Here is a 72,089-nt window from a genome sequence, read left to right as displayed (position 1 = left end):
TGAGTCCCATAGTGCTCAGAGCCATTTGAACCATTCAGAGTAAGTGACGTTTTTTTCATTAGAATCATTGTTGTTACCTACGGATCATAAAAGTAAGAATAATGTGCGATTTCTGTATCTGAAGATATTAAAACTTTTGTGGACAAGAAAAAGGACCTACGAAAAGATGTTTTATACACCGAGGCATAAAAACCTCATCCGAAAAGTAGGTGGTTTATTTACCGTACTACGGCGCCGTAATACTGTAAATTTAGACTTCTAAAATTCAAAACTTCATCTACTCGCAATCTTCGACACTGCAGATTTCTTTACTGAAATTACTGCACGATACGTCGACACAGCCGGCCGGGGTGGCCGAGCGGTTCTAGACGCTACACTCTGGAACCGCGCGACTGCTATGGTCGCAGTTCTAGGGGACTGATGATCTTAGAAGTTAAGTCCCATAGTGCTCAGATCCACGTCGACACAAGCTATCATGTACTATAACTAGGGATTTATTTTGGCTCTGAGCACTATGAGACTTAACATCTGAGGTCATCAGTCCCCTAGACTTAGAACTACTTAAATCTAACTAACCTAAGGACATCACACACATCCATGCCCGAGGCAGGATTCGAACCTGCGACCGTAGCGGCCGCGCGGTTCCAGACTGAAGCGCCTAGAACCACTCGGCCACACCGGCCGGCTAGGGATTTATTTGATCCTAAGACCAATGCCTGTGTATGTATTAAATGCCCACAGAATTCCCGTTGCAGTTTCCTTTGTCTCTACTTCAACTTGTTCACAAAAGTCGAAAAATCCGTTTCCGATAATCCTACCTGCAATACGAAACGATAAATTCATAAAATATTTAAACTGTCATAAAAGTCATCGTATCTGGTTCTGTTTGCAAATGTGATTAGATGGAGATTGTGGAGTGATGTTTTGACTCTTACGGCTTACACGGATGGAATATCAGCATTTCCATTATCTGCTTATCGTGTAGCACTGCCTTTATTCGCCATGGTTCAAATGGCTCTGAGCACTATGGGACTTAACTTCTGTGGTCATCAGTCCCCTAGAACTTAGAACTAATTAAACCTAACTAACCTAAGGACATCACACACATCCATGCCCGAGGCAGGATTCGAACCTGCGACCGTAGCGGTCACGCGGTTCCAGACTGAAGCGCCTTTAACCGCACAGCCACACCGGCCGGCCTTATTCGCCATGCCTTTGTGGTGCTGACCACGTGTCCTCAGAGGCAATTCGTTGTCGTAGTGACGTATGTTGCCCCCACTGCGCCATCTCGCTTGGGCTCTGTGGCTTCGGCAGCTGTGTATTTTCGGCTAACAGCAGGACACGAGAAAGTGCGAAACGAACACGTCAGGCTGTGTTCCAGCTGATAGTGGCGCTTAAGCGCGTCGTAAGCGGCGAGATTTGCGCAAAGGCGGATTTCGCGATACGTCATCGCGCTTCGTGCTTGACAACTTAACAGGGGCCGTTTTGCGGCGTTGGAGTGAAATATGGCGCCTCGCTGAGGGATAGGACGAGCCACAAATCCGGCAGCCCTTATAGCCCAGGGCAGCTGGCCCGCGAGCAGAAACTCATTACGTGCTAGCTTGCCCTCCTGAGCCACACAGTCGTTGGCTTGTTGCTCTTGTTTCTCCAAGAGCTCGGGCACACGGCACATACACCTGGTATTCTACCACTTTTATGCAGTTTAATTTACGTGTCGATGGTTCAGACTCACAAAATATTGTAAGATATTCATAACTACGGCGTGGATTTTTATGATACGGCGTATTATCTTCAGTGAGACTGACGAGTTCGTAAAATACATATAAACGCTTCTCATAAAAAAATTATAAGAATTGTTGCAGTCTGTTAAATACATATAAACGCTTCTTATCATAAAACAAAATAAAATAAAATAATTGTTGCAGTCTGTTAACTCATATTTATGCATATATCATCATTTCACACTGATATAACGTATTTCAGTAAGTAAACCGTCATATTCGTCATATTTACACTCTTTCAAGAAGTAATGTTCTCAGGCAATCTCTCTCTTCCGTGTTACATATCTCATAATTGCGCATCTCATTTTGTTTCCAAGAAAATGGTAAACATTTACACAACAGTGAGTTTAATTGGCCTGTTGTTATTCTATGAGCAGGTACTTACTTAAGCCATTCATGACCCTGGATTGCAGACGAGTATCTCGTTGTGTATTCAGTCTTATGGAAGTCGGAATTGTGTGCAGAATAGTTAAGAAAGGATGCCTGAAGTTAAGCAAACTATTCTAGTAACAGTTCGTGTACCAATAAAGTGAGAAATTATTTTCGCCTGAGGGTAAAATGCTATATCGTAAACTCTGTGATGTAAGAGTGAAAAGTAATTTTACATTCAGCAGCATGTGGCAACAGAAAAGCAAAAACGTGGTGTACAACGGACTGAAAATGGAAAAACACTACAACAAATGCTCCTAGGGGAACTTTCCGATCTCATTCATCATTCTGTGAAGAACTTTGCACAGCTTTCCTTTGTACTTGCATTCCCCTAAGTTAATGGAAACATCAAAAATTTCTTGAATTCTTAGAAAACTACACAGGAAAGTCTCTTCATGATGCTTCCACATTAAGAAAGGATTATGTCAGCCGAAGCTAAGAAAACTGATGTAACAAATCAGATAGAAGATTGAAAATTTTAAAAAAAATGTGGGTATCAACTGATCAAACCATAGGCTCTATGGGAAGACACAGCTCATATGTCATTGTGGGAACTTTGGAACAAGATCGTCCAGGCGAAAACTTCCTAATAAACTGCGAACGTTTAGAAAAAGTAAAGATTTTCACCGGTAGTAAATTGTTCGACAGATCTATGGGTGCCTAATGTTCCGAAGGATTCACAACGGATGCTGCAGCTTATATGATCAATGCTGCCGATTCATTAAAAACATTATACAGTAATACAGTACTTGTGACTTGTTTAGCTCACGCCTTACACTGACTTGCAGAAAAGGTTCGTAGTAACTTCAGTGATGTTGACAAATTTGTTGTATGTTTGGAACCGCCTTCACGAAAAGCAGCATTTAAGATATTAGCTCCAGACATTTCCTTACCACCATCTATCATTCTGACTAGATGGAGGACCTGTAACACTTGCCGTTAGAGCTTCAACGCTCTGAGAACCTTCGTTGATTAAGTTGATATACTAAATTTTCAGGCAAACTTTCGTAATGAAAACCAAATTTTGAATTTAAATCTGCTGGCATAACTGCGTTTGGAACAATCAGAAGTGCCACTAGTGAAGCAGATATGACAATTGAAAAATATTGTGAATAAGGTAGAAGTCGTTTGCGCTAAAGTAGAAAAAGAAGAGTCAAATAAATTGGAAAGTGTGTTAGAAAAAAAAGAAGAGTGAAAAATCCACTCTTAATCGTTAAGGTTTACATTCAAACGATTTTGTAAATTTCAAATATGTACCTCTTCTGTCACCGAAGCAAAAAGAAGTTTTTCTGGCTGGCAATAGGACATCACAATTATTTGAAAATTTGCACAAGGTATTCATTGTACATTGCAACTCAGAGCTCATAAATTGAAGTAAAAATGGGAATTTAAAAAAAAATAATAAAAAAACACGTCGTAGGTTAACTATGTTATGATAATTTTATTACAAAGCATATTACATCATCAAATTTCATGATTTATCTTGCTACTGACGTGCATTTTATTCTTAAATAAGTAGTACATAATCATAAACTGAATTACTAATTTATTTTACTACAGAAATTTTATCTCATTTTTGTTATTGTTAGATCATATTTTTGTAAATTTTTATCCATAACACCATATTTTGTTGTGAATATTATGGTGATCTTCTGGTCATAAAGATCGTAGCATTGTTCATCATTGTCGGAAGGAGTAAAATAAGAATAAGGATATGGTACTCTAGGAAACAACAGAATTAACATAAAATTAGAAACATAATAATGCTTCTTGAAAATATCCGAGAGTATACATTGTTCCAAAATTTCTCAATCATTGACTGGTTTCTTAATGCAATAATTTAACGGTTCATTCCTAGAGATGCGAACGTGACTGTACATGGAAGTAACAGATAACATGCATTAATGTTAGGTGGAAGATGCAAATGCACAGTGATCATGGGCAGGTAGTTGGTCAATTATCTTTCCTTGCGGTATAGATTTGGATCAACTGTGGGACCATTGTGCTGCCACCATCGTATATCGCGTAGGGATTATGAGAATAAATTAAGTGAGATTACGGTGAGTACATATTCATACAGGTAGTCACTATTTCCCTCGATCAGTACACAGGTACAATGGCAAAAAAATCGATAACACTGGTTGCGATGTGCACTTCCACCTACACAGTACAGTGGCTTGCGGAGTATATACGCATATACTGCTGCAGAATATGCTATTTCTTCTTTCATCTCCTACCAGTGTGGCTAGATAGCAGGCTATCGTAGAATCAGCTTCTCTCTCTAGCGGGGAAAATTTGTGTGTGTGTGTGGGGGGGGGGGGGGGGGGGGGGGGAAGAGACTTACAGTTCCGTCAGGAAATCCTGATGACTGAGGGAAACGGTCCATAAACCTTGGTCGGAAACAGCTTTCCTTTTCTTTTTCCAAAGCCTATATTCATAATAATGGCAAGAGCGTACCCGGCGAGAGGCTATAGAGAGCCGATGCCCCTTCCGACCGCCACCAGTTTGCACTGTAAAAATATTACCTCCTCTCTTCAGGTCAGTAACACACCATTGGTATCTAATCCTCAGCAATCGTCATTTATTTTACGATCCAAAGGGTAAAATTGTTTTTTACTTCAGTTTCCTACATGGCTACACTCCAGACAAACACTTGCAGATAAAACTTCCTAAAAGGTAAATCTATATTCAGCTCTCCCTTCTTTGCTCAGGACTGGTTTCAAATCTGAGCTCTTGATTTTCTTACAGCTGCTTTTCTTTTCCCCAAAGGCCTCTTTAATTTTTCTGTACGCTGTATCTATCTTTCTCCTAGTGAAATATGCTTCTAAATCGTTACATTTGTCCTCCAGACATTCCTGTTTAGCCATTTTGCATTTCCTGTCAGTCTGATTTTTTAAACGGTTGGATTCCATTTCGCCTGCTTCATTTCCTGCATATTTATATTTTCTGCTTTCATCAGTTACATTCAGTATCTCTTGTGTTATCCAAGGATTTCTACTAGACCTTGTCTTTTAACCTATTTTACCTATTGTGGTCAGAGTTCGTATCTGTCGATTTAAATGTTTTACAATTTAAAACCTGGTTCGTAAATCTCTGTCTTACTATTACGTAATCAATTTGAAACCTTCCCGTGTCTCCAGGTCTCTTCCATGTGTACAGCCTCCTTTCATGATTCTTAAACCTCGTGTTATCGCTGATTAAATAATGCTATGTGCAAAATTCTGCGAGAATTCCCATTTCATTCCTTTCTCTGAGTCCATTTTCATCTACAGTTTTTCCTTCTCTTCCTTTTCCTGCTATCGAATTCCAGCGCCCCATCACTATGAAATTTTCGTCTCCCTTAACTATCTGAATAACTTATTTTATCTCGTCATACATTTCTTGAGGACGTAGGTTGCAAGTGCTACTCTGACATGAAGAAGTTGGCACAGGAGAGGAATTCGTGACGGGCCAGTCAGAAGACTGATTACTCAACAAAACATTTCATCATTCTCTTCGTCATCTGCGGAGCTAGTTGGCATATGGACTTGTACAACTGTGGTGGGTGTGCGCTTCGTGTCTCTCTTGGCTACAATAATGCGTTCACTATGCTGTTCATTGTAGCTTACCCGCACTCCTTTTTCTTATTCATTACTAAACCTTCTCCAGCATTATCCCTTCTTCTATTTTGTATTTGTAACTCTGTATTTACCTTCCCATAAGTCTTGTTCCTCCTGTCTGGGATCTTCATTAATTCCCACCATATCTAACTTCAACCGATCCATTTCCATTTTTAAATTTTCGAACCTACTTGTCCGATTAAGGTATCCGATCCGATCCGTAGAACGCCAATTTTGTTTCTCCTGACGACGACATCCTCCCGAATAGTCCCCACCCGGAAAGCCAATGGGACCGGGATAAGTTGAAAGAACCAGAGGCTGCTAAGTGTTTCTGAGTGAGTATTAAGCTACGGTTGACTAGAACAGGAGAAAGGAATACAGTAGAATACGAATGGGTAGCTTTGAAAGACACAATAGTGAAGGCAGCAGAGTTTTTAACAGGTATAAAGACAAAGTCTATTTTACCTCCGGAAAGGCCTATATTTAGAAAAATCGGAGAAAGTGCAGTGTCAAGCGACCATTTGTCACGAAATCAGCCTATTCACCTCGCCAACAACATATGAGAACGCACTGCAACATCAAAGCCATGAGAAGTTGTAGATTGTGTAGCAGAATAGCTATCAACATAAATTTCCAACAGCATCATGTAAGTAAGAAAATAAAAAATTACTCATTGAAGATAGCACAAAAAGTGCTGAAAAATGTCTGGGTAAAACAAAACTAAAAAGGTGTCTTGCATCAGGCGGAATTTCTCGTCAGACTTTCATAGCAAACACGGACATAAGAAGAACTGCAACCCCACAAGATGATTATATTTTACCCAAGAGGACACTATTACCTCCTTACAGTAGAGCTGCAGGCGGGAAAAATTGCGGCTGTAGTTTCCGTATGACTATGATGATTATTCATTGTAAAAGAAAGATTAGCGTTTAATAACCCATTGACGACGAGGTTATTAGCGACAGAGGGCAAGCTCGGGTTGAGGAAAGTCAAGCTAAATTGCAGGTCAATTTCTTAACACTGAGCCACTTCGGTGCTAATTATCGCTTATGCGATTTACTGTTATGAAAGATTTTATGAATACCAGAGGAAAATAAAAGTTGAAACTTAACACTGGCATACTGACTAACACGAAAGAACAGCGGATTGATTATCGTCTGCAGCGTTATACATGCTCTATCCATGAGATATGTGGAGAATGATATTGACACACTCTGGAGATCAGAGAGTACGCCTAAAACTATTTTTTTCAGGACCATGTGTTGACGTAAGTTTTGTATCAAATAATGAATAATGTTTAGGTACATACAAAGTCGAAAGCAAACTTTTTTTTTTTTTTTTTTTCAAATCCCTGTATATCGTCACAGTAATGTTTCTTTCGTCTGGAAAATTTCTGCAACATCTGTGAACAACTTTCTGCTCCGGGCTTTGTACCGTCAATTTAAAATTTCCAGCCTGTGTTTACGAAGGGCTCTGAACTTTACTCAAAAGGCTACAAACCGATTGCGCTCACAGACGGAAATTGCTGGAGGTAATTGTATTCCAACTACATATCGGATTTTGTGTTTGAAAGCGAACAAATCTCCCGCGTGTTCCTACTTCCTTTCGGCCTGACTGGGTAATTGACAACTTAATTGGTTTATTGATGCTGACGCAGCAAGGCCGAAAATTAGATTCGTATTGCTTTTCGGGGAAGCTCCACATCTTTCCAGTCCTCGCTTCCATATAAGGGGCCCGGGCCGCCCAGTTTAATCTCTTTTTCGTTCCAGGTATCGTTCTCTGAATACATTCCCTTCTTTTGTTTCGTTGAGATACTTCGATGTAATGTGGTGGGATTTTCGTATTCGACGAAAATGTTCACAGATACCGCTGTCTTGGCGTAAGTGGTATGGCTGCATTTTCTTCAGTATGCATGTTTTTTAACAATCCATCAGACACGGAACTATTGGTGAATAATGTTGTTGTTGTTGTTGTTGTTGTACTCTTCAGGCCGATGAATGGTTTGATGCAGCTCCCCAAGCTTGTCTGTCCTGTGAAAGCATCTTCATTTCCGCGTAACTGCTGCAACTTGCATCCTTCGCCTCCTTACACAGTTTTTACCCCTGTCACTTCCCTCTGTTACCAACATGACAATTCCCCTCTTTGCTTAATAATGGTTGCCCACTGGATAATACATAGACACCAGGGAAAGTAAACTGGGTTCTGCTGGATGCTGTCAGTGGTAAACGTTTTGAGAGGTTCCTCAAGCCAATTTTCAAAGTTGTTGTGAGACATGTTCTTCAGGAGCGTGGAGGAAGCAAAGGGGTGTGAAGTACTCTTCAAGAAATGCGTCAGCAACGAAGATACCTCAAAACACGAAAGTAGCTGACAAAGGAGCCATGCTGTCTCCCTAACCGTCCGTAACTGCGAAGGTCTTAACGGTGAAAGACTTTTTGCACAAACTGACCTCTTGATTATGTCCCATAGATGGCCAATAGAAGGCCAAATGATTCTCTAGAGCTGTCCAGAATGGTCTTCAAACCAGTCACCAACAATTGTGACCTTGTGGCATGGCACATATGGTTCCCAATTAGCCGAACATAACCATTTCCAGTCAACGACGGGTTCAGTTGGACTAGAGGACTCAGTCCATTCCATGCAACCACAGCCCACATCATTATAGAACCACCACCAGGTTGCACGGTGTCTTCTTGACAGTTCGGGTCCATGGTGTCATGGAGTCTTAAGCCACACTCGAACCTTACCATCAGCTCCCACCAGCTGAATCGCGACTCATCTGATCAGGCCACGATTTCCCAGTGTACAACCAATAGAGTACAACCAATATGGTCACGAGCCCCAAGAGAGGAGCTACAGGCGACGTCGTGTCGTTAGAAAAGCCACTCGCGTCGGTCGTCTGCTGCCACTGCTCATTATCGCCACGTTTCGTCGCTCTATCCTAACGGATACGTGATTATTTCTCGAAGTGTTATTTGTCTGTTAGACTGGCAACTCTACGCTAGCGCCGACGCTCTCCGTCGTTAAGTTAAGGTCGTCGGCCACTGCGATGTCCGCGGTGAGAGGCAATACCTGAAATCTAGTATTCTCGGCGCACTGTTAACTCTGTGGGCATCGGAATATTGAATTCCCTAATGATTTCCGAAATGGAATGTCCCATGCGTCTAGCTCCAACCACCACTCCACATTCAAAGTCTGTTATTTACCTTTATGCAGTCATAATAACGTCGGAAATCTTTTCACATGAATCACTTGAGTATAAATGACAGATCCGCCAATGCACTGTCCTTTTATGCCTTGTGTACGCGATACTGCCGCCATCTGTATGTGTGCATATCGCCGTCCCATGAATTTTCTCACCTCATTGTAATATCGGCTTCTACATCTGTGCTTTGTAAATCATTGTACGGCGTTTAGCGCAGAGTGCGTAGAAGGGTAGAGCCGTTTTCCCTCCTTATCCCTAACATCTAGTGAGAAAGCAGAGTAATGACAGTGAAATCTTCTTTCTATTCAACTCGTAAAAGGTGTTGGGAAGATGAACCTGGCCGCATTTAGGAAGGAATTCGTGGCAGCTGGTATGAATTAGCCCTAGCAGACAAAAGCCATATCAAGAAAAATAGGAGGTTAAAATGATGGTTGTGCTTAACGCTTCTGGACAAGGAAGAAGGGAGTCGTAAGATCCAAGCAGAAAGTTGTTAATGGCGTACCACAGCGGAGCCACGACGTGCTGGCATTACATTCATTTGTAACATCATTTCCAATGTTAAAATCTGACGTACTAATTTTTGAAACGAGATGTACAGTATTGATGCATGTTTTCTAGTAACATCTGTTTTCCCTGATCATAGGTTTCTAAGAGGCAGCATTGCCATGTTACTTTCCTTGTTCGATGTTTTCTCCTATAAAGTGAAACGTACGATACTTTGTCAATGAGTATCATTTTTCTTAAGTACGACACTAAAGGGTAAAGGGTTTGAGCTACGGTTAAGACACTCTCTCTCTCTCTCTCTCTCTCTCTCTCTCTCTCTCTCTCTCTCTCTCACACACACACACACACACACACACACACACACATGCAGGTACACACGCACAGAAGCGTGCGCGTGTGCACGGACTGTGATTTCGGAATTTCATAAATACGATTACTTAATTAAAACAACAAAGAGACCATTAGAAAATAAGCTGCAAAACGTACGACCACCAAAAAATATTCTTTTTATGAAAGGTAAACTGGACCCAAGCGTAATAAAATCGAAGTGTCTTTTAGTTTCGCAAGTGAAAATTGAAAGATATTCTTGTCAGAATGTTAAAAAAAAAGACCTAAACCGTTATCCTTACAAATTTTCCGCGGTTCTAGCGTTACAGCTGCCTGCAACGTCTCAGTACCGACAGTGGTTTCTAAGTAAAGTGGTATCGGGATATTGGAACCTTAGTTTTTCATTTCTTCAGCCTTTACTACTAATATTGGTGTTTTTGTGTAATTTCGATGTTTATACGCCGTATAACATAACAAACACTAATCCAACATACACTATGTGATCAAAAGTATCCGGACATCTGGCTGAAAATGACTTACAAGTTAGTGGCACCCTCCATCGGTAATGCTGGAATTCAGTACTGTGTTGGCCCACCCTTAGCCTTGATGACAACTTCCACTCTCCCAGGAATACGTTCAATCAAGTGCTAGGAGGTTTCTTGGAAAATGACAGCCCATTCTTCACCGAGTGCTGCACAGACGAGAGGTATAGATGTCGGTCGGTGAGGCCTGGCACGAAGTCGGCGTTCCAAAACACCCCAAATGTCTTCTATAGGATTCAGGACAGGACTCTGTGCAGGCCAGTCCATTGCAGTGATGTTATTGTCGTGTAACCACTACTCCACAGGCCGTGCATTATGAACAGGTGCTCGATCGTGTTGAAAGATGCAATCGCCATCCTCGAATTGCTCTTTAACAGTGGGAATCAAGGAGGTGCTTAAATCATTATTGTAGGCCTGTGCTGTGATAGTGCCACGTAAAACAACAAGGGGTACGAGCCCCCTCCATGAAAAACACGACAACACCATAACACCACCGTCCGCTTTTTAATGTTGACACTACACACGCTGGCAGATGACGTTCACCGGGCATTCGCCAGACCCACACCCTGCCATCGGATCGCCACATTGTGTTCGTTTTTCCACTGTTCAGTCGTCCAATGTTTACGCTCCTTAAACCCAGCGAGGCGTCGTTTGGCATTTACCAGCGTGGTGTATGGCTTATGAACAGCCACTCGACCATAAATCCAAGTTTTCTCACCTCCCACCTAACTGTCATAGTACTTGTAGTGGATCCTGATGGAGTCTGGTATTCCTGTGTGATGGTGTGGTACTCATTAAGACCCTCTTTAACTGTTGGCGGTCTCTGTCAGTCAGCAGACGAGATCGGCCTGTACGTTTTTGTGCTCTACGTGTCCCTTCACTTTCCCACTTAACTATCACATCGGAAACAGTCGACTTATGGATGTTTAGGAGTATGGAAATCTCGCGTACAGACGTGCGACAAAAGTGACACCCAATCATCTGACCACGTTCGAAGTCCGTGAGTTCCGCGGAGCGCCCCATTCTGCTCTCTAACGATGCCTAATGACTACTGAGGTGCTGATATGGAGTACCTGGCAGTAAGTGACAGCACAATGCACCTAATATGAAAAACATGTGTTTTTGGTGATTTCCGGATACTTTTAATCACATAGTGTAGGTATATCAAGTCATTTGTCAACCGCTGCTCGAATATAGTACTTACCTATACGCACTAACGATGCTCCTGCGCCATCCGATATCTACCGGAATCCAGCAAATAGCTTCCTTGATACACCTTCCATCCATTTGCTTAGCTACATGTCCCGCCAAACTTCATTTTCGTTGCAGCCATAATTACGTCTTACACTCTAGTCCGTTTCCTAATATATTTGTTCAATTTTCTACGTATTTCCAAGTAATTTCCAACGTTTATCTGCCCACTTCACGTGTGTAACCTTCAGTCTTTTTAATGATCTTCATGTGTTTCATTGCCGAAATCCTCAGTCCTTTTCAGACACAACGGAATCTTCGTTTTGAAAATTCTAAATATTTTTTACGATGCACAACAGGCCAACTTTGGCCTCCTGTTTATCTCTTTCGCTGTCCATTCAGCATCCGTCATTTACTGCTTCTATGACTTTATTTTTAATGTGTGTAATTTTATTTTCGAATTTTTGATTACTAATTTTTTCGTGAATCACGAGACTGACGGACAAATTTGCATTCACGGTCCGTGGGATAACCATGAGGGTGCTCCTGCTGTCATACGAAATGTCTCCCTATATCATATATGTTGGGTCTTTGGAGTCAGCGGAATGAATGCTACAGGGCGTCTCACTTAGATTTGTCCTTAAGTAATCGATTTGTAATAGTTCGTTGTGTCGCTGTGGTGCCGAATGCTGTTCGTGTTACTGCTGTAGATGCAGAACGATGGGCCAGAGCCATACGCCAAACATAGGTAGTCTCCCCTTTCGGTAGTACCATGTGGCTGTCCGGAACCTGGCCTTGTTGCGACCGTACATTCATGTGACCACCACTGCGAGCAATCATGTGCAGAGGCTACGCTCCTGCCAAGTATTTCTGCAATACCGCAGAAGGAACATCCGCCTTCTCGTAGACCTATTACACAACTTTGTTCAAACTCATTGAGGTGTTCATAATGGCGCTTTAGTCGCCTTAAAAGTATTCTTGACTAACATCATCTCACCATGTACAATCTCAAAGGTAACTAACTCCCACGACCGTTGCGGCGTGTATTTAAAGCAAACCTGATTCACATCATCACAGTGGCGCTACTAGCGCCACTCTTATACGACTGGCGCGAAATCTGAATAGGCGTTATCTTTCAGATGTTAAAATAAGCCTACCAACTGTCGTTTATGTCGCAAAACACCTTCTCGGTATTGTGGTTTTTTCCGTCAGTGTATCTTCAAATGGCTCTGAGGTCATGAGTCCCCTAGAACTTAGAACTACTTAAACCTAACTAACCTAAGGACATCACACACATCTATGCCCGAGGCAGGATTCGAACCTGCGACCGTAGCGGTCGCGCGGTTCCAGACTGTAGCGCCTAGAACCGCTCGTCCACCACGGCCGGCCAGTGTATCTCATTTTTTAAAAAAAATGCCTGCATCTCGGTTACTCATGAGGTTGCGAAAACGCGCTTGTCTTTGTTTCATGGCCCCCTGGCAACTATGCGCCTGCGTGGTACGATCCAAAGGTATTTGATGTGAAAAAAAGTTAGGCAGCAACCTCATACGTTCTTCAGTGTACTAACGTGGGCTGAGTCAGCGACTTGTATACACATTGTGTTTGCTGACGTAGGGAGAGGGAGCAACAGCTACGAAAGAAATGCGGCGCTAATTCCAGCAAATGTGCCCGGCCCCACGCAGGGAGACGTGCGTGCGTAATGGACATAAGGAGATATTTGATCGTTACGCGCTACGGCCCTGGGCTGGAGGCGGGGAAGCGGTTGCGTGAGGCGAGGTCACGGCCGCGCCGCACGGAAGCGCCGAGGAGCGGCCGGCACACGCCTTTGCACGGCGAAACAAAAGAGCGCCGCGCACAGTGGCGAACGACAGCGGTACAGATCCTCTTTTGTTTCTGCCTGCTGGCGAGGCCGGCGTCTGCGGTCGCCGTCCCGCTACACCGATCTCCACGGGACAGGCAGGCTTCAATCGAACGTAACGTCGCCTCCCCAGTCCGTGTTCCCTCCAATGTGCGTTTGTGCCGTAGTCTCTGTTATCTTGGACATACGTATACACATTGTACACTATCTGATTATAAGAATTCAGATACTTCTATGTAATCCGAATTCACCACTAGGTGTCAAGAGAGACAGACCCGCCACTATATGCGGAACCGGGAATATTGGGTCGTCAGTAGAAAATCGGTTGGTTGGTTGATTTGGGGGAGGGGACCAAACAGCGATGTCATCGGTCCATCGGTTTAGGGAACAATGGGGAAGGAAGTCGGCCGTGCCCTTTCAAAGGAACCATCCCGGCATTTGCTGAAGCGATTTGGGGAAATCACGGAAACTTAAATCAGGATGGCAGGACGCCGGTTTGACGCGTCGTCCTCCCGTGACAACAGAATGGATCCAACAGGAGAGATCAGTAACTTCGTACTTGCATTGTTCATTGTGTGTCACCAGAGCAATAAATCATTTGAGGACATTGCAGCCCTTCTAAAACTGCGAAAGTTGACTGTTAGGGATGTGATTGTTAATTCGAAATGCGAAGCGTTGCAGGATGTCTTTATATATTACAGGCTGTGCGGAGTAGAATCTGTATTGAAATAAAGCCTTGTGCAGCTGAAGTTACAAGTTGTGGTTTTCATATCGTAACTTCCCTCCCGTGAAAAAATGCTGCTTCATTTTTGGTACGATTTGCTATAGCAAAGCAACATAACATAGCACTTCGTAGTTTGAAATGCAACCAAATGAACTAATTACTGTAATTAATGACCACGCCGTCAACCTGTTGCCAATACTCCGGTCTTCTTTCTGTCCTTTTAACAGGTATGCTAACGAGTTAACCAATAAAATGTGTCGCAACGGCATTCTCTATAGCTAGTGCGGCAACTGTTCGAACGTCACTTTCGAATAAAAACACCAGTCAGCAAATATACTCCCCTTTCCTATCCCAGTAAGCCATCGGCTTAAAGTGAGCAAGCCACATTCCCACGAGTTATTAACCATTCAGTCAGAACAGACATACCTGTTCATTTAACTCTTTTATGCTCCCGGAAACAGTTTCAGCCCCACATTAACTCACCAGTATACACTGCAAAGCTAGAGTACAGTTATTGTGCCGAGTGAAAGCCATTTCATTCAGTCTCGAGCTTGATAAATGGACCGTAGCGTCAGAGTACTGCGAGCGAAACTAGGCAGAGAGCTTTTAGGCCTATCGACGTCAAAACTGATGATTCTGGAGGATGATTAATGAACTCCATAAATATATGCTAACAGGCTCGAAGGAAATTTACGAAGACGAGGGTCCGTGTATGCAATTACTGCAACCGACATTCTCATTGATCTAGGGTGCCTAATATTCATTGCAGAAAGTACACATGCGTCACCGAGCGATGTGGCGTATTTGTTACGAGAATGGTCCGCATTTAGGAGGACGCCGGTTCATATCCCCATCCGACCTTGCCGACTGAACTTTTACGTAGTTTTCTCTATTTTATTTTTGATACCTTTGTAAAAGGATGAGCTCGATTTTGTTACCTGTGCTTCGCCAATCCCAGTGTGTGATACACTGATTTTCCTCCCTTCCTTTTTTAATACGTGTCACTCGTTATGAGAACTTTGTGTACGTGTGGATGATTACGCAGTCGAAACCATTCATAGCGTAGCTGCACATGATATTTCGGCTTTCATAGCAAAACGTCTTGCAGATACAACTCAACACATCATTCTGAACAGGACAAAGAATAAAGGTAATTTCACGCGTAACACAATGTAAAAGAATCGTTGCTGTTTACACACTAAGGTGACAAAAGCCATGGATAGCGATAACGCACGTATACAGATGGCGTACGTAAGGCATAAAAGGTCAGTGGACTGACGGAGCTGTCATTTGCACTCAGGTGATTCGTGTGAAAAGTTGTCCGACGTGATTATGGCCGCATGACGGAAATCAACATACTTTGAACGTGCAATCGTAACTGGGGCTAGGCGCATGGGACATTCCATTTCGAAAATCGTTGTTGTTGTTGTGGTCTTCAGTCCTGAGACTGGTTTGATGCAGCTCTCCATGCTACTCTATCCTGTGCAATCTTCTTCATCTCCCAGTACATCCTTCTGAATCTGCTTAGTGTATTCATCTCGTGGTCTACCTCTACGATTTTTACCCTCCACACTGCCCTCCAATGCTAAACTTGTGATACCTTGATGCCTCAAAATATGTCCTACCAACCGATCACTTCTTCTAGTCAAGTTGTGCCACAAACTTCTCTTCTCCCCAATCCTATTCAATACCTCCTCATTAGTTACGTGATCTACCCACCTTATCTTCAGCATTCTTCTGTAGCACCACATTTCGAAAGCTTCTATTCTCTTCTTGTCCAAACTAGTTATCGTCCATGTTTCACTTCCATATATGGCTACACTCCATACAAATACTTTCAGAAACGACTTCCTGACACTTAAATCTATACTCGATGTTAACAAATTTCTCTTCTTCAGAAACGATTTCCTTGCCATTGCCAGTCTACATTTTATATCCTCTCTACTTCGACCATCATCAGTTATTTTACTCCCTAAATAGCAAAACTCCTTTACTACTTTAAGTGTCTCATTTCCTAATCTAATTCCCTCAGCATCACCCGATTTAATTTGACTACATTCCATTATCCTCGTTTTGCTTTTGTTGATGTTCATTTTATATCTTCCTTTCAAGACACTGTCCATTCCGTTCAACTGCTCTTCCAAGTCCTTTGCTGTCTCTGACAGAATTACAATGTCATCGGCAAACCTCAAAGTTTTTACTTCTTCTCCATGAATTTTAATACCTACTCCGAATTTTTCTTTTGTTTCCTTTACTGCTTGTTCAATATACAGATTGAATAACATCGGGGAGAGGCTACAACCCTGTCTCACTCCTTTCCCAACCACTGCTTCCCTTTCATGCCCCTCGACTCTGATAACTGCCATCTGGTTTCTGTACAAATTGTAAATAGCCTTTTGCTCCCTGTATTTTACCCCTGCCACTTTCAGAATTTGAAAGAGAGTATTCCAGTTAACATTGATCAAAAGCTTTCTCTAAGTCTACAAATGCTAGAAACGTAGGTTTGCCTTTTCTTAATCTTTCTTCTAAGATAAGTCGTAAGGTTAGTATTGCCTCACGTGTTCCAACATTTCTACGGAGTCCAAACTGATCTTCCCCGAGGTCCGCTTCTACCAATTTTTCCATTCGTCTATAAAGAATTCGTGTTAGTATTTTGCAGCTGTGACTTATTAAATTGATAGTTCGGTAATTTTCACATCTGTCAACACCTGCTTTCTTTGGGATTGAGAATTCAATATCCCGAGATTCAAAGTGCCAACAGCGTGCCGTGAGTTCCATATTTCAGTTATTACCTCTCACCACGGACAACGCAGTGACGGACGGTTTCTTAACGACCAGGACCAGCAGTTGTCAGTGGTAACAGAAAAGCGACACTATGCGAAATAACCGCAGAAATCAGTGTGTAACTTACAACACACGTAGTCGTTACGACAATGCGGCAGCAGACGACCGACGCGAGTGCCTTCCATGACAGCACGACATCGCATGCAGCGCCTCTCCTGGGGTCGTTCCCATATCGTTCGGACTCTTGACTGCTGGAAAACCGTCGCCTGGGCGGTTAAGTTCCGATTTCAGTTGGTAAGAGCTGATGGTAGGATTCGCTTGGTGCAAACCCCACGAAGCTATGGATCCAAGTTATCAAGAAAGCACAGTACACGCTGGAGGTGGCTCCGTATGATGTGGGCTGTCTCTACGTGGAATTGACTGGGTTATTGATTGGAAATGGTTACGTTCGGCTCTCGCAGGCCATTTGCAGCCATTCGTGGGCTTCATGTTCCCAAACAACGATGGAATTTTTATGACTAACGATGCGCCTTGTCACCGGACAAAAATTGTTCACTATTGATTTGAAGAAACTCTCAGGAGATTTCGAGCGAATGATTTGGCCATCCGAATCGCCCGATATGAATGAACATTTATGGGACATAATAAAGATATCAATTCGTTCACAAAAATATGCAGCTGCAACACTTTCGCAATTATGAACGGCATGGCTCAGTATCCAGAATGAGATTTTCACTCTGCAGCGGAGTTTGTGCTGATATGAAGGTAGGAGACGAGGTACTGGCAGAAGTAAAGCTGCGAGGAGGGGCGTGAGTCGTGCTTGGGTAGCTCAGTTGGTAGAGCACTTGCCCGCGAAAGGCAAAAGTCCCGAGTTCGAGTCTCGGTCCGGCACACAGTTTTAATCTGCCAGGACGTTTCATGGTTCACTATTCTTGCAGGGAACTTCCAGCGACTTGTTGAGTCCATGCCACGTCGAGTTGTTGCACTACGCCGGGCAGAAGGAGGCCCAACACAATATTAGGTGTTTCTTACGACTTTTGGTACCTCAGTGTGATATGGGTTAATGACCTTACCAATAACGTAGGCGGCAGTGTGAGATTATTCGCTGACGATTATACTGTCTCTAAGAAGGTTCACTGCAGCGAAATGCGTGAAAATTGAAAACGATAGTCTAATGGCGTAAGAACTAGTAACTTAAACTCAACGTAAACAAATGTAACCAACTGTGCAGTAATAGGTGATGAGATCCATTAATGTTCTGTTGCACTATTAGCGACAAATCACTGGAAACAGTAACAAGCCTAATAATATCCAGGAATTAGCATTCATGTCGATATAAAGAGAAATGACGACATAAATACCAGTAGAAAAACAAATATCAAGTTGAGATTCATTGGGAGAACGTTAAACAGATGTGATTCATCTACGGAAAGAGTGGCTTTCAACACTTTTCTAAAAGATTTTTCATTATTATTCATTAATCTGGGATTAATGCACTATCTGATCAAAAAAATCTAGACACCAGTACGTAATGTGGAATAGACCACTACATTTCATCAGCGGCGAACTCACCGGTATAAAAGGAGGCAGGAAGTATCGTGTTGTCACTAGACAAGCAATGACAGTAGAATGGCTCAGTCAGTGACTTCAAATGCGGACCAATCACTGGATGTCATCTGAGTAACAGATAAATCAGAGACATTTCAACCGTTCCAAGTCGACTGTTGGCGCTGTGACTGTCAAGTGGAAACAGAAAGGTACAACCGCAATCAAACCCTGAGCAGGCATGTCTTGTGTACTGACGGACAGGATGCGTCGAACACTGTGAATGGCGGTTATGAAAAACAGCACGGAATTAGTGGAAGGAATCACTAGTGACTTCCAAGGGGTTCCAGCAGTCCAACTAGCACACTGACTGTGAGAAATGAATTGAAAATGATGGGGTACATTAGCCGATCAGCTTCACATCAGCGACATATTTCTGTAGTCAATGCTAAATAACGCTTGAGGTAGTGGAAAGAGTTACATCGACTTCACTCCAGACCCCAACATCTAACATCACTACTATCTCTAAGTTCGGCTCTTCAGGATAAATGGATTGCCATTCCTCCACAGACATTCAGACGCCTCATTGAAAGCGTCCGCTGCCGAGTTCAAGCTACCATAGAGGCAGGTGTGGACACACCCCATATTAACGTCCACTAACAGGTGTGCGGATACAAAGTGGCTCTGAGCACCATGGGACTTAACATCTAAGGTCATCAGTCCCCTAAACTTAGAACTACTTAAACTTAACCAACCTAAGGACATCACACACATCCATGCCCGAGGCAGGATTCGAACCTGCGATCGTAGCAGTCGCGCGGTTCCGGACTGAAGCGCCTAGAACCGCTCGGCCACAGCGGCCGACGTGTCCGAATACTTTTGAGCAGATAGTGTATAAGAGACATAGAAACGAACCAACGAGAGCGGCGCACTTCGCCACGGCTAAGTTTAGTAAACGAAGGCGCTGCGGAGGTATTCAACAAATTACAGTAGCAGACGCTACAAGAGAGGCGTTGTGCATCTCGATCAGGCTTACTGTTTAAATTCTGAGAGTATATATACGACGAAATATTACTTCCGGTCATATTCGGCTCGCAAAATGACCGAGGTGCAAATCAAAGAAATTAGAGCCCGTGCGGAGTTTTACCGACAGTTAATCTTCGCTTTTCGCAAATGGACACAGAAGGGAGGAAAAGATAATGATGCCAGAAGTACTCTCCGCCACACACCGTTAAGTGGTTTGCGGAGTATAGAAGTGGATGCAGACAAGAGGAACTCTGTGAACAGTACATCTTTCGATTAAAACTGGTGCCAGTCGGTGCTATACTTTTCTCCCCAGAAAGACATTATCCTGTCAGTGGCAACATTATAAAATTTTAGAGCGAAAATATCTCTCTATTATACGATTTCCTGTGCACTGACAGCAATGCCGAACAATCAAACAACGCATTCTTTGGGTGTGGATGGTAACATCCTCGATAATGCACAGTTCCTGGACATTTTAGGCGTGTTAGGCATGATTCTGTTTAACTTTTCAGCTATTGCTGAAAGAAATGTAACTACGTGCAGTATTATCCGATCTTTACTGCTTCGAGGAATCGTTGATTCAACGTTTTACTGAAGGTAACAAGAATAGCCGAACTCTTTATTCATCCCCGTCTAACAGCCGCCCTGTAGTGGATCGTCTCAACGTTGTCGAAGATCACCATTGCGACAGATACGTTAGCGTTATTTAACGTTACATTACACAACTTCTCAAGTCTGAGTTCATCTTTTCTTCCTCCATCCTTACCCCGCACTAAACTGTCTTCCGTGGATTTTGTGCTACTCGATAGGGGGTTGTTAAACTTCCTTTTCTTAATTCCGCAGGTTTAAAACTTTCTGTTCTCTCTCAATATATTCTAACGTAATAACGTTAAGAAACCTTAAGCTTCGGGGAACTTTACATGGCGATTCCAGTCACAGGCAACAAAAGAATCGTTTTCATCAAACCATCACATTTTAGTAGACGATAGCTGTCTATGTACTGGAGTCAGACCCAGATGACCACTAAATACAACCTGCCGGAATTACAGTTCCTTTTATGTTTAATTTTTATTATGATCTGATACACAGAGAAGTCGTTGATAGAATTTATAGAAAGAAGAGAGAGCAACAGAGGATAAAATGGACTCAGTTTTGAATGTTGTTGATCCTTGGCGTTAAATAAAGGAAATATCCGAATACTCTTTTGTTATATATTTTTCTCTAAGAGGGATCTCCCTCGTTTTAGAATGGATTTACATGTTAGAAAACGGTCCAGGACTGTACTTAGAGAAATACCTCCTGAATGCAGGATCTTGTGGAAAGGCTGCAACAAAGATGCAACAGCAATAAACAATGCGAGTACCGTACCAGCATTTATATCTTTGCTGACTTCATATTGTTAACTGAAGCTAAAAGACGAGAAACTCTGTTTATAAAGGAGAATAAAATAAATTACGTCAATGAATTTAAATATCAGTTATTAGCTGATATAACTTTAAATATGTAGTGCATTTATGAGGACAAGTATGTATGTTTTATTCGTTTACAGACGTGTACGAAGTAATTTTAAAATGATGAAATTAAATCTATCCAAAAACTCAACTGTAGCGCGGTTTAAAAGAAGATCCATTAACCCTCCCGGATACTGAACATATCTGCACTATAACAGTTTTTTCGCATACCTCGCTATAGGTACTTCATAGTAATTAACACCCACAACGTTAGATATAAAAATAAACGAAGCCAAGAATGAGGTATCCGACAGTGCTCATTTCACAGAAAACACTCTGGTATCACAGCTTTGCCACGAAGTGCTCGAGGCAAGCACTGCACTTTTCTAAAAGAACAGCCAACACAATTCGCTACAAGTTCCATTACTAACTGACATTTTTTAAAATCATTTTTATGCATGTCTCCACAGCCGCTACAGTTTCTTGAAAGAAGTAATCTTCCACTATGACGCTGTTTCTTTTTTGTTTTGTTTCTACCTATGAAATCAACTCTTTCTTTCGTTTCACTAGCGATTAGCTAATTTCGCCCTCTTTAATTTTATCAAGCAACATTACACAAAAAGTATATAACGTTGACAGCAAGTCAGAACCACACAACAATGTTGAAAGAACAGCATCTGTATTACTGAACGACTGACCTGAGACTTTCTTCCAGTCGCAGGTTGTCTGTCTAACGTGTTCCAGAGGGGAAAAAGAGGGAACAAAGTTGTTTTCAGTATTTCGTAATTACTTGCCGAATATGAAAATTTAAAATTCTATATACCCTGCTCATTAAGAGTTATAATCTTACGTTAAAAGCTTAACACTGCAACACAAGTATTACAATTAAAACTCTGTATATGTCTTTCAAAGAGTACAAATTTTCCACAATATATTCATCAAGTGTTTGACAATGATGATGATGAGGTCCCATACTCCGAGGAGAGTAGGGGACGATGCGGGAGACCCGCACCGCTGACTAGGCAAGGTCCTAGTGGAGGTGGTTTGTCATTACCCTCATCCGAATTTGACAATGAGAGCACTTAATGACTTCCAACAAACTTGCCACGTAGCTTCAAACCTTTTTCGAAACTTTCCCTTGCCGACACCTCTCATAAAACGTCAAAAGGAGAGAAAATATATCGCTTTTTATATTTTCGCCGTAAAACTCCAGGTTCAGGCATGACGTTGCAATTTATTATCTCTCTACTACTCACTATATTCGCAATACTTGTTGCATTCAGCACCTACATAGACCATTGAGTGCACCTCCGGAATTATTGTATGACATATAGTTCACGATGTATGACGTCATAAACATTGAGATGTGTGAAATGGATGTCTAATACATGGGTGTTCGATTCCTTAAAGAATCGTGGGGTTGAGGAAGAGGGTTAACTGTGTAATGTATAGTACATAGAGGCACAACTATCACAGACATCAGTATCTATACTTTTTCCTTCACGTGTGTCTATAATAGAACAGTAGCAATCATTTAACAAAAATGTATTGAGTACAGAGTATTTATAAGCGTGTCTTAGAGCAATCTATGATTTTGAATTGTTTTTTCTCTCCAAATCCGAATTCACGTTCTACTGAAACCTCAGAGTTTGTACTTTAGATGACTTATGTCTCTGCTCTACCTGAAAGATGATTTTTAGTTCTGCAAAATCCTCTATAGCATATAAATCAGCGGCATTATAAGTTTGTTTCTACAATTTTTTTTTTCATTTTGTTTCAGGTGAGTATTGTTCTCTGGTGTCTACGTCACGAACGTGAGTAAAAATCGTGTAGTGAGTAAAAATAGTCCGCAGCTCGTGGTCGTGCGGTAGCGTTCTCGCTTCCCACGCCCGGGTTCCCGGGTTCGATTCCCGGCGGGATTTTCTCTGCCTCGTGATGACTGGGTGTTGTGTGCTGTCCTTAGGTTAGTTAGGTTTAAGTAGTTCTAAGTTCTAGGGGACTGATGACCGTAGCTGTTAAGTCCCATAGTGCTCAGAGCCATTTGAACCATTTTTGAGTAAAAATAGTGTACTGTAAAGGTGAATCCTTGTGCCCTCTATAGTAAATGTTGGAACATTTTTCCTGCTACGTCCTGCTCGATCCATAGACAGTAGAGTTTCGTGCTTGTATAACATTTCCCTCGAAATGTTCAGAAACTAGCGAAATATAAGCTTCCAAAGCTGTATTTTGTTCAATAGAGTTGAAACTTGTTTCCGTTGTACGACATGGACGGAAAAAAGGTAATAGGAAATTAAAATAAACTTTCAGTCACTCACTGCACCGACAGAGATGTCAGAGAGTGGTTATTTTCTACCGAGAGGTCTTCTTTTTTTGCATTATTTTCAGCCAGTGGTATGCATGCTGGCAGCAATCCGGAAGCATTCGTGTACCTCTGAATGATAGCATAAAAAGGAAATACGGTAAAATATGGAGATGAAAGTGGATAAAAAAGAGGGAGAGAGAGACAGGAGGGAGCATTAGAGTGACGGCAGAGATACAAGGGCTAACTCGGCGCTCGGCGATGACAGACCCTAACGTAGCCCCTGTGTGTGTGTGTGTGGTGAAGAGTCGCCTGCGGCAGCCCACGTGGAACTAAAACACGGGAAAATAACAACATCTGGTGGGAGGAGGAGGGCTGAATTGCTTAGCGTCTGCAAGCGAGTACCTTTGTGCTAGAATGCCACGCCCCCACCGGGGGCAGGAAAGAGAATGGCTTATTGACAAATAACGTACCGCCACAGAGCGGTCGTGTATCTGAAACGCTAAACCTCTCTCTCTCTCTCTCTCTCTCCTCATCGCTTTCTTCCTTTCATTTGATGTTTAAAGGGAAAATCTTTAGCGTGATGATTAAAATATGAACTTCTATACCTCCTTTCAGAATCTACTTGCTCTTTGGCTGAACTTTGTCTACAAGTGTTTGTCGGTACATTCGTTCATCTTCTTTTTATGTCATCAGCGGTAATTCGACGGCGGAGAATTAACTGTCCTTCCTCATTTCGTCACTGTTAGCCGTCAGTCGTCGAAGCGGCCGTACCGTGACGCTGCCTCTAGCGTCAAAAGTGATTCCAGCTGTTCGGGTTACTGTAAAGGAATGCAGAATAACTGTAGAACTTTTGACGTCGTGAGCGAGAGTACCAAAGACTTGAAAAATATTTAAAAAATCGCGCGAGAAATGCTTGCCAGAACATAAAACTAGGTGCTAGCCGAGCCTGTCGGTTGCACTGATGTATTTGATCACGAACGGTACGTGTGCAAGGGTTAGTCGTGGAGGGCGCAGTGTTCCGTGTAGCTACGAGTAGAGAAATTTGTTAACATCGAGTATTGATTTAAGTGTCAGGATGTCGTTTCTGAAAGTATTTGTATGGCGTGTGGCCATGTATGGAAGTGAAACATGGACGATGAATAGTTTAGACAAGAAGAGAATAGAAGCATTCCAACTGTGGTGCTACAGAAGAATGCTGAAGATTAGATGGGTAGATCACATAACTAATGAGGAGGTATTGAATAGAATTGGGGAGAAGAGGAGCTTGTGGCACAACTTGACTAGAAGAAGGGATTGGTTGGTAGGACATGTTCTGAGGCATCAAGGGATCACCAATTTAGTAGTAGAGGGCAGCATGGAGGGTAAAAATTGTAGAGGGAGACCAAGAGATGAATACACTAAGCAGATTCAGAAGGATGTAGGCTGCAGTATGTACTGGGAGATAAAGAAGCTTGCACAGGATAGAGTAGCATGGAGAGCTGCATCAAACCAGTCTCAGGACTGAAGACCACAACAAAAACAATGAGTGCATTATGTCTACATCTACATCTACATCCATACTCCGCAAGCCACCTGACGGTGTGTGGCGGAGGGAAGTGAATTCAAACGCGGACAAATTGTTGGAGCTCGCCGCGCGGGATCAGCCGAGCGGTCTTAGGCGCTGCAGTCATGGACTGTGCGGCTGGTCCCGGCGGAGGTTCGAGTCCTCCCTCGGGCATGGGTGTGTGTGTTTGTCCGTAGGATAATTAAGGTTAAGTATTGTGTAAGCTTGGGGACTGATTACCTTAGCAGTTAAGATTTCACACACATTTGATCTTTTTTTTTTTTTTTTTTTTTGAGCTCGTATGGTGGCTGCTGCCGCACACAACAAAGCTAAAGCCTTTGGTGTTCCAGGAGGAGCCGTACCGAAGATTCATAGGATACACAGGAAAAAGCGAAGAAAAGACATCACCCGCTGAGACACAACGCAGATGAAAGCTGAGATGGAATTTCAAAACCGCTCGCCAGTGATGCAAATGGCCGTAACTGGAAAACTTGGTGCCGAAGCCATGAAACTTGGACTATCTAACAATGGAACGAATCAGACGAGTCTTGCTGCATGCTGTTTCCAGGTTTTGGCCAAGTTTGCGTCCCAAGAGTGAAATAAAGTGGGGATTCGATGATGATTTGGGTAGCCATATCGTGGTATTGCGAGAGCCCCTTGGTTACTCTCAAAGGTCGCATTGCCGCAAGACTTATGCAACCATCTTGGCTGAACTGGTCCATCCCATTTCACAATGTTCGTTCCCCAATGGTGATGCTGTGGTCCAAGACGACAGGGCCGCTGTCTGCACAGCTTGCATCATACAGGACTGGTTTTGTGAGCACGAGGATGAATCGTGTTATCTTCCCTGGCCACCATGGTCATCAGATCTTACTATTATTGAGGCTTTGTAGCCTACTTTGTAGATAGTGGTGAGTGAACGTTATCCACGACTGTTATACGAGGGGCGGCCAGTAAAGAATACAACATGTTTTTATCGGAAAGCAAGTTGGCTTTTTTCAGGATTCCAATACCCCATAACATTCTCCACCCTTTTGGCTAAATGACCTTATTTGTCTCTGTTCAAAGCGACGGCCTTACACCACCGAACTGGGAGAGCCTGTATGCCCTCATGGTACCACTCTACTGGTCGACGTCGGGCCAAAGTCTTTCTGCGTCCGTAACCTCCCCATTATCCAGGTACTGCTTCCTGGGCCAAACGGATGGAAGTCGGAAGCTGCGAGATTCCGGCTGTAGGATGGTTCAGGAAGAACGGTACAGTGAAGTTTTGTGGCCTCCTAATCAAGCGCGCAGACATGTATGAGGCCCAGCGTTGTGGTGGAGGAGGAGAAGTTCGTTTGCAATTTTGCGGCGGCAGACACGCTGAAGTCGTTTCTTTAATTTCCTGACGTTAGCACAATACACTTTAGAGTTGTCGCTGCCCCGTGAGGGAGGACATCAAACAGAATACCCTCTTCAGAGTCTCAGAATGCCGTCGCCATGATATTACCGGCTGAGAGTGCGGATTTGAACTTAAACTCCCAAGCAGTTCCGTACACACGGTCATTCGTTGTTCTTTATGGTCTCCTGTTTGGCGACGAGGAACCCAACAGGCACACACCTTTGAGTACTCCAGTTAGTGGACGAGTTTGTCAGCACTACTAACAGAGAAGTCCAGTCAGCCAAACATTTCACTCACGTTATGGCTTGTCAAATGGCAGGGTGGAACTAATACCGTCGTATAGGCAGTGTACACCGCCAGATTTGCACCCCGTGGCCAGAATTGGAACTAACTTGTTTTTCAGCATAAACCGCTTCCGCATTAGCATGCCTGTGAAGATTCGCTGCCATACGACAGTTACCTCCGTGGGTAGCTCCACTTTAATTATAACCATCCGGTAGATCAAGAAAACACAACCATGCAATGTACGTTACACAGTTAGAATTTCTGCTTTAGAAATGAATTGAATATGCCATTGCGCACCGTTTAAAGAGCAAGTGAGCAAGTGGGGGAAATATTTCCTACCCTTACTGCACTTTCTAGTAGGAAGGAAGGAATGTAAAACAGCGTTTAAAGTATCACCAACGACAACGTCGTTAGAAAAGAAGCATAAGCTCGAAGAATTGGACAAGAACAGAATAGGCCATCGACTCTTTCGAAGGGATCACCCTAACACTCACCTTAAACAGTTAATATGACTAAGGGATACGTAAATGTGGACAGCCGGACGGAGGTTTGCAATTCACTCCGTATTAAATTAACTCTGCATCTCCTCGCTCGGTTGTTATATTACGGAGAGCTTTGGCGACACAAACCTAGTAAACGTTTCTTTAATGCCCTCTGTACATACACACCTTCCCTCTATATATGACTCTTAGCGATTCATGAGAGCAATGATACAACATACGTTTTAATTAATACAGAAATTATTTTCCGTTTTTAGATACCTTTTTTCGCAATCGTTTACGAAAAATACTGTAATTATTCATGAAAAACACATCTCTATGCACATTATTTGAATTCGTCGCTGTGCATGTTATGATTGTTTTCAGTGGCGAACCCATTACCTTGTTTATATTTACAGGGTCGAAATATGCTAAATATTTACAAATAACGTAATCGATTAGGCCGTAGGAACTGCTGCATTTCGCGACAGCTGTTAATAGTCCATTATATTTTTCTGTTATTTGTTTTTATTCGCTTTATCTCATTTCCTGCCGATTAATTTGTGAGTAACGTGTCTTGTCCATAACGAGTTCCTAAACTAAATGCTGAAACGCAAACTATTTTGTCCCTTATAGACTGAACGTATTGTATACTACTGTATATCGCCGTCGACGCCTATAAAATTATCCTGCTAATGAGTCAAAAATACATAATGTCGACTATATAAGAGTCAATATAAAAAAAACTCATCTATCCGTCTACATGTTTGCAACTGAACTCGTGATCTGTACATTGTAATTTAATATTTAATAAACTTCCATAATCTAAAAAGAAATACGTCAGAGGCTCTGTGTAGTTAGATATTAAAGGACTGCGTCTTGCAACAAATTTTTTAGTGTGGCTATGAGAAAATTACTCTTGGCTCTATCACTAGGCACAGCACGTAAATGTCCACTATACTGTTTATCGTAATATCGTGCTCAGAAATTATTAAGAAAAATTCAACAAACATCACTTTACCCACAATCAAATCATAGCGACAGGTAGTATGAATATGTAATGCGCGTTACGTTATCACTGCGGTCGTGGTATAATGAAGGGGAAAATGGCTTATAAAAAGCTTGTGGAAAACATACGGCTTATGTTACTTTCAAGTAAGCGTACTGGTCGTTGAAGTAAATATCGAGTTAGCGTGTTAACCATTTATGAAAGTATGCTGCTGCGCAAAGACCACTCTCTGCAAGAGTATTTAATTCGTTTTTGTGAAGCCTTAAAGCAGCGGTTCTGCTGACACGGAGATGCTTGGAACTGAAGTTTAAGGGTGATAAGAATGTGACCTAATTTTAGAAGCAGCACACGCAGTGTTGGAAAAAGATGAATGGGAGAACCAGCAGTGGCCTTATAAAAGGAAGATACCAACATTCATTGGAAACGATTTCAGGGAAACTACAGAAACGTAACACTGGATGATGGGGCGTGGATTTATACGCACACCCTTCCGAAATTGTGTCCAGCATCTTAACCCATTGCTGGATCAGTGCTGCTTTCCTTCAAAGCCGTTCAACTTATGGGTGTATAAGAGGCAGTCGTAAAAGTTTGATTTCTCGATTTCTTGAAATATGCTGTTGTGGACCTTGTACCTGACGAGGGGCAATGCATAATTATCAATTATCTAACAAGCCCGTCGATTCTGAGTCGATATCGCGCCACGAAGTTTAGGGGTGTTTTTCTCCATAATAGGTGGGTGAAGCGAGCCGAAATACACGTGAGCCTTCATTTTATGTGGTACACAAGCGACCTGTCAAACAGGCCAAATCTTCCCCTTGCCTCCATACACTATCAGATCAAAAGTATCCGAACACCTATTACTGGACATTGATATGGGAAGTGTCCACACTTCGCCTTTATGCCACCTTGAAATCTATTGAGGGGCACATTCAGTGAGATGTCTGAATGTCTGTGGAGGACTGACATTCTATTCTTCATCAGGAGCCGAAACTAGAGAAGGTTAGTGATATGGACGCTGTGGTCTGGAACAAAGTCGACGTTCTAACTCATCCCAAAGGTGTTATATTGGGTTGAGATTGGGACTGTGGGCAGCCCAATCCATTTTAGGAGTGTTATTCTCCAACAGAACTTTGCATCACAGACGTTACTTTATGACAGGGTGTATTGTCCTACAGATACAAACATTAATCGTCTCCGAATTGATTCTCTACAGAACGCAGTACACAATGCGTTCATATATAACGCATTTAGCGTTTTCTTAAGTGCAGTAAGAGAACCACACCCTGTCCACGCAAAGCACCCCTATACTGTAACACCACCTCCTCCGTACTTCACTTTTGGCACTACACATGATGACAGGTAACATTTTCCAGGCATTCGCCAAGTCCAAACCCTTCCATCGCGTTGTCAGATGCTATAACGCGTTTCGTCACGCCATATCACTCGTTTCCAGTCATCCACTGTCCAGTGGTGTTGGTCTTTCCACCACCTCAAGCGGCGTTCAACACTGTCTACAGAAATTCATGGTTTGTGAGGAGCTGCTCGTCCACAGTACGTCATTCCTTTTAACTTCCTACGTAGTATCTTTGTACTGTCTGCTGGTAGCGCCTGGAAACTCACGAGTGACACCTGCTGACTTCATGCGATTTTTTGCAACCACCTACAGCAGTGCTCGATAGTACCTGTCCATCCTAACGTGAGGTCAGACTGTTCTTAGTTTACCTATGGTTGTTCCTACGCGTTTCCATTTCACAGTCACAAACGTAGGCAAAGGTGCTTTAATCAGGTGTAACTATTTGCGCATGAAGTTTATTCTCAACTGGGACAATATACAGGTGTACAGTGTAATGGCGACAATGAACGTTTGTGCCGGACCTGGACTCGAAGCCGAATTTCCCACTTTAAGAGAGCAGTCGACTTAACCGTTTTAGCTATCCGTGAACGACTCATGACCAGACCGAAACTTCCATATATCGTCGTCCATGCGTCATTAACTGCTCCCGTACATGTTACGTAATTCTCGTACAGGGGAGGACATTTTAACTGAAAGTCTCTGCCTAGTATCGACGGATAAATACAATACTGCAGTGCCCATGCTGTTAAGAAGTGCGATGCAATGTTACTTCGTACATGCAAGCATGTTCGAATCTCGATCTTGGCACAATTTTCATTCTTAGCTGCAGTCTGCATATATAGACTGATCAGCCAGAACATTATGAGCATCGACCTGCTATCGATATAAATCAGTCCAGGCGACAGCAGCGTCACCTGGCAAGGAATGACTGCTAGTCAGAGACACGCACGGTGCGTGTAGTCCATCAGTGAACGTGCTGCCCGTGTGTGGAATGCGGAAGGCGCGCGACCTGACAGAGTTTTAACGAGGGTAGACTGTGATGGCCCGGAGGCTCGGCACGAGGATTTCGGAAACTGCACGATTTGTCGGGTGTTCGAGGAGTGCTGTGGTGAGTGTCTTCAACACGTGGCGAAACCAAGGTAAAACTACGTCCAGACGTCGTGGTCAGACAGGTAAACAGCGAACTGTGGCGGGACTAACATCAGACTTTAATGCTCGGCAAAGTACAAGTGTGTCTGGACAAACCGTACACCGAACACTCCTAACGATGGGCCTCTGCAGCCAACGACCCATGCATGTGCTAATGTTAACACCACGACATCGGCAGCTAAGACTGAAATGGGCACTCGCGCAATGTCAGAGCGTTCCGGGGTGTGATGATTCCAGATACCTTCTTCATTAAGCCGATGGGAGGTCGCGAATCCGTCGTCTTTCAGGGGAACAGCTCCTTGACATCTGAACTGCGGGGTGGTGACAAGCTGGCGGCGGCTCCATTAGGCTCTGGAAAACATTCACGTGCGCATGTATGGGTCCAGTGGAGCCCGTGCAAGACGCCATGACGGTCAAGAAGTATCGTACATTGTTTGCATACCACGTCCACCCCTTCGTGACGATTATATTTTCGGATGATATTGGCATTTATCAGTAAGATAATGTGCCGTGTAACAAGGCCAGGAGGGTGGTGGAGTGGTTAGAGTAACACAACAGCGCGTTCCAATTGATGCGTTGGCACCCCAACTCGCCAAATCTGAACTCAATCGAACACATCTGGGATGTGATTGAATGTGACGTCAACGCTCGTGGCCTTCCACCCCGGAATTTTTGGGGATTAGGTGACTTGTATATGTAGATGTGATGGACATACCGGCTTTTAGGTAGGTGGTCATACTGCTCTGGCTGGTCTCAGTACATCATAGATGTTTCAGACTTCAGCAGATCCCTGTGACCAAATATTTTCACTCGATTAAAGCACCTGTGCCTGGGTTCTCTCTCGTTTCCTTGCTGAGGTGCTATTTCAGTACAGCTGGAGAGCCTCTGCAGTGCTGTTAGGCTTTATTGGGGGATAATAAGAGGGATGAAGTGAGCATGGACATTTAGATTGAGGAGGGAGACGTACGAGGATTGTCCGTGCAGTTATGCACAGCCACTGTGCCAAGGTGGTGTAGTGGTTGGCGCATCTGCTTATTGAGCATGAGACCCACGTTCGAATCCGGCCGTGATTCACATTTTCTCTCGTCGATTCCGTCCGCATATACACTACAACAGTTGCTGTGCCGGTCTGCCTGCTGCCTAGCAATACAGTGGATCCACTAACTCGTACTTTATGTGATCCTTAAATGAGTCGCTCGGTTGCGTTGAGTGCGGCTTGACCCAAGTGCAGAGGCGTTTAAGAAAAGTGATCGGGTAAGAGAGCGTTGTTTATGATGGTAGCGTGACAAGCTCTGCTTAGGCAGTAGGAAGGCACAGCCGGTGACCTTGCCGCCACTTGCTGACCCTAACGCGGCGGCCCCTAGAAGGCCCCTGACGCCTGGTTCGTCCTCGTTCCACCGACGCGCCAATTGAATAAGTCGCGGGATCCGATTAGGCGGACCAGGGGCGACCCGGGCTGCGGGCCGCGTGTAATCTGATGCTGGTCCGCTCCCGCGCCGCCGGGCATTGCTTTTATTTAAGCCGTCATTTTTCAGATCGCCACTCTACTGCCATCCCGCCACCCCCGGGCACGCCCTCAAATCAACTCTCTAGCCCTTTATTCTCTCTCTCTCTCTCTCTCTCTCTGTCTCTCACTCATTGTCGATACCTGCGGTCGCTATCGTTGCTCCCGTTCAGCCTCGCCGCTAACCGCGCGACGCTTGAATCTCCCCCATCCTCCCCCTTTTTTACTATTCATTCCCTTGGACGCTGGCCAAGAGCGGACACTGACTCTCCCCTTTTATTTTTCTCCGTCGACGTCGGCAATGTTAAAAATGGCAGTCCGCTTTACAGGTTTTTCAATAAACAGTATCGCTTGCACGCTTTTCGCGTCGTATCCCATCCGCAAACACACATACACACACACAGACACACACTTCGGTCGGTGGAAAAAAGCCAAAAAGCCATTCGTTGTCCGTCGGCGAGGTACAAGATAAGGGCAGGCAGCCCCGTGGGGAAGCTGCGAGTATAAGGGTTGCGTTTGTGTGTGTGTGTGTGTGTGTGTGTGTGTGTGTGTGTAGGTGGGAGGATGGGTGGGTGTGGGTGTGGGTGTGTATGTGTGTGCCTGGCTCTGTGTGAGACCATGTTTTTTTTTTTTTTTCGGTGCCTGAGAGAGGAGAGACCATAGTGGCCATGAAAACAGCAGTGTTTCAATTACTCGTATTGTTCGAGGTTCTTATATCGCCTCTTTGTGGATATGGCTTTGTGTATTTCCACGAACTGTACCCGGCGCGCCGGTACTGTTTATAGGCGCAGTCTTTTCAGTTTTCTGTTAATGTTCTGATGGACTTCACATCGCAACGACAAAACTGTAGGCCCATCGCTGTTACCGTGCGAAGGGTAAAGTCTCTCCACCAGCACCCTTCTCATCGTTCTATTTTTTTCATCATTTCTTAATAATTAACACACTTTGCACCCTATGTTTCATGGTCTTCAATCTTGTCATCTTGTCTTTCTTTCTATCTCTTACCCTAAATTTATCCTTCAAATTCATTTTGAATAAACAATCAAAAATGTCTCTGTCACTATGCATGGCACATACGACACTTCATTTATTATCTGATAATATTACTGTCGTAATGCCGATCCTCCGTCAACATCTCTCTCTCTCTCTCTCTCTCTTTCCATTTGATTTTCGTCAGACACGAGAAGGAACGCAAGCTCTTATCAGTGAATCACAAGTTCACATTAACCAAGGACAAGTATCTGTGAGTGGATCGCAGGGACAAAACGGAGGGCCTAGGCCTGTTAATAACATTGTCAGTGCTCACACTTGAGGTATATATATATGGCGAAGATTAATAAAACCGATAAACTGTAGGGACGGATTTCTGACTGTAAGTGGAGGGAAAAGGTCATATGAACATGTGTCGGAAAATTCATAGGTCCCATGTTAGATAGCGCTGACGAATGAAAGTTCCTCCGACCACGTGCCGTGTGCTATTTGTGTATCGCAGGCTGTGTGATACCTACCGCGGCAACGATGCACTTCCGAACACTTGTTCGTACAACATTTTTTCTTCCATTTCCAGTCAGGAACCCGTCCAGGTAGAGTGACGGTTTTATTAATGTTCACCCTGTCTGGACTCGAGGTGTGTTCAATTCCTGCTCCTGCTGCATACAACTCCTGCGCCCTGAACGTTGCTTCGCGTTTATGCGCAGTATTCACAAAATTTTGATTATCACCTCAAAAACGTCATGCTGCGACCACGATACTTGCTATCGGGACTGTTTTTTTCTCTGTGTATTCATCCCTCCATGCAGCATATTTTTCCCGACGCTGGAAGAGTGAGAGGAGTCCAATTCCCAACTGGGTCGGGGTTTTTTTTTCTTCTCGGGACTAGGTGTACGTGTGTTGTCCTCATAATTGTTTTATGGTCACGACGCGCAAGTCGCCGAAGTGGTGTCAAATGAAAAGACCTGCACCAGGCTGCCGAACATGATAGCTGGGGTTTCCCGGCCAGTAACGCCATATACACTTTCTTTTCTTGTTTTAAGTCTGCATTTTAGCTGTTATAGATACGTTCCATCGCCTCGAAAATCGCCTCGTCGTAATTTTGGAATTGTGTGCCACGCAATGGTTCCTCCATCCCAGAAGATTACAGGGGTGAGGGGGAGGGGGGGGGGTCATTGTGATACACACAGCACTCGTCCACAGGTATTACGCAGCAAAAGAAGCCACCTGGATAGTCCTAAGACTGCTGCATTATTTCCGCTGGCGGCCTCGGTCCGGTGGGCTTTCTGAATGGGTGCGAGCACTCGCGAAACCCAACAGGGGACGATCTTAGTTATACATTCAAAATGTCGTGAAAAACTTGATAACTGACTCATGGCCGATTTTAAGTTTCTTCACGGTCTTCTCGATTGTGATAAGCTGGACACCAACAGTGCTCCAATTCTCTTGCAATTCACGGTTCTTCATAGGGGGATGGTCTGAGACACCAGGAAGAAAACAGGCCCATTAGAAGAAAATCGCTGATTTGCAGACTGTCGCCAATCAGTTACAAGACGGATAGTGCACGAATAGCTTCCGTCCTACCCTGTCCCTTTCGCCATGACTAGCCTATTATATTCTAGAGCCTTTTTAGTCCACAGGCCACTTTGACTCCTCCACTAAGTCATAAGGGCCAAGATCTACCTAGTGGGATTAAAGCACCCTAGCACTCCATGATGTAAGGCTAAAGGAAAGATGAAATCGTAAAAATCTAAGGTTGTAGGAATAGCTAGCACTGAAACGAACTACGATTTTTATTTAATTACATAATTTTGATTGGTGGACGTACCTGACCGAAATTCTGGCGTATTTTATTCTGCCGAATTTCACCGACAAAAAAGTATGTCACAGCACATTCTTGAGGAAAGCGTCCTGCCAAGTTAACGAAATCTCAAAATCATTGTTAGCAATAGTATTACTGCAAGACGTAACATCGGTAGAGTATGTCAACGCTTTGTTATTTCAAGCGGTGCAACAATAAGTTTAGTTATGTAGTCTTGTGGCGAGTAGCAGAGCCAATGTCGCGGTGTATTGGTCGCGATAGGCCTCGAAACTGAACTGTTGGCAGTATAGGTACCACCTCAAATATTTGGCGGGCCGGATACCGGGGATGTACGGCCAGCTAACGCGGGCCGGTTTGCCGGCCGTCGCGGGCCGGTTTCGGCCCGCGGGCCGTAGATTGGAGACCCCTGTTCTAGAGCCAATAAAGTTTCACAGATATAACTTACTGATACCTACTGTCTGAAATAAATAGGTACACTTATCCTCCTGCAACACCAGTCCTGCCCTGAGGAATACTGTTGAAATACGGTTGAAACTTTGGTTTTATTCCTTTGAAGTTTGGAAGATACGGGATGGGATACTGGTGGAAGAAAAGCTGCGAGGACGGGTTGTGAGCTGTAACTGCGTATCGCAGTCGGTAAAGCAGTTGCCCATGAAAGGCAAACGTACCGAGTTCGAGTCTCGGTCCGGCACACAGTTTTAATTTTCCAGGAACTTATATATTTAAATTATTTTATACAATGACGCGGTACAACATCCAGAAGAATTTTAATCATTAACGCCGGAACCGTCTGAGCCAACTAACGACGATGTCATGTGATGGTGCGTTGTTGCCCAACACTTTCATCAATGTTGGCGTGGATTATTACAGCGTGGTTCCACTTCAAATGCAAACGCACGATATTCCACCTCATCAGTGGATTGCGCCATTTTGATTTGTCACCCCATAGTAGCGTGGTACGATATCGTGGCACAGGGATTTCAATGTTCATCCCGACAGCAGACATTTACATGTGACAAACAAAAGTTACGTACGAGTAAGTTTACTTTTTCCGTGTGACAAATAAAGCTCTATGATTACTCCTCGAATGGCCAAACAATTGTTTACATCCCTTTGCGATACAGATTTTATATAGAAGTGTGATGGGGCAGTCGTGAAATAGAACGAAGAACTGAAGATTAGACTTTAACTGGCCGTCGACAGCGGAGTCAATAGAGATGGAGCACAAGCTCGGATTGGGAGATTATGGGGAAAGAATTCGGCCGCGGACCATTTCAAGGGAACCATCCCAGCATTTGCCTGGATCGATGTACGGAAATCACGGAAAACCTGAATCTGGACGGCTGACCGGAGATTTGAACCGTCATCATCCCGAATATGAGTCCAGTGTGCTAATCAGCTCGGTCGATTGTGGCGCTGAACTGTCCACGAGGATACTTGTCGTGCTGTAATGTTACCGTGGATCCGGCACAGTGAAGTGAACAATACGTCTCTCCTCTCGGGTGCTAGTTGCGTGGGACCTTTGGGATCCTGCGTGGCGTAAATGGTGGCTCTCGCAAACCTTTCGGGTTCCGTATTCGCTACTCCTGTGTCCAGTATTGTTAGACGCACAGCTGCCGGTGCATCTCCCTCTGCCGGCGCCTTAAGAAAAACCGCAACAATGGTTGCTGCGCCGACAGCTGTGGTGCTCGAAGTAAGGAAGGAAGGAGGATTAGAGTTTAAAGCCCCGTCGTCATCGATGATATTAGGGATGGAGCACAAGCTCTAATTACGAAAAGCCGTGGCAGGAAACAGGCCGTGCCTTTTCACAGAAGCTCTCCCGGCACTTGTTTCGAACGATTTAGCGAAATCACGGAAAATCTAAATCTGGTCGGCCGGACTGGGATTTGAACTGTCGTCCTCCCGAATGCAAAGTCCGGTGTGCTAACCACTGCGCCATCTCCCTCTGTCGTAAAACAGGTAGTACTGTTGACAGCTCAGAGAGCGACCGATCTGAAGGAAGTACTCAGCCAAATCGCAACAATGAGTCTATGGTCGTTCTGTTCAGTGTAAGGCACAGACTTTAGGAACGAAAGCAAGTTCTGCCTGATCGATTTCTGGGCAAAGTAGTATACTGTCGGCGGTACCCCAGCGACATGACCATAAAAATTAGGCGCTAAGAAAATCGTGACTAGAGGAGGGCCCTATGATGTGAAGAGCCGTGAACCAGTACAGCAATTACGTGATGAAAGCGTGCAGACAAAAGAGAAGCTTATCAAAGGGATTAAGTTTTGAGAGAAATGAACATATTTCTTTTTTCTTCTTCTCTTTCAAAGGATTTTAGGCCGTACGATCCGCCGCCCCACCTTGCATCATTCTCATTTAATTCAGGATACTGTAATACTCCTACGTCCATTATGTAGTATTTTGTAGTATTTTAGTATGAAAGTCTACATTTTAATACTCCTACGACCCTCTGGCTTGTAGTCGTGAACCGTTTTTAGAATCAGGGCATTTCCCCGCGTGTTCAAATGCTCCTTCCGATTCCTGCTCCTATAGCTTTTTTTATCGATTCTACAAATTTTTTAACCTGTTCTATGATTGCTTTGTTCCTTTTCTTATCCTGTAACGTATATCCTTCACCTCATATGAGGAACTGTCAATATCAATGAAATACTCCAACAGCCGTGTAACTAAGGTGTTATTTTATTTCATTTTGACGACGACCATTTTCGGCATTCCACTCTGCCATCTTCAGGCATCTGTATGCATATGGGGCCTGAAAACGGCGCAGTGGAATGCCGAAACAGGTTGTCGTCAAAATAAAATAAAACAACATCCAAGTTACACGGCTGTTGGAGTATTTTCAACGATATTGACAATTACTTAACCAGCCGATGTCCCCTGCCCATGAGGGATCAACATACAGTAGATCATATGAGGAATTTCATCTCTCTCGCGTCTGCAATGTTTTCATTCTTTCTTGCTCATTACGCATGTTTTACTTTCATTAAAAAGTACTGGCAGCCACAAAATTTATAATAGTGGAGTCAAGGTTTCTTCTTGTTTTTCATTTCTAATTGCCTTCAGTTATTCCTCACAAAGTTTGGAATATGTTAAGTTGCATCTGTGTATCATTATTGTAGAAAATAACTAAATTCAGAAACTTGTGCGACTGTTCAATTCGTATATTTCATGTGCATGCTTATTTTCCTATACAAGCCCTTCCTGTACTTTTTACGTCTGAAATCATAAAACAGTAGTCTGAGCAGAACTGGTTCAGTTTATTTACAGTGAATTGCAGCCTTTCTTCTGCCTTCTCTACAACTGGATTCCCGAGACGAAATACTCATATTCCCCATACTCATTTTTCTCTAGATTTGTTACGAGTGGATCCAGAAGTTACTCAATGTGTGACCACTTTTAGCGGTAAATACTCCCGCACCGGGACATGGGAAAAGTTGCTACTACACTCCTGGAAATGGAAAAAAGAACACATTGACACCGGTGTGTCAGACCCACCATACTTGCTCCGGACACTGCGAGAGGGCTGTACAAGCAATGACCACACGCACGGCACAGCGGACACACCAGGAACCACGGTGTTGGCCGTCGAATGGCGCTAGCTGCGCAGCATTTGTGCACCGCCGCCGTCAGTGTCAGCCAGTTTGCCGTGGCATACGGAGCTCCATCGCAGTCTTTAACACTGGTAGCATGCCGCGACAGCGTGGACGTGAACCGTATGTGCAGTTGATGGACTTTGAGCGAGGGCGTATAGTGGGCATGCGGGAGGCCGCGTGGACGTACCGCCGAATTGCTCAACACCTGGGGCGTGAGGTCTCCACAGTACATCGATGTTGTCGCCAGTGGTCGGCGGAAGGTGCACGTGCCCGTCGACCTGGGACCGGACCGCAGCGACGCACGGATGCACGCCAAGACCGTAGGATCCTACGCAGTGCCGTAGGGGACCGCACCGCCACTTCCCAGCAAATTAGGGACACTGTTGCTCCTGGGGTATCGGCGAAGACCATTCGCAACCGTCTCCATGAAGCTGGGCTACGGTCCCGCACACCGTTAGGCCGTCTTCCGCTCACGCCCCAACATCGTGCAGCCCGCCTCCAGTGGTGTCGCGACAGGCGTGAATGGAGGGACGAATGGAGACGTGTCGTTTTCAGCGATGAGAGTCGCTTCTGCCTTGGTGCCAATGATGGTCGTATGCGTGTTTGGCGCCGTGCAGGTGAGCGCCACAATCAGGACTGCATACGACCGAGGCACACAGGGCCAACACCCGGCATCATGGTGTGGGGAGCGATCTCCTACACTGGCCGTACACCACTGGTGATCGTCGAGGGGACACTGAATAGTGCACGGTACATCCAAACCGTCATCGAACCCATCGTTCTACCATTCCTAGACCGGCAAGGGAACTTGCTGTTCCAACAGGACAATGCACGTCCGCATGTATCCCGTGCCACCCAACGTGCTCTAGAAGGTGTAAGTCAACTACCCTGGCCAGCAAGATCTCCGGATCTGTCCCCCATTGAGCATGTTTGGGACTGGATGAAGCGTCGTCTCACGCGGTCTGCACGTCCAGCACGAACGCTGGTCCAACTGAGGCGCCAGGTGGAAATGGCATGGCAAGCCGTTCCACAGGACTACATCCAGCATCTCTACGATCGTCTCCATGGGAGAATAGCAGCCTGCATTGCTGCGAAAGGTGGATATACACTGTACTAGTGCCGACATTGTGCATGCTCTGTTGCCTGTGTCTATGTGCCTGTGGTTCTGTCAGTGTGATCATGTGATGTATCTGACCCCAGGAATGTGTCAATAAAGTTTCCCCTTCCTGGGACAATGAATTAACGGTGTTCTTATTTCAATTTCCAGGAGTGTATATTCTACCAGTAAACACATGTCTTCAGCCCACCTCTTCATGTTATTTAACCACTACTCCTGGATCCACCTTACATCTGAAAGCTTCTCAAATAACCACCGACCACAACCAACATAGCGACGATAAACAGTATTGCTAAAAGCAACACATCTCCATACATCATCCCTAACAAAGCGGCTTCAACAAAACGTTGTAAGACTAACACTTCTGGAAATAATTGCGTTAACATCTATTTATTTATAAGTTTCCTGTGGAGAACTCCCTTCTATGAACATTTCCATTGTTACTGGATTCCTATGAATTTGTTATAACAACCGCGCCAGCCACTACAGCCCTTTCAGTATTCTTCCCTAAATCAGAGACGTCCCTCAGTCTGAAATAAATCCTTGTTTCCCGTCGAAACTTACTATCGCGACAGCCAAGCGGACCTCACTAGGAGAGCTCCAGTATAGTGGTCCGAAAATAAAACGCAGAATGGGAAAGCTGAAGCAACATCCGGCAGTCTGAGGTTCTGAACAGCACGTTCTAACTTCTGGGAACACTTTGCGAGTCGCATCCAAGCGTCGATCTTTCTGTACTCCGAACATGATCGGCAGACTGTGGGTTACTTTCCGTACGCACCTGAAAAGAGAGGAAGCTCCTGTGCAGAACGAAATTTCTCTCTCTCAGGACAACTTCCGAACTTATATGGCAGCACGTGTTGCATGCAAGTTAATTGTGCACCTCAGTTCTTCTGCTGATTGGATTTTTTCTGCAGAATGAATACTATGTATAGGAACTGTGAATTCGCGTATCGGTTATAAGAAACAAAATGTCTTACATCACGGCAGACCTGCAAATTCCATGTTATTTTTATGTGGACATGAATCAAGGGACGTACGTTTCCAGCATTAGTAAGAATGAATTGCTCCAAACCGCTTCCACAGTGTTATTTGGTAAGAAGTAGATTCTAGTGGAATTCCTAACAGTAATTCCCATCATGCTTCTCTCTTTCGCTCACCGATAAATGTTCAGTTTTAAATGTTTGTCATGCTAACGTTCTATATCTCACTGCCGTAAGTAAAATATGCCACTGTGGCTCAGTGGGTTGCGTATCAGACTACGAAAGTCAAAATCACGTAACACACAATGATGTAAACCTTTCTTCTTCGCGTACCTTTTCGAGTATGCTAATTTCACTTACATCGAAAGTCACGAGAAGATGATGACGCAGTTCATTGCGGAAACATTGGGGGCGGGGCCGGCCGGTCGAGCGGTTCTAGACGCTTGAGTCCAGAACTACGCGGCTGGAACGGTCGCAGGTTCGAATCCTGCGTCGGGCATGGATGTGTCTGATGTCCTTAGGTTAAGTAGGTTTTAGTAGTTCTAAGTCTAGGGGACTGATGACCTCAGATGTTAAGTCCCATAGTGCTTAGAGCTATTTGAACCATTTTTGAAACATTGGGGATAATCAGGGGCATTGCCCAATTAGACACACGAGGAGAACATATTTTGCAGATTCGTAGGGAATACCTATATTCGTCTTCCAGTTTCGTATTAAGGGCATTGCAGAATCCTATAAAAGTAAAAGAAGTGAGACATTAAAAACATTTTATTCGGTTGCTAACTCAAAATTTTCTGTGGCTTGCCGCAGTCATAGACTGTGCGGCTGGTCCCGGCGGAGGTTCGAGTCCTCCCTCGGGCATGGGTGTGTGTGTTTGTCCTTAGGATAATTTAGGTTAAGTAGTGTGTAAGCTTAGTGACTGATGACTTTAGCAGTTAAGTCCCATAAGATTTCACACACATTTGAACTTTTTTTTTTCTGTGGCTTCGTGGCAACACGGGTAAGACCAGACAACAAATCAAAAGATCCGGGTTTGATCCCCTTTTAATCTCGGGACTTTTTGATACAGTTAATATGATAATTGGCTCTCACAATTCTTTGGCCGTATGAAGAATCAAGTACTGCTTTGTTATGAACGGTCGTTAAACAGCAGATCTCCTCGGAAATAGCTTGGTAAGGCAAGTCGTAAATCGTATGAATGCGTACCGTACCCAGTGCGATTATGCCTCGTAAAGCATTGTGATGTTCAACATTCTTTAGGCTGATGACTGCTTTACTTGGATCTTGCGCTTAAACGAAATTACAGTTAGCTATATCTTTCATGCGGTTTTCGGACTGGTCTCTTAAAAATCAGTTAGTATTAGGGCTTAAATAGTAGTGAATTGAAGATCGTTGCTCCCGTGCACCGACGATTGTAACTAGAAATTTCGGGGTGAGGGATGTGAGGGCGGGGGAATCAATGCTTGGCGAAGTGGGAGAGTGGAGAACACTAATATAATGCACGACCACTGCCATACGTCATATACCTGACGAAATGCAAGGATCTTATACTTTATCCTGATTTCCTTTTACTGCTTACTCAAACTATGATGCTGTAATTAATAATTTTTACAACCAGGGATGTTTCGCTTTGTCCTGCCAGGTATCTGCAGTAGTTTTTCTATTTGTTAACGACCCCTTTTTTTTGTTAATAGACTTTCATGTGGTAGAAGACACACCCCGTTCCGTTAGGTACTCCCCTTGAACGTTGACAGGCCGTCAATTATGTTTTTGTTCCAAGGTTAGTGATTACATTTTGCTGCCCTGTCAACCTCGTCATAGACGGAACGCAACACGCTAATCTGTCGTCGTTCATCCTCTGATGTGACGAGCGAAATCGGAATATTTAATCGCAGCCATACGGCGTAAGGGCAAGGAAAAAGAGAATACATTTTCGAGACATGAAATTATTAGAATGTTTGACTTGCCACCGTGCGGGCGTGACGCTAAAGATTCGAAGAGCTACACTACAGCCAGCTTCAACTGACGTGGCCAACAAAGTGTTATTAATGACATACATCGCTGTGGACAACCATAACAGCCATTTAAACGCCGGACAACAAAAACAGCTGAGCAGCCATATCCTCCTGAACGACGACCTCGCTGTGGGTTACAGAATCCGGCGCCCTTACGCGCACTTACCAGTACACAGACCAATATCCTTAACTTCGCTTTGCTACAGAATCCTTAACATATTCTCAGTTTGAATGTAATACACTTCCTTGAGACTGGGAAGCTTATGTCCACGAATCAGCATGGTTTTAGAAAGCATCGCACGTGCAAAACTCGGCTTGCCCTTATCTCACATGATATACTGTGAACTATGGGTGAAGGGCAACAGGCAGATTCGATATTTATGTGTTTCCGGAAGATATTTGACACGGTACCCCACTGCAAGCTGTTAACAAAGGCTCGGGCATTTGGAATAAGTTCACGTGAGTGGCTATAAGACATTTTACGTTATGCTATGTAGTATGTTGTCCTCGACGGCGAATGATCATCAGACACAAGAGTATTATCAGGAGTGCTCCCGGGAAGTGTGATAAGACCACTGTTATTATTTATATATAAAAATGATTTGGCGGACGGGGTGAGCAGCAATATGCGGGTTTTTTCTGATGATGCTGGGGTGTAAGGTAAGGTGTCAAAGTTGACTGACTGTAGGAAGATACAAGATGACTTAAACAAAGTTTTTAATTGGTCTGATGAATGACAGCCAACTCTAAATGTGGAAAAATCTAAGTTAATACGGATGAGGAGGAAAAACAAACCTGTAATGTTGGGATATAGCATTAGCGGTGTCCTGTTTGACACATTCACATCGTTTAAATGTCTGGCCGTAACGCTGAAAAGCGATATGAAATGGAACGAGTATATGAGGACTGTGGTATGGATGATTTAGTGGCATTTCTAGGAGCTTCAGTCCGGAACCGCGCGATTGCTACGGTCGCAGATTCTAATCCTGCCTCGGGCATGTATGTGTGTGGTACCCTTAGAAAGTGGTTCTAAGTTCTAGGGGACTGATGACCTCAGATGTTAAGTCCCACAGTGCTCAGAGCCATTTGAACCATTTGAAGATTTAGTGGGAGAATTTTACGAGAGTATGGTTCATCTGCAAAGGAGACCGCATATAGGACGCTGATGCGACCTATTCTTGACTACTGCTCAAGTGTTTGGTATCCGGACCAGGTCGGATTGAAGCAATTCGGAGGTGAACTGCTAAATTTGTTACCAGTAAGTTCGAACAACACGTAAGTGTTACAGATATGCATCGGGAAGTAAAATCAAAATGCCTGGAGGGAAGGCGACGTTCTTTTCAAGGAACACTGACGAGAAAATTCTGAGTCGACTTTCAGCATTTGAAGCTGACTGCCGAGTGATTCTACTGACGCTAACAGATATTGCGCGTAAGGACCGCGAAGATAATATCGACAAATTAGAGCTCGTAAGGAGGCACAGAGATAGTTGCTTTTCCCTCGCTCTATTTGCGAGTGCAACAGGAAAGGAAATGAGATTTTCACTCTGCAGCGGAGTGTGCGCTGGTACGAAACTTACTGGCAGATTAAAACTGTGTGCCGGACCGAGACTCCAACTCGGGACCTTTGCCTTTTGCGGGCAAGTGCTCTACCAACTGAGCTACCCAAGCATGACTCATGCCCCACCCTCACAGCTTTACTTCTGCCAGTATCTCGTCTCCTACCTTCCAAACTTTACAGAAGCTCTCCTGCGAACCTTGCAGAACTAGCACTCCTGAAAGAAAGGATAATGCGGAGACATGGTTTAGCCGCAGCCTGGGGATGTTTCCAGGATGAGATTTTCACTCTGCAGCGAAGTGTGAGCTGATATGAAACTTCCGAGCAGATTAAAACTGTGTGCCGGACCGAGACTCGAACTCGGGACCTCTGCCTTTCGCGGGTAAGTGCTCTACCGCAGGGGAGCTTCTGTGAAGTTTGGAAGGTAGGAGACGAGATACTGGCAGAAGTAAAGCTGTGAGGGCGGGGCGTGAGTCGTGCTTCGGTAGGTCAGTTGGTAGAGCACTTGTACGCGAAAGGCCATGGTCCCGAGTTCGAGTCTCGGTCCGGCACACAGTTTTAATCTGCCAGGAAGTTTCAGGAAAGGAAATGCCTATTAATGGTACAGGGTACCGTCCCCAACACGCCGTAGGGTCGCTTGCGGAGTATAAATGTAGATGTTGATATGCCTACCCTCGCGGCTCCTACCGAGAGAAGGAGACTGATACCCTCGTTGGCGGTAGAAACACGAAAGAGTTCCCTTGTATTGGTGAGCTGGAGTTGCTCGTTCCTATCCCCTTACACCCTGCCTTCCAACTACCACTACTACCACGTCGAAATTGGAAACGCTCGTGTACAGCACTCCTACACTTTCGGAGGATAATGCCCTACCCCATCGCACCCATACCATGTCGAAATGTTGTGAGCAACAAAATCCACGGACATTGGGGTGTTTACGTGTTCCTGTACATCGCACCACTGACACCAATAGAACAATACATGCACGCGTTAGAAGCAGCTCCGAGTAACCTTTTGGGCTGCGACTGAACGGTTCTGGTTCTGGATGACTTAGCGAATGCTTTCGTTATGGAGTCCCTTTCACGGCGCCTCGATACAATCATACGAGAAGACACAGACAGCTCTGGTTGCTTCGTCGAGATCAGGTTCAAAAATTGTTCAAATGGCTCTGAGCACTATGGGACTTAATATCTGAGGTCATCAGTACCCTAGAACTTAGAACTACTTAAACCTAACTAAAAATGGTTGGCTCTGAGCACTATGGGACTCAACTGCTGAGGTCATTAGTCCCCTTGAACTTAGAACTAGTTAAACCTAACTAACCTAAGGACATCACAAACATCCATGCCCGAGGCAGAATTCGAACCTGCGACCGTAGCGGTCGCGCGGTTCCAGACTGAAGCGCCTAGAACCGCTAGGCCACTCCGGCCGGCCGAGATCAGATGCTACATCTGAAACGACCCCCGAGTCAACACTGATCAAGTTGGTGCAGTAGTTGAAATGAAACGATTGTATGGTATTGATCGCTGGGATTCCCCACCTGGGGATGTTCGGCCGCCGACTTGCAAGTTTTCCCAGTTGACACCACATTGGGCGGCTTGCATGTCGATGGTAATTAAATGGTGATGCGAACAACACAACGCACAGCATCCGAGCGGAGAAAATCTCCGACCCGGCCGGGAATGGAACCCGAGCCCGTTGCATGGCAGTCAGACTTGTTGACTAGTCAGCTAAGGGAGCGGACGGTGCAGTAGTTAAAGATACTGGACTATAATGGGATCCAAGTTTCCGTTTGCTCATCCAAATTTAGTTTTTAAGTAGTTCAGATGAAGCGAATGCTGCGATAGTTCCTTTGGAAAGGACGCGACTGATTTACGTCGTTGCCCTATCCTAATTCGTGCATCGATTCATCGACACTGACGTCAACGGGACGTTACACTCCACATTTGCTTCGTTCTGAGTAGACGAATTGTTGCACGCTGACCTTCCTTCCAAAACAGTGTAGACAACCAGCGTAGTGTGACGTGAGCCGGCTGGCGCTAGCGCCGCTCGGCATCTGGAGAGGAGACGGAACGGCCTTCGGCGAGCGCCTGGCGGGCTGCTGGTGCTGGCGTGCGGGCGAGTTGGCAGCGGTAGCCGGAGGTGGCGACTGGCGGGCGGCGCTCAGCTGGCAGAGGCTGCGGCCGAGCCGAGCCGCGCTGCGGCGTTGCCAGGCGGCCCACCGCCGCCCAGGCCACCAGGCGGGCACTGCGGGAGACTGCTCGAAAACGGGGGGGAGGGGCGAGGGCAATGAAAACGTTATGCACACCACTGTGCGTGTGAAAACTGCAGCACCCACAATACGTGGTCGGAATCACTCCGAACACGGAGGATGTCCAGAACAGAGGAACCATCACGACTGATTACCACTGCAGAGTAGTTGCAGGAGTACCCCCTTTTGTGAGACCGGACACGTCAGTGTTACGCCACGCTCAGTCGATGCAGAGCCGTCATACGAAGTGGAAACGTGCTAGCCATCCCCGGTATGAAACTTCCTGGCAGATTAAAGCTGTGTGCCGGACCGAGACTCGAACTCGGGACTTTTGCCTTTCACGGGCAAGTGCTCTACCAACTGAGCTACCCAAGCACGACTCACGCCCTGTCCTCAAAGCTTTACTTCTGCCAGTACCTCGTCTCTCAGCGCACACTCCGCTGCAGAGGTAAAATCTCATTCCCATCCCCGGTATGCTTGGTGGACGTGGTACGGCGCAATAATAGCATACGAGTGAGTTCGAACGAGGCAGAATAATTGGTGTCCGGGAAGCAGGTTTGTCGTAGCATGACACTGCGGCTCATAAAGTCACGTAGCTGTGACAGGTATGCGTGTGTGGAACCAGTGGATTAGAAGGGGTGTCGTTCACAGCACGATCGGGTACTGGGTTGCACAATGTGGCCACATTGCGAGATGACCGCCTTCTTGTCCACACGGCCGTAACGAACAGAACTACTTCGTCCACAATGTTGGCTCTTCGTTGGAACACTGAAACAGTTGTGGGAATGTCTCCGTTGATGGTGATGCAACAGAAGACTGGTGAAGATTAGATGGGTAGATCGTGCAAGTAACGAAGAGGCATTATGTGTAAGTGGGGATAAAATTAATTTACTGCACAACTTGACTAAACGAAGTGATCGGTTGATAGGACTCATGCTGAGGCATCAAGGGATCGTTATTTTCGGAATAGCCGGCCGCTGTGGCCGAGCGGTTCTAGGCGCTTCAGTCCGGAACCGCACGACTGCTACGGTGGCAGGTTGGAATCCTGCCTCGGGCATGGATTTGTGTGATGTCCTTAGGTTAGTTAGGTTTAAGTAGTTCTAAGTTCTAGGTGACTGATGACCTCAGATGTTAAGTCCCATAGTTCTCAGAGCCATTTGAACCATTTTTGATGGTTGAAGGACGCCATCTATTGTCGGCTAGGCTGGTGGCAAAGATGCTTCCATAAAACAGAAACCAACAACCCTCAGACTGACATGGGTGCATGCACGTCGTCGCTGGCGTGCTGAGTGGCCAAAGATAGTGTTCCCTAACGAATTCCGCCTCAACGTGGCCTGCAGCAATGCTACGTGATGACCGGAATTGGCAAACCACGTTCCTGAGCGGCAGAGCTGACGAACGCCAAGTGTGATAGTTTGGGGTGCCACTGGCTATTACACCCAGTTTCACGTCATACGTCGTACGTAAGTACTGAAGCCAGTATGAACAATCTAGGAACACGGTCTTGTCAGTATACACACTATCTGATCAAAAGTTTCCAAATGGACATAAATACGGTGTGTGTCCACCCTCCAGGTTTATAACAGCTTGAACTCAACTGAGGATACGTACAGTTAGGTGTTTAAATGTACATGGAGAACTGGCAGACCATTCTTTTGCAAGAGGCGAAATGGTGATGGACCCCGGGGTCTGGAGGGAAGTCGACTTCCGGCTCATCCCAAAGGTGTTCCATTGGGTTCAGGTAGTTTCTCGACGCAGGCCAATCCTTTACAGGAATCTTGTTGTCCACAGACCATTGTAGCGCAGATGCTGTTTCTGATTTTAAAAAGTGATAGTCTCCAAACTGTTCGTCTACGGTACGCAGTACGAAATGCTCTAAGATGTGTTCATGTCCTTCCGCTTTTAGCGCTTTCTTGAGTGCAATAAGGAGACCGCGACCTAACCACGAAAAGCACCCCTACGCAATAACACCGCCACCCTCATACATCACATGACGGCAGGTAAAGTTCTTCAGGTTTTCGCCAAACTCAGACACTTCCATCGGGCGCTACAGCGTACAGCATGATTCATAATTCCAAATTACTCGCTTTCATTCACACACTGTTCAGTGGCATCGCTTAAACTAACTACCGAAATGCGAGCCTTATGAGAAACCGCTCGACCTTTGTACCCCATTCCTTTAGACTCCATATACCCAGTCACTGCGCTGGTTGGACTGCTGGAAGCACTTTGGAACTCACGACTGATTCCTTGCGCTATTTCGTTTGATTTGCTACAACCTCCCTCCGCAACTCTCGACGGTTCCTGTCAATCAGAACAGCAGGTCTGCCCAGTCCTGGTTTAGCTTTGGTCGTTCCTTCACGTTTCCACTTCATAATCACATCACCAACAGGCGAAATGAGCAGCTTTACAAGTGCTGAAATGTCGCTGATGTGTTTTACACTCAGATGGCATCCAATGACTAGTCCACATTCGAAGTCACTGAGCTCATCTGATCGACCGATTCTGCTGACACTGCTTATCGACTGACAAAACCATATTCCTGTCTCCTTTTATAAAGCCGAGTACGCCTCTCATGATTTCTAGTGGTCAGTTCCGCATTACAAAGGGGTGTCCGGATACTTTTAATAGGTTAGTGTACAGGAATGAATATGTAAAATTCAAAAAATATCTATCTTACTAACATAAAACAATTTCCTCATTACGTTCTTGGCGTAAGTGTGTAGTGACATGTAAAAGAAACGTGTGACAACAGTAGAGAAGGAAACGATGTGGTGAAGAATTGGTTAGAAGTAAACAGAGCGGTAACAGGGTAAAATTAGCAGATGAGAGGGAAGGAAGAAACCAGAAACAAAAAGGGATGAGAAAAACACAGGTAGTTTCAGTGTGACAGAGCTACTGGTTCCCTGTTGTAAAAATGGTTCAAATGGCTCTGAGCACTATGGGACTTAACTGATGTGGTCATCAGTCCCCTAGAACTTAGAACTACTTAAACCTAACTAACCTAAGGACATCACACACATCCATGCCCGAGGCAGGATTCGAACCTGCGACCGTACCGGTCGCGCGGTTCCGGACTGTAGCGCCTAGAACCGCTCGGCCACTCCGGCCGGCTTCCCTGTTGTAGAGAAAGTAAAAAGTTGGTATACGCCAAGAGGGAAGCTACGCTGGTAATACCAAATAAAGCTTTAATCTCCTCTTGAATGAAGAGTGTATCGTCTGTTGTGTTTACTTTTTGTGATCTATAGCGAATCCTGCAGTACCAAACTAGCCGTCCCATTACACACTCAAACTGAAATCAACGCTAAACATTTTGAAACATTTGCGACAGACAGAATCTGTACAACGACGCTGACCGGAGGTGCGTCACCTGATAAATTTCTTGTAACTACTGGTCACGGTCTCGCTATCCTTCTCCTTGTACAGGGGAGGCGCCTGACTTTTTGACTCATTAAATGTATTTGTAATCTCCTTACACCAAGAAAATTAGTCACCAGGTACTTAGGAATCAAAGACCAACGTGTTTTTGCAGCTTCGTCAATCACTGAGTACCGGAATTTCCCTTTGTGTAATGGAGTGTGATATTTCTTGTGGCATTATAGCAGGTTAGTGAATTTGCAACTTCATTAATCACCGAAGTAGAGCATCAACTTTCTCTGTTAAACAGAACTATGCTGATTTATAGAATCACTGTTCACAAACGTTGACATAAATGTAACAAGTATTTCGTGTAAGCCAGGAACCGCCAAGATACTTGTAGCGCTTCTTATTAAGTGTTTTAAATAGTAAATGTGTTAACTTCAAATGCAGTGCTCTCTAGGAAAGAGCACGGCGCAGATGCATAGGATTCCAGACACGTCCGCATCGTTGGTTTCCCAGGAACAATGGACACCGGAACTACCACTACACGATGGCGCAAGTCTCCGAAACATTTCGTAAATAAAAACTTAAAATTTAATGACTGGTTACATTGCGTTTTGTGTAGATTTTAGATCTTTTTTCAGCAAAATAAAAGTTTTCATGAGACAAATTCAGTGATACAGCACGTTTTTACGTCTGAAATAAAATTACAAAATAAAATACATTTTTCACGGTTTTTACGGATTGCTGTGTGGTGAGCCTCTATTCTCTGCGGAACGTGCGAGTAGCAACGCCTAGGGAAGAGATAGGCGATGTTTACGCCACTCTCAAAATGGTCCAAATGGCTCCTAGCACTATGGGACTTAACTGCTGTGGTCATCAGTCCCCTAGAACTTAGAACTACTTAAACCTAACTAACCTAAGGACATCACACACATCCATGCCCGAGGCAGGATTCGAACCTGCGACCGTAGCGGTCGCGTGGTTCCGGACTGTAACGCCTAGAACCGCTCGGTCACTCCGGCCGGCTTACGCCACTCTCAACTGAGACTGGAGAGAGGAGGAAACTTCTCTCTGAAAAGAGATTACAATTATTTGTAACTTTAATGAGTGAAAAGGTTCTTTCAGTAATTTGTTCGCGTTTAGCTGTACAAGGTGGGAACTACTGTATAACTAAATCGAATTGTTTTGTTGTTGTCGGAATGATCGACAGTGACTGATTCTCCTGCTAGATGACCTTACTATACTGCTTTGATTCGGCTGACCATCCGTCATCGTCAGTCGTGAAGCGTCAGTTGTTTCGCCTTTTGTATTTTCTCTGGCCACTTTTCTTTTATGTTCCTTTCAGTTCTACGAGAAAGGAAAAATTCCTGTGTGTGGAGTGGGCGCGCGGTAACTGCCATTTAATTTTTAACCAAACACTGTGTGACACTCAACATTGTGCGAGCAGGGTAGTTTTTATCGTGAAGAAGCCAATGCTTTGATTTCCACAGTGCAAGACCTTTCCCCCATACTGCCACACGCAGCCGTATTACTAGTTAAAGCCGGTTTTTCCTAGCAACAGAAACTTCACACCGCGTGATCAGTACAGGGCGTTTTACGTCGGCAGGGACCCAAAACTTAAATATGTTGCGCATTTTTGTTTTCCCAGAAAATGAAATCGAAAGCGCATTAACTATTCAGTCCACACGTGCTGCCGGGGAAGAGTATTCAAACAAAATGTTACATTAACAAAGTGCTAATACACTGTAGAGCGCTGAGGGATCGCGTGGGAGAAAAGAAGGGGAACTTTTGCGTTTACTGATACCTTTTTGTGCAATGAACGTTGAAGAAGAGGATTATTTGTTCTAGAATTGTGCTGTGCACAGAAAAATAGTCAGCAATATGTTTTTACACTGCATCGATTAACAATTCATGTTCTTCGGCACTGAAATGCACTTGTAGTTTTTTAGCACACTTCGTAGCCGTTTTGCGCAAGATCTTTCCCTGTCTTGCAGCAATTGCTTCACTACAACACAGCACGTTAGACTTGTCCAGAACCAGTTTTTCTGTCGTGCCTGACATAAAGTGTTGGCACACTACGCATTGCACTATGTCGGAAAACGCCAGTTTTGTCGCTGTCGAGGGGACGACCTATTACGCCAGGCGCGTTACGCACTATGCGAAGCAAAATTCCTCCTCCTAGAGCAGTTGAACGGAATGGACAGTGTCTTGATAGGAGGGTATAAGATGAACATCAACAAAATCAAAACGAGGATAATGGAATGTAGTCGAATTAAGTCGGGTGATGCTGAGGGAATTAGATTAGGAAATGAGACACTTAAAGTAGTAAAGGAGTTTTGCTATTTAGGGAGCAAATAACTGATGATGGTCGAAGTAGAGAGGATATAAAATGTAGACTGGCAATGGGAAGGAAAGCGTTTCTGAAGAAGAAAAATTTGTTAACTTCGAGTATAGATTTAAATGTCAGGAAGTCGTTTCTGAAAGTTTGTATGGAGTGTAGCCATGTATGGAAGTGAAACGTGGACGATAAATAGTTTAGACAAGAAGAGAATAGAAGCTTTCGAAATGTGGTGCTACAAAAGAATGCTGAAGATTAGATAGGTAGATCACATAACTAATGAGGAGTTATTGAATAGAATTGGGGAGAAGAGAAGTTTGTGGCACAACTTGACTAGAAGAAGGGATCGGTTGGTAGGACATATTCTGAGGCATCAAGGGGTCACCAATTTAGTATTGGAGGGCAGCGTGGTGGGTAAAAATCGAAGAGGGAGACCAAGAGATGAATACACTAAGCAGATTCGGAAGGATATAGGCTGCAGTAGGTACTGGGAGATGAAGAAGCTTGCACAGGATAGAGTTGCATGGAGAGCTGCATCAAACCAGTATCAGGACTGAAGACCACAACAACAACAACAACAACAGGAAAAGCCATATTAAAGGCAGTGTTACTGGTTGACTGTGACGTCAGAGTCTATCTCATTTATATTTAAGAGCCGGCCGCGGTGGTCTAGCGGTTCTGGCGCTGCCGTCCGGAACCGCGGGACTGCTACGGTCGCAGGTTCGAATCCTGCCTCGGGCATGGGTGTGTGTGATGTCCTTAGGTTAGTTAGGTTTAAGTAGTTCTAAGTTCTAGGGGACTTATGACCTGAGATGTTGAGTCCCATAGTGCTCAGAGCCATTTGAACCATTTATTTTATATTTAAGAAACAAAGCAATATTTTTTTCGTATGAACTGGTCCGTTCTGCCCTGGCCTGGTGCAACAATAGTGGTTCAGTGTTTCAAACAAAATACAGTCTCAGTTGCAATGTTTATTTCTTAACAACGCGTTCCGCGCCCTTAGCGCATTATCAGATAAACTGTCAAACATGACAGTGTCATGTTATAACTACTTTATCACGTTTTGAGGGTAATGTGACGATGCGCTAACAGAACGAAACGCGTTATTAATCAATAGCCAGCCGTAGTGGCGGTGCGGTTCTAGGCGCTACAGTCTGGAGCCGAGCGACCGCTACTGTCGCAGGTTCGAATCCTGCCTCGGGCATGGATGTGTGTGATGTCCTTAGGTTAGTTAGGTTTAATTAGTTCTAAGTTCTAGGCGACTGATAACCTCAGAAGTTAAGTCGCATAGTGCTCAGAGCCATTTGAACCATTTGAACCATTAATCAATAAACATTCCAACGGAGACCGTCTTTTAGTTGGGACATTATTTTCACGTCGAAATACTCTTGAGTCGATCAGAGGCCGATTTTTTAAATTAGAGTCTTCAACCGAATATATTCGCTCTGAACAGATGCCCTTAGATATTTGAGAGTTGTGACTTAACCGCTGATTGTGTTATATAGAATGTTGGACCTTTTCATCTAATGACGACCGTTGCGTCGTTACATTTGCTTACATTGAAGGCGAGCGGCTGTTTATTGCACCAGGCACTAACATCTCCAGGTGATCCTATATTTAGCAATCAGTTTACCGACGATGCGACCTCTGATGACGCGGTGAGAAAGTGAATTAATTATTGATCCTGCTTTCTTTATTAAGCAAAGAAAAGTCTGGGAATTTGTAAATTACATGCGGAGACTTAGAGTGGAAATGCTGTGTGACACATTTCAAGGTTTAATCACGTCTGCCAAGAAAATACAGGTAGTCTTGTAGGCAGACGTTTTTATAGGCTCTTAACGATCGCACAGACTTCGTGTATGATTTCTGCCACTGGCTACAATGGTGCTTGAAGGCGTGTAGAACATAAAACGGCCATTAAAGCTAGGCCAGAATTTGTGCCGTGGCACGTACGACCTTGACCGATGTAAATCCAGCTTGTGGAAGGTCATTGTTTCGCTAATCGCAGGCCAAGCACGTACAAGTTTAACATTTCTAGAAGACACTGCACAACATGTCGTCAGAGGATTATGTAAGACACCATCTCGGATGCTAGGTGCAGTAGCCAGACTATAAGCTGCTTAGTAAGTTCATCGCAGAAGCCACTTGCACACACTCACGGAGAAGGCGAGGAATTTCACTGCATGCTACACAGTGTAAAGACAGTCATAAACAAATGTCAAAGCTACGTGAAAAAAATACGATGTGTTGGAATCAGGTACCTTCATTTTTCCTGGAAATGTGATTCACACAGCAACACTTACGAGGACTGTGTGCAGTAGCGTTAAAGACAATACAATCCCATTCCTCTCAAAGAGTTCAGCTTTAGGCTCCCTTTGTTTCCGAAACTGGTTAAGGTGAACTCCTGGATGATTCCTCTCACGAAGACACAGCCGATTTCCTTCCCCAATGTTCCCCAACCCGAGCGTGTTCTGTCTCTAATGATTTCGACATAGAAGGAACGTCAAACTCTAATCTTAATTCCTTCCCCTTACTGCGTTCTTCAAGTTTCTGTCAGGACAGAAAGATGACTATCATTTTTGCAGGAGCGACGCATTGCAGTTTCAAATACCTATCCACCTTGATTCTGAGTTTGCCTATTTTCCTAGATAAAGCCTTATAAAATCCGCGTTGTTTCACTCAACAATCTTGGATCCTTTTCTTCTCTCTATTCCACTTCTCAAAACAATAAAATCCCATCGTGTTCTTGTCCAGCTTATGACTTAAAGAGTTTTCTGTTGACAAAATACTACTCCCAAGAAGACACGGTAAATGGAAAAGCATTGCTGCTTTTGTTTTCATCTTTAGATTTGTCCCATCAAAGAAATATGAACTAATAATGAAACTAAAAATGGTCGTCATAGTAGACTGGCTTTTTAACAGTACCTGCTAATATCTCTGGAGGGTCCAGAGAGAAATTTCCCGTTGCGTCGTTTTAACTGAAGTTAACTGAGAATCAGTTGGAGTATACCATATGATTATGTTAGTCTGTTGGCTGCCTGTGCAAGGGACAAAAATTTCTCAGCATATTAAATTCTTTAGCGGAGAAAGGGAGGGGCAAAGCGTGTGGAATTCTTTGTGAAAATAACGTCACGTTATGAAAGCGAAATTGTTTCAGAACTTCCTCTCCTCCCTTCTTTTGTTGAACAGTCTTTCCGTGTCAACATTTATCAGTCCCTGTACGTTCTAGAAAAATGTAGATGTATTGTATGTTATCATTTTTGTGAAATAATCGTCGCAATAATCACATACGTTTCTTTTCCGTTACGGTAACGATGGTACTTTCACGTAAGACATTTATTCCCAGAAGGTCATCCCTTCTGGCGTACATGATGAGGTGTTCATGAGTAGTTCAGAGAACTGGCAAAGGGACATTGCTTGTACCAATTCGTCGATTAGCTTTCCACTTTGTTACAATGTGTATATCTTCCACTCTGCGTACACAATACTCTCCTTGTCCACAACAGTCATTGTTACCTAGGCCATAATGTATCTCTCTTAAAATTATCCTTCCATCCACTGCTGGCACTCTTGGCATTTCTTTCCTGATTTCTTTTCTCTAACTCCTCTCCATTTGTACTCATTTTCTCTACTTATCTTATCAGTCCTTTTAAACTTCTACATGCCGTATGTGTCCATTTTCTCTTCTCTGGTTTTCCATTCACCCTTACTTAACTTTCACTCATTACTAAGTTCCAAACATTTACTTCCAGAAGTATGTACTAGAAAGTTTGTTTTAATGTTTCGCTACTTCCAAGCAGAAAAATAGATCATCCTCGAACTCTGACACAACTTTCCTTTCATTTTCTTCGGAGTGTCAGTTTTATGAACAAGTCTGTATAATTTGTGATTTCTAGCAATGCAATACAAGGTGATAAACGTTGACGATCGTGCTAAGCTCAAATACGCACGGCACGCAACTTCTGGACGAGACAAGAACGATGTATCTACATCTATTGCTGTAGTTGCACTTGAGAATGGGCTGTGCCCAAAACCCCTAGTGCAGGATGAAGTAATTAGAAATGCAGCCCTCTGGTTTAATGTTCTCCTTCTTGTTTACATTTTGTTTCTGTTTTGAAAGTAATCTCCCCGTCTCCAACAACCAAGGTAAATGCGCGAGAGACCACTACGTTTCTGTCTTCCGCACCTCTTAGTACATAATCGACATTCTAAGTTTTACATTTTGCACGATTTCTGCAATTAATGTCGATTACTCACCTCTTTCTATATTCCATCCCCATTGCCCTCAGAGTGGAAAACTGTTGACAAAACCTTTCTCGTTGTTGGTAGGAGTACAAATCTGCTCAAAGTAATTTTTTCTCATCGGAATTGCTGAGGTATTTTTCATTAAATGAAATGCGTAGACAGCGACGTATAGAACTGAAACATTTTTGTTAGGATGTCGTTGAGAATCTTATGACATTCTTTGTTTATCTTTCTTTTTTTTTGTATTTTAGTGCATTCACACACTGTGCGTCAGCGTCGTCAAGTTTTTATACGTGCAGAAACCGTAGATTTTGGATTGCCTTAAGTTGCAACAATAACAGTCACCCACTGCTTTATCTTATTTTACAAACGGTGAGATGCTTTTTTCTTCTTCTAAACCACACTCATTAACATGAGGGGAGTTTAGTTTTCTCTGTAAGCAGGATGGTTTTATTTAGGATTCAAGTACACCATATTATTCCCTAGTCTTTTGGCTACGAAAATCAAGTTTTCAACATAATCTCCGTTCAGTACGACGGCCTTACACCACTTTACTGGGAGGACCTGTATGCCAGTATGGTACCACTCTACTGGTCGACGTCGGAGCCAACGTCTCGCTGCATCAATAACCTCCCACTCACCCACGCACTGCTTCCCGCGCAGTGCATCCTTCATTGGACCAAACAGATGGCAGTCGCAAGGCGCCAGATATGCGCTGTAGGATGGATAAGGAAGAACTGTCCAGTGAATTTTTGTGATCTCCACTGGGGTGTTGATGCCTTGAGTTGTCATGGAGAAGGTGACATTCGTTTGCATTTTTGTTCCGACCAACACGCTGAAGTCGTTTCTTCAATTGCGTGAGAATAGCATAATACACTACAGAGCTGATCGTTGCTCTGTGAGGGGGGATATCAAACCGAATAACTTCTTCATAGTACCAAAAGGCCGTCGCCGTGACTTTACCGGTTGAGCGTGCGGCTTTGAACTTCATCTGAAGAGCAGAGGTGGTGTGGCGTCACTCTATCGATTCCTGTTTTGTTTCCTGCTTGGCGTGATGAAACCATGGTTCACTGCCTGTGACGATCTTTGACAAAAAATTGTCACGATCAGTCCCGTAAGGAGCAAGAAATTTCGCAAAGATGGTCCTTCGTTGCTCTTTACGATCTTCTGTTAGGTGACGAAAAACCTAGCGGGCACACATCTCTGAAAACCCTAGTTGGTGAACGAGTGTGTCAGCACTGCCAAGAGAGACATCCACTTACTATACAGTGACGTGTTTGGTTGCAATCCGTCCATCACTTCGAATGAGAGTTTCCGCATGTACCAACAGTACAGCAGTCGTACGAGCTGAGTACGGCCAGCCGGGACGCGAGAGATGGGACAGGTTTGCCCGGCCTTCTGCGTTGATGACAGACACCTAGCCCAAAAACTCACCGTACTTTTGTTCACTGCGAGGTCTCCGTAGACATTCTGTAAGCACCTGCGAATATTGCGAAGCTCTTGTCTTCTGCCAAAAGAAACTCTAGGAAAGCTCTCTGCTTGGAGCGCACCGCCTTACAGCCGCCATTTTGATGGCTTCGTATATGTCGCCACCTATCGGAGATTCACGAAACTACAGGGGCTGAAGCAAGAATATTCCACTATGTCCCACAACATATTCCGCATTTTTTCAACCGAAATTTGCTGAGAAAAAAATATGTTGTTTTACTTATTGAATGCCCCTCGCAAGTTATAAATTCTGGCATGGGATCCACGCAAGGGGCTGTTTACACCGCAACAGCCGTTTCCAGCCGCATTGCCTTTCAGTTTTAGTACATTTCTTGGATACTTTGCCGAAAAGTTTCAACTTCAACATTAAGAAGCATTCTTTCACTGTACTCATCATTTCATGAGATAGACTATGTCATTAGAAAATTAGTGGAGAGTTGCCTAAATTTTATCACTTCTGAGCTATTATGTATCATAGCCTAAACAGTAAGTTGCAAAATCATTTAAACAATGCCATTTTCAACTACAGGATGTTATTCTTGGTATCTGATTTAAAGAATGAAAAATCTAAGAAAAATAAAAGCATTACACTTAATTTTCTAAAAGTCTGAAAGTGGTACAGATTAGGAATCTGATTTCCTAATTTGTGCCTTTGGGTACATGAATTGTACCACTCTAATAAACATTGTCCCCGAGTTTGATGGCATACACTACTCTACGTTCAAGAAAATATTGCATATTTTTGTTGTTTGATCCCTGTTTGCAGGAATTGCAGTATACTTTTTCACTCCTTTCCCCACACCTTGCTCATTTGGCATGAATTCACATTTTGCATTTCATGCACATGTTCATTTCTTTCATTCAATCTTCCTGACACTACTCGCTGTACCACTCTTCTGTTTTGAGAATGAGTTTCTGCTGTGGCTTCCCCAGAGAGTCTCCAAAACACATCCAATTCACAGGTGGGGATGTATTATAGGTTTCTTTTTCATGTGCTTCGGTTAACTTTCTTTCTTGATTGACCTGTTCGTCTGCTCACAGGCTCTTTGGCAAGTCCGTGAAGGTTTGGAGCTTCCATCATTTTCCCTCGGATTCGGCGTTATGGATACCTTCAGCCCGGTTTTTGCCGCCATGATTTCTTCTGCATTGAAACTGTGGGGTTATCCGTGTCGGTCTGCAATAACGAAGTTTTCTTACATCCAATATGCTTAAACCGAACACCATCACTTCAAATGTAGGACTATGATCCTCCAGTTCGTTTTTAATTGCGTTAGAAAACATTTCACTGTGCCCAAAAATATTTATATCCCCGTTTTTTCTTTCATCAGGCGTCTTAGTTGTTGGATTAGGCTCATTTTATATACGTGCACAGTCATGTAATCCATGGTCTCCATTTAGAAAAAAATGTTAGAGTTAAATTAAGTTCAACTGCGCTCCCCTTTGCATAACGCCTTTCTGTTGCCATATTGAAATACAAAATAATTACTTGATCACTGACGATAAAGAAAGCATAGAAAATTCACCACATCAGTTCTAAACATTGTGACGCATTAATAATGCTATACACATATTTGTAAGTTCATTGCACGAGAGAGTTTCCTAAATTGTACCAGTAAATTACCGAAAACTTCTAGCGGTACATCAAAGGCAATGTCACCATTTTCTCTTTGTTAAGATCGTACAAACGAACCACAACGAATATGTTATTCCTGACTGTCTGAAAACTAAGGTTACTTCATTTATATTTACCCATAAATAAAATATTACGCTGCCACTTAACAGTATCTTTTGCTCTTCGCCATGTACACAGAACGTAGATGAAAATTACAGCAAAATCAACGTAGTCTTCAGAACACATAGCTGACAAAATTATTTCAATTACCAGTTTTCTCCTCCGGTTGCGAAAACATTTTGTTGGCACCCACCTACACAGTGAGAAATGATCATCACGATAAAATAAGAGAAATCAGGGCTTGCACAGAAAAATTTAAGTGCTCGCTTTTCCCACGCGTCGTTCGAGAGTGGAACGGATTATTCGACTATCCCTGCCGAATCATTTTATGCAACCCGCACTACGTGCGTATCAGGAACTGTTTTCAGACAGGAGACGGCCATGTAATCGATATAAATTCTCTCTCAGAGCTTTGGCGACTGTTAGCAAAAATAATCATACTGTGAAAAATCGAAGTGAGGATTGGCCATGAGACACATGGTATTTTTGGATCAAGATATACTTTACTGCTTCCATACTTATCTAAGTATCTTCTGTCTTTGGATGTTTCTATAGGTTTACTCCGTTTATAGCACGCAATCTTTCGTAAACGGTTCTGAAACGTTGCCTTATAAAGTGTGTTCGACCATCAGAAAGAAATGAATCAACGCAAGATATCAAAAATGACTGGTGTGTAAATAACAATTTTACGCCATATAACCTCTGACCCATTCACGAAATATTCTGCATCACTAATTAGACAAAGAAATACTGTAGATACTTGGATAAGTATGTCAGAAAAAAGGTGTATCTTGGTATAAAAATACGATATAACACACGGCCAGTCCTCACGTGTACTTCTTACAATATGATTCCGTTTGATAACAGTCGCGCGAAGCTCTGAGAAGGAACTTGTTTTGATTACCTAACTGTCCCTCGTCTGGATACCATTCCTTATACAAACATAGTGTGGTTTGCACGAAACGAATCGATTGTTGTTGTTGTGGCCTTCAGTACTGAGTCTGGTTTGATACAGCTCTCCATGCTATTCTATCCTGTGCAAGCTGCTTCATCTCCCAGTACCTACTGCAGCCTACATCCTTCTGAATCTGCTTAGAGTATACATCTCTTGGTCTCCCTCTACGATTTTTACCCCCCCACGCTGCCCTCCAATACTAAATTGGTGACCCCTTGATGCCTCAGAATATGTCCTACCAACCGATCCCTTCTTCTAGTCAAGTTGTGCCACAAACTTCTCTTCTCCCCAAACCTATTCAATACTTCCTCATTAGTTATGTGATCTACCCATCTAATCTTCAGCATTCTTCTGTAGCACCACATTTCGAAAGCTTCTATTCCCTTCTTGTCCAAACTATTTATCATCCATGTTTCACTTCCATACATGGCTACACTCCATACAAATACTTTAAGAAACGACTTCCTGACATTTAAAACTATACTTGATGTTAACAAATTTTTCTTCTTCACAAACGCTTTCCTTGCCATTGCCAGTCTACATTTTATATCCTCTCTACTTCGACCATCATCAGTTACTTTGCTCCCCAAATAGCAAAACTCCTTTACTACTTTAAGTGTCTCATTTCCTAATCTAATTCCCTCAGCATCATCCGACTTAATTCGACTACATTCCATTATCCTCGTTTTGCTTTTGTTGATGTTCATCTTATACCCTCCTTTCAAGACACTGTCCATTCCGTTCAACTGCTCTTCCAAGTCCTTTGCTGTCTCTGACAGAATTAAGTCATCGGCGAACCTCAAAGTTTTTATTTCTTCTCCTTGGATATTAATACCTACTACGAACTTTTCTTTTGTTTCCTTTATTGCTTGTTCAATACGCAGATTGAATAACATCGGGGATAGGCTACAACCCTGTCTCAGTCCCTTCCCAACCACTGCTTCCCTTTCATGCCCCTCGACTCTCATAACTGCCATCTGCTTTCTGTACAAATTGTAAAAAGCCTTTCGCTCCCTGTATTTTACCCCTGCCACCTTTAGAATTTGAAAGAGAGTATTCCAATCAACATTGATCAAAAGCTTTCTCTAAGTCTACAAATGCTAGAAACGTAGGTTTGCCTTTCCTTAATCTTTCTTCTAAGATAAGTCGTAGGGTCAGTATTGCCTCACGTGTTCCAACATTTCTACGGAATCCAAACTTATGTTCCCCGAGGTCAGCTTCTACCAGTTTTTCCTTTCATCTGTAAAGAATTCGCGTTGGTATTTTGCAGCTGTGACTTATTAAACTGATAGCGCGGTAATTTTCACATCTGTCAACACCTGCTTTCTTTGGGATTGGAATTATTATATTCTTCTTGAATTCTGAGGGTATTTCACCTGTCTCATACATTTTGCTCACCAGATGGTAGAGTTTTGTCAGGACTGGCTCTCCCAAGGCTGTCAGTAGTTGTAATGGAATGTTGTCTACTCCCGGGGTCTTGTTTCGACTTAGGTCTTTCAGTGCTGTGTCAAACTCTTCACGCAGTATCATATCTCCCACTTCATCTTCATCTACATCCTCTTCCATTTCCATAATATTGCCCTCAAGTACATCGCCCTTGAATAGACCCTCTACCTTTCTGCTTTCCCTTCTTTGCATAGAACTGGGTTTCCATCTGAGCTCTTGATATTCATGCAAATGGTTCTCTTTTCTCCAAAGGTCTCTTTAATGTTCCTGTAGGCAGTATCTATCTTACGCCTAGGTAGGGGCAGCTAAATCACCCTGTATACTACCCTTAATTTACAAGGTGTATGTTGTGTAAAATGGCAGATATTCATTTTCAACAATTAATTCTTTATTTTAAACTGCTCTGTTTAGTGCATTTACTTTGGGTGTAATGTTGCCCTAAAAGGTTGAAAACGTCGCGTTTTATAATTCGCACGAGCAATTCGAACTGAAATGCTAGGTCAGAAGAGTGGCAGCTGGACCACCTGGAGGTGTGGTATGACGCCGGCAGGCAGAAGCGCTTGGAAGCGGCGAGCTCGTGCGGCTGGCAGACAGCCCGAACCGCGGCGTGACGAGTGGGAGACGGGCGCGGTGACAGCTGACACCGACCACCGGCGGCGTCCACGTCTCTGTCATCAGTGCCATCCGCTGCCAGCAGGCGGCCGCGTTTTTTCGTCTATCTCGGGGAGCCGCATAACAAACCGCTTACTGCGACCAGACAAGTGTTTCCCAGGCGGGGATCGGAAGAGTGCCTCTTGACTTTGTTGTTGCAGCGCACATCTCTTTTGATAGCGAAGGAGGAGCAGCTGTTGCCACTGCCTACAGAAGCCGGACTCATCTTACACAACCGTCAGCCTTTACGGAGACAAATTTCCTTCATGCAATCTGGACTAGCGAAAAAATACACACCGAACAACGTAGGCTGCTGGTCGTTAATGCTGCAACAACATAAAAGTAGGTTGCAACGAAAGTGAGAATGGGACGAAATGTAGTACGTGTCTGAACATACAACTAATCAGCACTTCATCGCAACCACACGACGGAAGCAAGATTTACCATATCTACACTACTTGCCATTAAAATTGCTACACCACGAAGATCACGTGCTAAGGACGCGAAATTTAACCAACTAGAAGAAGATGCTGTGATATGCAAATGACTAGCTTCTCAGAGCATTCACACAAGGGTGCCGACACCTACAACGTGCTGACATGAGTTTCCAACCATTTTCTCATACACAAACAGAAGTTGATCGGCGTTGCCTGGTGAAACGTTGTTGTGATGCTTCGTGTAAGGAGGAGAAATGCGTACCATCACGTTTCCGACTTTGATAGGTCGGATTGTAGCCTATCGCGATTGCGGTTTATCGTATCGCGACGTTGCTGCTCGCGTTGGTCGAGATCCAATGACTGTTAGCAGAATATGGAATCGGTGGGTTCAGGAGGGTAATACGGAACGCCGTGCTGGATCCCAACGGCCTCGTATCACTAGCAGTCGAGATGACATGCATCTTATCCGCATGGCTGTAACGGATCGTGCAGCCACGTCTCGATCCCTGAGTCAACAGATGGGGACGTTTGCAAGACAACAACCATCTGCACGGACAGTTCGACGATGTTTGCAGCAGCATGGACTATCAGCTCGGGAACCATGGCTGCGGTTACCCTTGACGCTGTATCACAGACAGGAGCGCCTGCGATGGTGTACTCAACGACAAACCTGGGTGCACGAATGACAAAACGTCATTTTTTCGGATCAATCCAGGTCCTGTTTACAGCATAATGATGGTCGCATCCGTGTTTGGCGACATCGCGGTGAACGCACATTGGAAGCGTCTATTCGTCATCGCCATACTGGCGTATCACCTGGCGTGATGGTACGGGGTGCCACTGGTTACATGTCTCGGTCACCTCTTGTTCGCATTGACGGCACTTTGAACAGTGGACGTTACATTTCAGACGTGTTACGACCCGTGGCTCTACCCTTCATTCGATCCCTGAGAAACCCTACATTTCAGCAGGATAATGCACGACCGCATGTTGCAGGTCCTATACGGGCTTTTCTGGATACAGAAAATGTCCGACTGCTGCCCATTCTCCAGATCTCTCACCAATTGAAAACGTCTGGTCAATGGTGGCCGAGCAACTGGCTCGTCACAATACGCCAGTCACTTCTCTTGATGAACTGTGGTATCGTGTTGAAGCTGCGTGGGCAGCTGTACCTGTTTGACTCGATGCCCAGGCGTATCAAGGCCGTTATTACGGCCAGAGTTGGTTGTTCCTGGTACTGATTTCTCAGGATCTATGCACCTAAATTCGTGAAAATGTAATCACATGTCAGTTCTAGTATAAAATATATGTCCAATGAATACCCGTTTATTATTTGCATTTCTTCTTGGTGTAGCAATTTTAATGTCCAGTAGTGTACATTGTGTGTATGAGGAAAGATTTCGCAGCTGGTTTGTCCTCGGGAAAACAGGTTTGTGTGTCGCTTGTTTGAGAAGATTGCGTTATAGTGTAGCGTACAAGAATGAGAAATGCAAGTAGTACGATATTTGAGTTTGACACCAATATCATCCTGGCCTATCGAGACTGCAGTTTATCGATCCGCGATATTCCTGCTCGCGTTTGTAAGTGACCTACGAACGTCATGCCAATCTGGAATCGATCGGTTTACGTGAGCCACACTTACCAGGTAGTGCCATGCAGCGTTTCAAAGGTCCCACGCAGTTAGTGCCTGACAGGACAGACATCTACATCTAGTTAGCAAAAACTTTCTGTAGCCAAGATCGCATAAATACTTCCTTATTTTCAACAACCAGTTTCGACAGATTTTACTGTCATCTTCAGATCTTCAAAAATTATTGTTCCAAAACTTGTGAATTGGAACCACTCGCCCAGTTGTTATGATAGTGGATAAAATGTAGCACGTTGTGTCATAAGTGGAGCGTTTGAAATCGAAAAGTACCTTGTGCACATGGCCATGCCCGTATATGCAGCGCTCACAGATGATTGTAGAGTCTTAACAATCACAATATACAGTAAAATGTACAACAACACTTCTGTTTACGTTAACTTGACATGTTCGATTCACTGATGACCCACCTTCGATGGCGTATATGGTACAACAGCGTGACGCAGAACAATCAGTTTCACAGAAGTCATTCAAAAATTTTTTTCTAGCCGTTATGTTTTTTTTTTTCTTCAGACAGTACATCTTTGTAGACAACAGCACCGTTTACAACATTTCTATGGTTTGTGTTAATACTGGCCGGCAGTTCATTAATATATAACATGAACAGCCAGGCTCCCGTTGGGAACGAGCGAGCGTAATGACTGTGGCGCTATACGCTTTAGGGGTGGCAAACTATTACAGCCACAACAGAATTAGGTTAACAAGACAATTACAAACTTTTGAAGCTAGTAGTTACATTAATTAGTTTTGACTGCAGCTTGGTTCGTGATTGCATGTGTGTTGCCATCCTGACGTAAACAATGGTTCAAATGGCTCTGAGCACTATGGGACTTTACTTCTGAGGTTATCAGTCCCGTAGAACTTAGAACTACTTAAACCTAACTAACCTAAGGACATCAAACACATCCATGCCGAGGCAGGATTCGAACCTGCGACCGTAGCGGTCGCGCGGTTCCAGACTGTAGCACCTAGAACCGCTCGGCCACTCCGGCCGGCCATTAAGACGAAGAAATACGAAATAGACAGTAAATGATGCCCCGGTGTAAACCTATTGCCCATAATTTTTGTTGATGGGTGTAATTACAATTAATTCAGAAGTTAGTGATTTTCGTAACATTCCCTGTTCTTTTGTAAAGTAGCCCTTTGTGCTAAGTTTGGTCTTTCGCGTATGAATACACTAGAAAGATGCCAGAGAAGCAGTTCTAGCCGTTAGGAAAAGACTGTGTTTGGCAACCTAATGCAACTAAGCCACCTACCAGAAATTGTTCCTCTTCCATCAAGATGCGTCTCCACGGTTGATACAGTCAGTCTCCATACCACATCGTCCAGCCATTTAGGCACCATGTTGAGATAATTTAACTGTGTGCAACAGGCACCAGGATGGTCGATAAAAGATTGACGGTTAGTTGAAGAATCAAGAATTAGTCACGGTACAGAAAAGTAACTACAAACGCCTAGTCGTGGAAAGGCAGCAAGGCCAGATGAGATACCTATAATATTCTGCTAAGATTATGCAAAATATTTTGCTCCCATTTAAGCAGATGACAGGCGATCATAATTATATACCTATATCGTTGACGTCAGTGTGTCGTATAATTACGAAACATGTTTTTTGCTCAGTAATTATGACATTTTTAGAGAACCAAAATCTCCTCTTTAAAAGCCCGCATGGGTTCCACAAACAGAGATCTTGCGAAACTCAGCTCGGTCTGTTGTTCCGTGGGCTTCATAGCGCTGTAGACAATGGCGCTAAAGTTGGTGCCTTTTCCCTTGACTTCACAAAGGCATTTGACGCCGTTCCCCACTGCCATTTAGTGAAAAAACTACGAGCTTACCGAGTATCAGACCAGATTTGGGACTGAATTCAGGACTTCCTTGCAGACAGAATTCAACACGTCGCTCTTAACGGGACAAAATCGATAGATGTAAAGGCAATATCTGGAGTGCCACAAGGAAGTGCGATAGTAGCGTTGCTGTTTAAACTGTATATAAGTGATCTGTTAGAAAGCGTCGGAAGCTCTTTAAGACTGTTCGCAGATTATGTGGTAGTTCGTAAGAAAGAAGCAACGTCAGAAGACAGTATTGATTTGCAGAATGATCTGCGTAAGATTGATGAATGTTGACCCTGAACTTGAGTTAATGTGACATATTGCGCAAACACAGGAAAATAAATCTACTACTGCACAACTACACTATTGATTACAAATTTCTGGAAACAGTGACTTCCGTAAAATGTCTAGCAGTAAATACCTAGAGCGCCCTTGAGTGGAATGACCACATAAAGCAAATAGTAGGGAAATCTGGTGTCAGATTGAGATTCATAGGAAGAACCTTGAGGAAATCTAACTCATCCGCGGAGGAAGTGGCGTACAAGACGCTTGTTCGACCGATTCTTGAGTACTGTTCGTCAATCTGGGACTCTAATCAGGTAGGACTGGTAGAAGAGACCAACGAAGACAGGCGCGTTTCGTCACGGGATCGTTTGGTCGATAGAATTGCAAAATTGCTCAACAAACTCCAATTGCAGATGTTACAAGAGAGGCGTTGTGCATCGCGGATGGGTTTATCATTGAAATTTTGAGAAAGCACTTTCCCAGAAAGGTCGGACAACATATTACTTCATCCCACACAGGCGTCGTGAAATGAACATGACGAGAAAACTCGAGAAATTAGAGCTAATACAGAGGCTTACCGACAATCATTCTCCCCTTGTACCAACCAAGAGTGGAACAGGGAAGGGAGGGATCAGTTAACGGTACCAGAACTACCCTTCACCTCACACCGTTAGTTGGCTTGCTGAATTTGAACTACCGGGTGATCAAAAAGTCAGTATAAATTTGAAAACTTAATAAACACGGAATAATGTAGACAGAGAGGTAAAAATTGACACACATGCTTGGAATGACATGGGGTTTTATTAGAACCAAAACAGAAAACAAACAAAAAAAAGGTATTGCTAGACGCGTGAAAGATTTCTTGCGCGCGTCGTTTGGTGATGATAGTGTGCTCAGTCGCCACTTTCGTCATGCTTGGCCTCCCCAGACCTCAGTCTGTGCGATTATTGGCTTTGGGGTTACTTGAAGTCGCAAGTGTATCGTGATCGACCGACATCTCTAGGGATGCTGAAAGACAACATCCGACGCCAATGCCTCACCATAACTCCGGACATTGCTTTACAGTGCTGTTCCCAACACTATTCCTCGACTACAGCTATTGCTGAGGAATGATGGTGGACATATTGAGCATTTCCTCTAAAGAACATCAGCTTTGCTTTGTCTTACTTTGTTATGCTAATTATTGCTATTCTGATCAGATGAAGCTCCATCTGTCGGACATTTTTTGAACGTTTGTATTTTTTTGGTTCTAATAAAACCCCATGTCATTCCAAGCATGTGTGTCAATTTGTACCACTCTATCTACATTATTCCGTGATTTATTCACTTTTCAAATTTATACTGACTTTTTGATCACCTGGTAGATGTAGAGAAACAGTTAGTTATAATGTTTCTCCCTAGTTTCGACGTCAGACTAACCGGAATTACGGTGAGTTTCGTGCTAACGCTCGCATTATGGACCAGCGACGCCCATATGCCACCGCTAAGGTTATCAGCCGCGTTCCATTGCTTGTGCCATCATTAGGCAATACCTCTCTCACTCGCCCTCAATTAAGTGATTTATTTCTTCATTTTGTACTTGTGCACCGATTACTAAGTGATTTTTCATTTATGAACCGAGAGTTTTTGCCAATCCAGTAATAACTGCCGGCCGGAGTGGCCGTGCGGTTCTAGGCGCTACAATCTGGAACCGAGAGATCGCTACGGTCGCAGGTTCGAATCCTTCCTCGGGCATGGATGTGTGTGATGTCCTTAGGTTAGTTAGGTTTAATTAGTTCTAAGTTCTAGGCGACTGATGTTAAGTCGCATAGTGCTCAGAGCCATTTGAACTAGTAACAACTGTTTTATATCCACGCACCACCTATTTCATTGCCTATTTACGATGTTCAGTGGATGAACTTCGTTATTAAGACACATGGTCTCACAAGAAAAGTGAAACATTCGGTTTGAGAGCGTACACGATGTTATTTCAGTGATTACAAAATAGAATCGCATTTATAAAAACTTGATGAAGCTGCAGCCCCTCTGGCGTGGAAGCATGCACCGTTTCCGTTCAGATGCGAGTCACAAATGGCTGGTTCAAATGGTTCTGAGCACTACGCGACTAAACTTCTGAGGTCATCAGTCCCCTAGAACTTAGAACTAATTAAACCTAACTAACCTAAGGACATCACACACATCAATGCCCGCGGTAGGATTCGAACCTGCGACCTTAGCAGCAGCGTGGTAGCGGACTGAAGCGCCTAGAGCCGCTAGCCCACAGCGGCCGGCTGGACCGCAACTGTTGTAACCGGTCCTTAATTTACTTGATACTGTCGCTGGGACGGAGTTGACGTCCTAGCTGGTCCCACACGTGTTCTACAGGGGACACGTGTGGCCTTGCTGGCCGTGGGAGTACCTCAGAATCACGCAGGCAATTCATAGACACACGTACCTTGTCTGGACATGCATTGCTATGTTGAAAAATGGCACGACGACACTGTCGCAGAGAGGTTAACCGCTGATGACGCAGGATGTTTGTGACATATCGTTGTTCCAATTGAGTTGCGTCAGTCACAACCAGTCATGACTTGAAATCATAGACGATGGCTCCCCTCACCGTGACGCAAGGAATAACACCGCTGTGCCTCTACAAAACATTGGAAAAATATGAATTCTCTCCAGGTCACCGCTGTACTCGCCGACAATGGTCATTCGGGATAGTACCGAACCACTATTCGTCACTGAGCTCAGTGCGACGCCATTTGTCAGCTGTATATGCTTCCCAGTCACGGCACCACTCCTAAAACAGCTCTTTGTGTTGTGGTGTTAACAATAGCCTAGGCACGTGACGTTCATTCCCTTTAGTCTGGCTACCAATATTCTTCGACCAGTGGTGCGGGATGACACCGAAAGTTGTAGGGAGTTCATTACTTGTTCTCTGTGATGTGAAGAGGTTAGAATGTGCTTCGACCTGGATGCTGGAGATGAGTATACTTGCCGTACAACAACGTGACACTGTCACATCCAAATGCCCCACAAATCTAGATACTTCACGATTCCACCAGTGGCCAAATCGAGACTTATAAAGAAGCCCCTTCCAATCTCTGTCAAACGCGGGCTAGCCGCGCGGTCAAGGCGCCTTGCCACGGTTAGCGCGGCTCCCCGCGTTCGAGGTTCGAGTCCTACCACGGGCATGGGTGTGTGTCTTGTCTTTAGCGTACGTTAGATTAGGTTAACTAGTGTGTAAGCCTAGGGACCGATGACCTGAGCAGTTTGGTCCCATAGAAACTCACCACAAATTTCCAATTTCCATGAGTACATAGAAGCTCCGTGTCCTTCACGGTAATCACTCATCTGATGCTGTTCACGCTCCTTCTATAACCTACAACGTCTAGTTACAACACTAAACACGACAAACCGTTACATGCTCCGGTGGTTTTTCTACTGACACAGATAATTTTCAGGTCTAATGTTTTACACAGCCCTTGATGGTGTGTACGTCTGCGAAGCTACATTCACATCCGACCATGTCTTCTGGGAGCTTCACTGTTTCCTTTGTCAGGCTGTGTATTTATGAGTCTTTATCAAAATATACGCGTTCTATTGAGTCTGTTGTGTGTAGCTCGAAAGTTTCTAATGAAAAATATATAATTATGCGAAACTGAAGAGGGTATGTAATAAAATAAAAATAATTTAATTTGGAGATTTCTAATGAAAGGAACTTTGAATATTGACAGTATTAAATGAAAGTAACCTTGTGGAAATGCTCACCCACAGTGGCTATACATTACGTGTCGAGCATGTGTTTATGTCACAGCATGCAACGACCAAATCTTCTTCCAAATGAGTTCTGTAATTAGACACAGATACGTTCTTACCTGCTACGAACACGCTCGGTCCTGTTGTGTATCGGCGTAGCAACCAATAACAATGCTATTGCAATGTAAAAAACTGAAAGAGAAAATCGCTGCACTGTGTGCTACAATTTACCGCTTGTCAAGAAAGGCCACATCCTATCCACTCGTGATTCCCTTCATTTGCTAAAAATGATCTTAGTACTCATCGTATTCAAATGTCTTCTATGTATATGAGAAGGAAGAGGATGATTGTAAATGAAAAATAAAATGAAATCAGAACTTATTTAGTTTTCTAAAAATTGCATACTATTTTTCATACTTTAATGTAAAATTAAATTTAAACTACTTTTTATAAAATTACTAATTTTTTTAGTCCATCATAGACGTCAAGAATTATTTAAGTATAAAAGTAACTTGAGTTTTACTTTTAATTTTAAATTATTAAATCAAATCTCCTTTTAAATAACAGATTTGGACAGAACTTGCTAATACCTTGGGCATATGACTGATAAATCGTCTCCTTTACCTAACATTGGAAACCACTGAAAAATGAAAACCGACAAACTGCAATAATCACTAAACACAAAAATTGCGTTTTGGTTGCTGAGTTGTTTGTACATCAAAATCAGATTCCAAAAACCTTTTCTCCAATAATATTCAATTCTTAGCTACTCTCATCTTCTAAAGGGAACCACTTGCTCTGATCCAGAGCTCTTCAGCTAATCCAACTGACCACGCTCATATCACGCCCAAAACACCACTACGACTCGCTCTCCCCCCTACTGCAGTTCTGCCTACCACGCGCTATTTTACTCGACAATGCTTTTCTTAATACTAAAAGAGAATTTATCCTTTCGTGAGTTAAAGTTTTAGAAATGAATTCATAGAAGTTAAAGACTTTGCAATCGATCTGTTACACAAATCACTGATAAACTAGTGATAACAAGAATATTTTTTCTTTCTTTTGAGTCACCAGTCTTATGACTGATTCCTCTCCTGAGCCAACCTCTTCATCTCAGAGTAGCACTTGCAACCTACGTCCTCAGTTATTTGCTGCATGTGTTCCAATCTCTGCCTTCCTCTACCGTGTTTGCCCTCTTCATCTCCTGCTAGTACCATGGAAACCATTCCCTGGTGTCGTTAACAGATGTCCTATCATCCTGTCCCTTCTCCTTGTCAGTGTTTTGCACATATTCCTTTCCTCTCCGATTCTGCGCAGAACCTCCTCATTTCTTACCTTACCAGTCCACCTAATTTTCAACATTCATCTGTAGCACCACATCTCAAATGATTCGATCCTCTTCTGTCCCGATTTTCACACAGTCCATGGAGAATCATGTCTCAGTAAATTGATACGTTATAGTAAATCTATACATTTCAAATAAAGCCGGCAAATTATTTTTTATGTATAAAATTTCTTTGTGATATAAGCGTTAGACAATGTGTTTCTCATAGATTATTCTCTAATACAAGTCAAATTGATCTCTGAAGTGTTCCTGTATAATACAAAGTCGGTGGCTTTCTCCTAGCATGAACCTT

Source organism: Schistocerca nitens, chromosome 1, assembly GCF_023898315.1.
Source record: "Schistocerca nitens isolate TAMUIC-IGC-003100 chromosome 1, iqSchNite1.1, whole genome shotgun sequence".
Classification (NCBI taxonomy): domain Eukaryota; kingdom Metazoa; phylum Arthropoda; class Insecta; order Orthoptera; family Acrididae; genus Schistocerca; species Schistocerca nitens.
The sequence above is the reverse complement of the archived record's forward strand: the minus strand, read 5'-3'. Positions refer to the sequence as shown.